At 39.5% G+C, this 70,962-nt stretch overlaps 5 protein-coding genes across 10 annotated transcripts in view; 3 read left to right on the forward strand and 2 right to left on the reverse strand.

Annotated features, from left to right (window-relative positions):
* The first annotated feature begins 2,253 nt into the window (after positions 1-2,253).
* On the forward strand, positions 2,254-33,360 carry LOC143888053 (Ubiquitin-like superfamily protein). 4 transcript variants are annotated; one of them, XM_077392340.1, is made up of 18 exons: positions 2,254-2,370; positions 6,022-6,174; positions 6,537-6,654; positions 11,827-11,934; positions 13,573-13,691; positions 13,905-13,988; positions 14,406-14,594; positions 14,874-14,943; positions 15,039-15,178; positions 17,220-17,384; positions 17,483-17,554; positions 17,644-17,770; positions 18,245-18,583; positions 18,670-18,932; positions 19,943-20,578; positions 32,537-32,692; positions 32,771-32,826; positions 33,058-33,360. In XM_077392340.1, the coding sequence occupies exons 2-18, from the start codon at positions 6,043-6,045 to the stop codon at positions 33,062-33,064; spliced, it is 2,781 nt and encodes a 926-aa protein (XP_077248455.1). In that variant the 5' UTR covers positions 2,254-2,370; positions 6,022-6,042; the 3' UTR covers positions 33,065-33,360. The 4 variants fall into 4 exon arrangements, with proteins under 4 accessions (XP_077248455.1, XP_077248456.1, XP_077248453.1 ...); XM_077392341.1 differs by having other exon boundaries at positions 33,222-33,360; XM_077392338.1 differs by lacking the exon at positions 33,058-33,360 and having other exon boundaries at positions 32,771-32,954.
* A 2,261-nt stretch (positions 33,361-35,621) lies between these two features.
* PLR1 (NAD(P)-linked oxidoreductase superfamily protein) lies at positions 35,622-47,904 on the forward strand. Of its 3 annotated transcripts, XM_077392344.1 has the most exons (10): positions 35,622-35,876; positions 36,787-37,015; positions 38,307-38,400; positions 38,714-38,837; positions 45,129-45,230; positions 45,333-45,484; positions 45,589-45,682; positions 46,732-46,929; positions 47,056-47,190; positions 47,544-47,904. In XM_077392344.1, the coding sequence occupies exons 1-8, from the start codon at positions 35,742-35,744 to the stop codon at positions 46,915-46,917; spliced, it is 1,116 nt and encodes a 371-aa protein (XP_077248459.1). In that variant the 5' UTR covers positions 35,622-35,741; the 3' UTR covers positions 46,918-46,929; positions 47,056-47,190; positions 47,544-47,904. The 3 variants fall into 3 exon arrangements, with proteins under 3 accessions (XP_077248459.1, XP_077248457.1, XP_077248458.1); XM_077392342.1 differs by having other exon boundaries at positions 35,623-35,876; positions 46,732-47,190; positions 47,544-47,859; XM_077392343.1 differs by having other exon boundaries at positions 35,623-35,876; positions 46,732-47,190; positions 47,547-47,859.
* Positions 47,905-50,089: 2,185 nt separating this feature from the next.
* LOC143888055 (putative membrane protein At1g16860) lies at positions 50,090-58,295 on the forward strand. The gene is made up of 5 exons (XM_077392345.1): positions 50,090-50,950; positions 51,141-51,296; positions 55,249-55,460; positions 55,559-55,772; positions 58,032-58,295. Exons 1-4 carry the CDS (start codon positions 50,636-50,638, stop codon positions 55,767-55,769), a joined length of 894 nt encoding a protein of 297 aa, XP_077248460.1. The 5' UTR covers positions 50,090-50,635; the 3' UTR covers positions 55,770-55,772; positions 58,032-58,295.
* A 1,942-nt stretch (positions 58,296-60,237) lies between these two features.
* Positions 60,238-66,434, reverse strand: LOC143888056 (ubiquitin-ribosomal protein eL40 fusion protein). The gene is made up of 5 exons (XM_077392346.1): positions 66,255-66,434; positions 65,967-66,053; positions 65,740-65,842; positions 60,571-60,637; positions 60,238-60,461 (listed from the first exon to the last, which is right to left on the reverse strand). The coding sequence occupies exons 1-5, from the start codon at positions 66,355-66,357 to the stop codon at positions 60,435-60,437; spliced, it is 387 nt and encodes a 128-aa protein (XP_077248461.1). The 5' UTR covers positions 66,358-66,434; the 3' UTR covers positions 60,238-60,434.
* Positions 66,435-69,352: 2,918 nt separating this feature from the next.
* The window catches only part of LOC143888770 (large ribosomal subunit protein eL42-like), a 4,053-nt gene continuing 2,443 nt past the window's right edge, over positions 69,353-70,962 (reverse strand). The window contains exon 5 of the mRNA XM_077393180.1: positions 69,353-69,412. Within this exon, the coding sequence (XP_077249295.1) occupies positions 69,353-69,412 (60 nt within the window). The remainder of the gene's footprint in view (positions 69,413-70,962) is intronic.

Below are 70,962 nucleotides of genomic sequence, written 5' to 3' on the forward strand. Positions count from 1 at the left end.
TTCTGTTAAAATTACTTGAGTCTGGTCTTTGGTAAAGATCATGCATTCTCATTATTCTTTTTGAGAAATGATTTTTCCATTAGTGAAATTGATGAGTCAATCATTTTGAGTTTTTATTAAAGGAAGAAGTTGCTAGATTTCATGATTCATGGCCTAGCCCTTTCTTCTACCCTCTGAATAAAAAAAAAGAGTTTTTTGATTGATTAGTGTACTTGTTTGATTCTTACTCTTTGAGTATTTGGTCGATGTTGCTTTGGTAAAGCTTCAATTTCTAAAAAAAAAAAACTTGTTTTCTTTAATACCCACAAACTAGGGGCATTTTTTTTTTATTTTTTATTCTTTATTTTGAACTACATCATGACCTGATCCCTTTTTAAGGGTACGTAGGCAACCTGATCACTTCAGGTTCGGTCATCATCTTTTACAACCTTTCGCTATCTTTTGCAATCTTTCACAACTTTTTAGAAAAACAAAAATCCTTGAAACCCAAATGGGCGAACTATGCGGATCTGATTCCCATTTCTTCAGGGATACGTAGGCAGTCTGGAGGGTCCAGATTCGGTCCAAATACATGCAAACATACCAAAGTTTAACCTGTTTGAACCTAAGCCTACGTGAAAGTCCTGGTGTATTTTGGGCCCTGGTTTGTAGAGAAAAAGAAAGAAAGAAAAATGATGGAGTCTTAGACCCGCTAGACTGAAAACCCGAAAGGGTGGTCTAGGCAAAAAATAGTGTCAATCACCCGCTAAGTTGAAAACCCGAAAGGGCGACTTAGGCAAAAATCAGGGTGCCGAGCCTGCTGGATGGAAAATCTGCAAAAGCAGACAGTCCAAGCAAAATATAAGGCATACGGTCCGCCGAATCGAAAACCTGAAAAGGCGATTCGGTCCTGAAAAATGGGTGAACAGTGAAAAGCACTCTTGTTTGGTCCTTTTCAACTTCCCACTGCTTTTTCAATAATAGTACAAAAAAATAGTTTTTTTTTTGTTATTTTCCCTTAAATTAAATAGCACAAATATTAATTATGTAATAATAGGTATTGCAATAATCACATGCCATAACAATAATCACATGCTTGATAATCCCAAATGAACAGGGCCTTAGCATGTTTAGAAACTTGAATTTTTATATGGTGTAAGCCCGTGTAGTTCGATATTTAAAAAAATTAATGTATGGTTTGCACCATAGGATGATCCAAACCATCCATTTGATGGGCTATAACGATAAATAGGTTGTGCTCGAAAAATCATTTCCATGGAATGATCATAGCCTTCTATTCAATATTTTCAAAATGTAATGTACAGCCCACACCATAGGAAGATCCAAAGGGTTCATTTGACGGGCCACAATGTATATAGATTGTGCCCTAAAAATCATTTTCATAGGAAGATCCTATCTTTCTACTCAATATTTTCAAAAAGTATTGTACGGTCCACACCATAGGATGGTCCAAACCGTCCAATTGATGGGCCACAACGTAATAGGTTGTGCCCAACAAATCAAAGGAAATATATACTAAAATTTCCTACTTTTTTTACATGTGAAATTTTATTTTGAATCAGCCCTATTCAATTTTTATTTAGAGTTGCCTCCAAGTATGCTGATATCCCTCTAAATTAACCATAATCATATTATTTTCCTCTAAATTGAGGAAGGAAAGCATTTTCTGTGAAAATTTTTTCACCAGAAATATTATTCTTGCAACCCAAACAGGGATTATGGATATTTTCTCCTAGAGATTCTCTCTTACCTCCTCAAGAAACTCTTTTCAAAAAAATATGAGAGAGACCTGCTAGTACATCATTCTTTTGATACTTATCTTGTTGTTGACACTTTTGTAAATCTAAACATGTAAAATATTATCTTGCATGTAGGACCCCTTATATGGGCCCACATATCTCTGAGATCCACCTTGATCAATATGATTGCCTTGCAAAGAGTACTTGGATCTTGTTAATTTTTCATTTTCATGAGAAATTGTGGGAGGTTCCACTCCTATGGTCCCACCTTGAATGGAGATTTCTCAACTCTATGAAGGACTCGTCCAAATGCTAGGATCATCCATATTGCCTCGGGACATAAAGAAGAAGCACTATAACAATGATGAATAAGATGAACGGTTCCGATCACCCCAATCAAAGGCCATGTGTACGACTTGCTTATGAAAACAAGAGTATGATACTTGCGCGAATGATTGTAGCATATTCATTAAAAAGGGGAAACAAAAGAAAAAAATGAAAAAGGTATAAAACGCGATAGGGGGACATTTTAATTCTCTACCAAGTTCTCGAAAATTTTCGCTTTCCTGGTGTCCTCCCTCTGTTTAATTCTCACGCTCTCGATTGATTTCAGAGTATTCATAACAAAAAGGCAAGATTTTGATTGTTTATTTTTATTTTTCTTCCCTTTCATCTATTACTTTCTGGTTGGCACTGAGAAACCCTAGGCCCCAATCTTTTCCTTTTTTTTTTTCTTGAAATGGAAGAATTAGGAGCTGTTTATACCGTGTTTTTTGGTTTGAAAGATTTCTACATGTGTGCTTTCTCATTTTTTTTTCTTGTTTATATGATAGTGCAAAATTCATTTTTTTTTTGTTCAGAGAATGATGCCCTAAATTTTCTTTTCTCTTTGTATGTTGTGTGCTATGAACCTAATATGAACATTTCATCTACTTGCGTCATACTCTTAGTTAATGCCTTTCAATTTTCTGACATTGAATGCTATGCTTGTGTACCCGCCTGAAAAATCTGATGAAATGCATATCAATAATATGTTTCCTATCTTGTTTCTTTGTTTTTTTTATAATAGCATTGGAATTTTATTAAAAGAACAGGGCCAAGGCCTGTTGACCGAGATGGTCACTTGCAAACCGAAAAAAAAGAAAAAAAAAAGAAGAAAGAAAAGAAAGATCTAATATCGAAGGGGGAGAAACTAAAAATCTCCAGGTCAGTTCTGGTTACCTAGAACGTGCCAACCTGCCTGCCTCACTATTGGTTGAGCACCAAGTATGCTGAAAAAAAAGAGAGAATTGCCCTCATCTCTGTCTAAGATTTCCTCTAGCTATCAATAAACCTCATGGGGAACTAGCACCTCACTTCAAACACTGAACCACAGTTAGAGAGTCTCCTTCCTCAATCAAGTGATCTAAATCTTCTTTTTCCAGTCTGACTCAGCTTTTTCCGTAAGCTACAACTAGCTACAACTGACATTGCCCCTCTTACTAGGGTTGGTTGTTGGGCCTAATTTACTTGGATAGGGGTATATCCGAGTAATATATGACATTTTAAATCTAAACCCCGCCCAAACACAAGTTGGGTTCAGCGACTTCACGCAAGCACAACCTAAGTCAAAGCTACAAACCCATCTGGTATCCAAACCAGCCCAAGGAATTCAACTTGGGTCATGTACTTGAATTCTACCTATTCAATTACACTTATTTTACTCTCGTAATCTGCTTGGCATCACCACAATCTTTCTCACGACTTTCTTTGATCCTTTCTATTGCATTAAATCATCAACACAGAATACACCACACATAGAAGAGATGAAGAGGCTTCTTTCATAGCACAACTACAACATCAATATTGATGCGATCCAGTGTTGAACACCTTAGGAGACTTTTTATTTTGATCACTTTTTATTCTAGTCTAGTTTCTATTTTTGCATCTAGGTCAGTTTCCATTTTCTTGCACACTTTTCTATTTTGATTTTTGTTTCTATTTTGGGAGCCTTGGTGCAACGATAAGGTTGCTCCATTGTGACCTAGTGGTCACGAGTTTGAGTCACTGAAACAGCCTCTCTGCAAAGTAGGGGTAAGGTTGCGTACATCTAGCCCTCCCCGTACCCCGCAATGACGGGAGCCTGGGCCGCATTTTTTTTTTCTTATTTTGGGAACCTAGACGTGGGGGTTGTCCACATTCCCACTCTTCTTCCTCTCATTTCCCTTCTCCCATCTCCCCCTTTCTCCTCTAGTTTCCCTCTATTCTCCTTTCCTCCTATTTTCTCTTGACAGCATGTGGATGACATTATTGAAGATAATGAGCAAGCTACTACTCACTACACCCCACCTCCTGACAGCTCATATTGCTCACTACATCCGTGGAAAAATGAAAAGTAAATACCTTCCAATTGACTCCAGGGCTAATTTTTATTAGAGACTATTAGGCCTTCAACAAGGTCTGAAATCTATGAGAGAATACACGCAAGAATTCTACCTCCTGACAGCGCGTAATGCATTATGAGCCACCACTAGTGATCATCGTGCCTATTTTTTTGGCACAAAGCACCACATGCAAATCGTCATGTAGCTCTTGTTTTGATGAGAAAATCACTTTTTGGATCACAAGTGACTCCACACTTTCTAGATCTAAGTTAAGATCCTCCGATCTTCATATTTTTCATGTGGCTATTCATTCTCATTTTTTTCGTTTCTATTCAATGAAATTGGCTTTTCGAGTAGGTACTCAATAGATAGATGAGCAACTGTTCCACACTCTTAGTGTTGTTCGAGCTGTCATTCTGCAAACTAGACAAGCTTTCCCCCTGTTTGTGAACGGATGAACCTCCTTATTAAGGTTTAGGTTTAGAAATCATATGGGCTGATGTAGTGGTCTGATGATCTCTTTTAGTTCTTTAAGATGCACTAAAAGTCCTTCCTTTGCTTGTAATGTTTGATCTGGTGGGCTGATTGCGAATTGCTTGGAGTAATTCTTCCACTTTATGGGCTAGTTGAGTAATTCTATTTAATGATCCAAATTCATTGGGCAATAGGCTCATCCCAAATTTGAGTGCAAAGGCTGCAAACTTATTGGGCAACAGAGTCTAATTCCGTCTCAAGTAGACCAACGTCCTTGCAAGTTCGAACTATTCATCTGTAGACTTCCATACTCTATCTATCGCTGCAAAAATTTGTGGTACCATTTGAAGAGAGCTTGTGCATAGTTTATTGATAAAAAAATTTCTATATACTTCTCTCTCATTGTCTCCCACCGACAAATTTGGGGTAGTTCTTATCGATCCCCTAAAGTGATTGCATTTGTAGGAAAGCTACTTTTAAAGATGATATGAAGTACGTATAATGCAGATATTCATTGAGTTAAAATATGGTTGGAATAATTTATGATAATTGTACTTATTTCAGGTACAAGATGAGTTTTAGAATTGGAAGAATTGCCTAGGATGGAAGATAATTGCTACTAAGTTTTAGACATCTAATGTTAGGTTCAGAATTGAAAGTAGTACCTAGTATGGGTGATTATTGCTCTTCAGTTTTAGAGATCTAATGGCTCCAAAACATTGATGTAATTCTCTCTATGGGTTCTAAGTATGAGTTGTCCCCTTTTCCATATTGCTCACGGATTGGCTATAGTGTAAAACATTTATGATGCCTGTTTGGGGATCTGTGGACTCGGGGCTTCCCTAAATGGTCAGTTATTTTTCATCCAGAAAGGTAGATGCAGAATGCAGTTCAGAGGCTTGGGTGAGCGATTTAGAAGGGTTTCATCTTGAATTTCTTTCCTCATTAGTTTGTGGATGACAAAATCCTTTTTTGAGTGCCTAATCAGGGCTGGTATAGTTATTGGTTCCTTTTTTTTTGAATGGCATGCAGTTATTGATTTCTATTATTATTTTGAACTTTTGAGGGAGAAGTAACTTCTACATTATCTAAATCTAACGATTTCATATTTTTGAATGTTTCTATTAGAAACTATCCAGTATTTAAGATTGTGGAAATCCTTGGTAATGTTGTATATTTGAGTTTGGGGCCGATTAGATCTTTTGGACCTGCATATGAAATTCCCGGGCCAGTTTTGCTAAGGGCTACTGTCGAATGAATCGAGTTTTACATAGTTTCATAAATAGTTGTATGGTCCCTGGTGGCATACATTTTCATAAAGTCTTTCATTAGCTTGCGCTAACTCTGCTTGTGATGGAGCTGCTTTTTGTGTAGTAGCATATGATACTAAGTATTTGCACATATCTGATTGGTTCTTTAATTTCTGTATTTACATTTTATCTTAGGTTTTTGTACTCTTGAGGATCATGGCAGATGAAAGTTCGGTGGAAGGTACAAGTACCTCCTCCATCATTAATGATGGAAGTTCCGAATCAATTGTTGAGGTCAATGTCAAGACTCTGGATTCTCAGATCTACACTTTTCGGGTGAACAAAAATGTAATGTTGTTTAGCTAACCTTCATACTGTTTTTGTTTTAAAATATTTTGATTTTGTTAGATTTTTTTTACTATGACATCACTCATCCATTATATGTTTTAATTTGAATGCATTGCCTTTAAACATGTCGAATGTGGAAATTGCATCGTTTTGTCAAGATATTTCATTAACTTCGGAGGACTTTTGTGAGCTATTTCCTTTGTATCAACAATTCTAGCATATTGTGTGTGACCATATATCTATATGCTTGTGACATCTGAAGAATTCTTGTTGATTTTGTGAGCTATTTTCTTTGTATTAAAAATTTCTAGCACATGGTGGTGTGACCATATGTCTGTGTTTCTGACATAAAATTTCTTCAGATGCCAGTTTCTTCGTTCAAGGAGAAAATAGCAAGTACAATTGGTCTTCCAGTTGGACAGCAACGGTTAATTTTTAGGGGAAAAGTGTTAAAAGATGATCACATCCTCTCCGAATATCGTATCCTCCAATTTCATTTTGTTATGCAACATATCTTACTTCTTTTTGTATCTTCTGGTGATTTATGAGGAATCTACGGTTTCAGTTATTTCATACTTTTTGTGTTTTTGATATTTGGAATATTTTGCTCCATAATTTTTGGTATCATTGCTGATTTTGTGCCCACAAAAGCATCCCACAACCGATTAGTTGCCGAGTTTGCATATTATATTTGTTGTTTCCAGTACCCGAAGTACTAAGTTCAACGTGTAGTGTTTAACCCTTGGTTGCTCTATGATGGGGAACTAGGGCTACTGTTTTGAAAAATAAAATATGTTGATATATTAGTTGAAATTAAATACATTTTTTGGAATTTTTTTTAACAGATAATGGGCTCATCTGTAGTATTGTGATAATTAGTTCATGTTTCGATTCTAATCTGGTAATCACAATTTCTTTGACCGGTCATAATACAGTGATAGTGTGATATCAATCTGCTAATTTTTTTTATCTTTTGATATTACACCCATGTTAGACATGTAAGCTGCTGGTAGGAATTTGTATCCATTCATGGGTGTTCCTGCTGTGATGCTTGGAAGTTGGAACCATGGTTTTAAATCTTGGACCGAAATTTCGGTGGAGAATGACACCGAAATCACTAATACCCAAAATGGTATTTTATTTCGTCCGAAATTTCGGTCAAAAGTTCGTTTTTCCCAGAAATTTCATGCAAAAAACTGTTTTTTTTAATTAATTTAATATTTACCGAAATTTCAGCCGAAATTTGGTATAAAATAAAATAGTGTTTTTATTGTTTCACCGGATTTCGGTCGAAATTTCGATTTCGGTGGGGTCCAAAACCGGTATCGAAACTGAAATTTAAAACCATGCTTGGAACCCTAGATATGAATTTTATTTCATTTTGGCCTAAATGGCTGAAGTATTCATGTCATGTGATCATGTAATTTATATCTGCTTAAAACACACACTCTCTCTCTCTCTCTCTCTCTCTACGAGTCTTGTACTTGTAGATGGATCTAATCTTTTGATTTTGGTCTGCTTAAACTTTTTTTTTTTTTTGAGTATATGTCTTGTACTTGCAGACAAATCTATCTTTTGATGCTGCACCATTGTTGTGTGTGTGTGTGTCTAGATATTGTGTGTGTGTGTCTCTCTCTCTCTCCGCATATATATATATATATATATATATATATATATATATATATATATATATATATATATATATATACATACTAGTAAAAACACCCCGTGCGATGCACGGGCCGACAAAGAATTGTACGGACCACATCATCGGTTGATCCAAACCATCCATGTGATGGAACACAACATAAATAGGTTGTGGCCGTAAAATCATTTCCATAGGCTGATCCTAGCCCTCCAATCTATAGAGGTCTCCATAATTGTTGTTCCTCTTAAGGTGCCCGGAATTCGTCAATATTTTGAAAGGCGTCCTGAATCCGTAGTATTATGTAATATGTTCACAAAAATCCGTAGTATTATGTAACATATGTACCCAATCCGTAATTTTGCAAAGAAAAAACGTCACTATGTTGACTTTGTGCACTCTTTTTATTAACAAAGCATAAAGCAGGGGCGTAGGATTGAAATTATGTGGCTTTAATGGGTGCCTTTGTTAAAAAGCATAAAGGAGGGGGTAGGATTGAAAATATGTGGGTTGAATGGGTGCCTTTGTTAAAAAAAGTCAAAAAAAGTGATGTGTAATTCTCATAGAATTTTGGTAGAAATTCAAATAATTCTCTCCTTTTCTCTTCTGCTATATATATATATATAAATTATTTGAATTTCTCCCAAAATTCTAATAGAATTACACATCCCTTTTTTTTGACTTTTTTTTAACAAAGGCACCCATTAAACCCACATATTTTCAATCCTACCCCCTCCTTTATGCTTTTTAACAAAGGCACCCATTAAAGCCACATAATTTCAATCCTACCCCCTCCTTTATGCTATTTAACAAAGGCGCCCATTAAAGCCACACAATTTCAATCCTACCACCCTCCTTTATGCTTTTGTAATAAAAAAAAGTGGACAAAGTCAACATAGTGTCGTTTTTTCTTTGTAAAATTACGGATTGGGTACATATGTTGCATAATACTACGGATTTTTGTGAATAGATTACATGATATTACAAATTCCAGACACCTGGAAAAATATTAACGAATTCCGGGCACCTTAAGAGGAATAACAATTATGGAAACCGCTATAGATTGGAGGACTAGAATCAGCCTATGGAAATGATTTTACTGGCACAACCTATTTATGTTGTGTTCCATCACATGGACGGTTTGGATCAACCTATGATGTGGTCCGTACAGTGCTTTGTCGGGTTTTTTTTAGTGCGTATATATATATATATATATATGAGGAAAAGGATTGTACGCTCGAGTGTACCTAACCTTAGGTACGCTCGAGTGCCAAATCACATGGGTCCCACATTTTTTTGGGTCATCTAAACCATTCATTTGCAAGGCCCCATCATAGATAGGGTGCATACCAAAAATCAGCTCCATAGGATCATCCTAACCCATCCATTTGTGGAGGTCAAAATGGACAGACACTGTTTGTCCACAAATCTGCCCATTTTGCCCTCCAGTTTTGGAGGGGTTAGGATGATTCAATGGTGCTGATTTTTGGTACACACCCTATCTATGATGGGGCCTTGCAAATGAATGGTTTAGATGACCAAAAAAAATGTGGGACCCATGTGATTTGGCACTCGAGCGTACCTAAGGTTAGGTACACTCGAGCATACAATCCTTTTCCTCTATATATATATATATATATATATATATATATATATATATATATATATATGAGCTAGAGTGCCCAACCACATGGGTCCCACATTTTTTGTGGTGATCCAAACCATTCATTTGCAAGGCCCCATCATAGATAGGGTGTGTACCAAAAATCAAGTCCATTATATCATCCTAACCCCTCCAAAAGTGGAGGGCAAAAATGGGCAGCTTTGTCGACAAACAATGTCTGTCCATTTTCCCCTCCACTTTTGGATGGGTTAGGATGATCCTATGGGCCTGATTTTTGGTACACACCCTTTCTATGTAAAGTCCTTCCAAATGAATGCTTTGGATCACCCCAAAAATGTGGGACCCATGTTTTTGTGGCACTCTAGCTCATATAAGCTATATGAGCTCAAGCTCACGAACAATTTTCCCATATATATATAGCCACATTTTTGGGGGCATCCAAAGCATTCATTTGGAAGGCCCTTCCATGGATAGCGTGTGTACCAAAAATCAGCCCTATAGGATCATCCTAAACCTGCCATTTGTGGAGGGGAAAAATGGGCAGAAACATGGACAGGTTTAGGATGATCCTATAGGGCTGATTTTTGGTACACACCCTATCCATGGAAGGGCCTTCCAAATGAATGCTTTGGATTCCCCAAAAAATGTGCCTCCCCCCCATATGGTTTGTGAGCATTACTCAGATAAGCTTATCTGAGCAGCTGCTCACAAACCATTTCCTCTCTCTCTCTCTCTCTCTATATATATATATATATATATATATATATATATATATATATATATATATATATATATATATATATATATATATATATACGAGTTAAGTGAAGCTACACATACGTGTAGCTAACTTAGCTACACCGATGGCTTAAAATACAGTGAGCCCACATTATTTGGGTGATCCAAATCATTCATTTGATAGGCCCTCACATTGATCGGGTGTGCCCAAAAAATCAGCTCCATAGGATCATCCCAACCCTTCAAACTGTGAAGGCAAAAATTGATAGATTTGTGAAGGTTTTTACACGTCCAATTTTGCCTCCACAAATCGTAGGGTTGGGATGATCCTATGGAGCTGATTTTTTGGGCACACCCTATCTATGTGAGGGCCCATCAAATGAATGGTTTGCATCACCCAAACAATGTGGGGCCCACTGTATTTTAAGCCGTTGGTGTAGCTAAGTTAGCTACACGTATGTGTAGCTACACTTTTGTCTCTCTCTCTCTCTCTCTCTCTCTATATATATATATATATATATATATACTACTCGGTCGAGTAGATAAGCTTATCTACTCGGTCGGGTTAAAAACAGTGTGGGCCCACATTGTTTGGGTGATCCAAACCATTCATTTGAAAGGCCCTTACCTAGATAGGGTGTCCACAAAAAATCAGATCCATATGATCATCCTAACCCATCCAAAAATGCAGGGAAAAAAATGGATAGACAACTGTTATATATATAATATGTGAGAAAAGTGTCTCTAGTTGGTCGACTAGAGAAATTTTCTAGTCCGTCGGCAAAAAATACAGTGGGGGCCCACATTGTTTGGGTGATGCAAACCATTCATTTGAGCGGCCCTGACATAGATAGGGTGTGCCCAAAAAAACAGCTCCATAGGTTCATCCCAACCCTACGATTTGTGGAGGTTAAAACGGACGGCTATAAATCTACACAAATCTGTCCATTTTTTAGCTCCACAAATCGAAGGGTTAGGATGATCCTATGGGGCTGATTTTTTGGGCACACCCTATCTATGTTAGGGCCTATCAAATGAATGCTTTGGATCATCCAAACAACGTGGGCCCAGTGTGTTTCTAGCCAGTGGACTAGAGAAGGTTCTCTAGTCGGTCGACTAGAGACACTTTCCTCATAATATGTATGTATGTATATATAATATGTATGTTTGTATGTATGTAAGCTGCTGGCAGGAATCTCTATCAATCATGGGTGTCCTGTGATCATGTAATTTAGATCTGCTTAACCATTTTTTTAATATGAGTCTTGTACCTGCAGACAGATATAATCTTTTGAAACTGTCTGTATCACTGCTTTATATATATCTGTGTGTGTGTGCGCGCGCATGTGCGTGCTGCTGGTAGGAATCTGTATCCATTAAAGGGTGTTCCTGTTATCATACTTGAAGCAAAGCCCATAATAAAGAGTCCGTCTTTGATTCTTACAAGTGACAGTGCATATTTTTTCAGTTGCAGAGTAATCTGCTAGCATTGGTTATCTCGCATGTTTTGATTCTTACAAGTGACATTGCATATTTTTTCAGTTACAGAGTGTAATCTGCCAGCATTGGTTATCTCACATGTTTCTGTGTTTTGCATGTTTTTAGTTTCTCTTTCCGTGCTTTTGTGTTCCTTTACTCTACCTAGAATTGGAAGATGGACATACACTGCATTTAGTTGCAAGACAGCCAATCCAGTCACAAACTCCGACAGGGACCAATTCTGCAGAGACTGATGGAAACAACGATAACAGAGGTTTTGATTTATAATCTACAATAAGTTCTTAAATGTGTTTTGATATCTACCTCTGATCTTCCTGCTCAATTAACTGGCTTGCATACTACACTAATTCACATTGGAATGCATTTAGGCATTATAGAGAATAGTTACTTTTCTTACAATTGTCTGTTCCTCACTTTAATTATCTCCTCTAACTTCCTCCTGGGTTTCATCTTTTATTATCCACATTTAAAATGAGTCACCCCATCCGTGATACTGTTCTTTCTTCCCAGTTGATCAATCATATGTGGTTTGGATTAACACCTCCCATGTGCACATGCGGAAAGGTTCAGAGGCTTAGTATTGGCTCCTGGGTTGCTACCACCAAACTTAATTGACTTGCTGACTCTGGCAAGATCTATTTGAATTGACATGATAATTTTCAGGAAGAGTTTAAAATAGGAAAAATAACTCCAAGTGCCCAAAAGAGTTTTCGATCAGACAATTGTAATGGCTCATCTGTGTTTTCAAAGGCATCTAAGGCTTATGCCTTGAGGCGTGCCTCAAGGCAAGGCACGACAAAAAGCTCCCCATAGGGCACAGGAAAAGACCTAATACTCATTAGCAATAGGATTACAAGATATTGATGCTCTCTTAAAGATATTTAAGTAATCTTCAACTCACCGAGGCATTGACCTCCCTTTAGGGTGTGTTTGGTTGCACAAAGGCCAAGATGACGGGGATTTTGCTTGGCATTTGGGTGCCACATCAGCAAAACCCCCTTGTTTTGTTGCCAGTACAGTATTGAAATCCATAAAGACTTCCAAGGATGTTTCCTACTTAATAATTGCATATTTCCTGATGTGTCACCCTTGTCTCCTTCCAAAGAAATCCAAGCCAAATTCCACAAAAAAGATGGAATTTTGCTTGGATTTCTTGCGTATGATGCTCTCCCCCCCTCTATATATACTGGTAATGACACTCCCTACCTCTACTCATTGATGTTGACAACCAAACACCACTCACCACTATTCTACGAGGTAAGTAATAGGTAAATCAAAGGCTTGTCTTTTCCCCGTCTAATTAAGAGTTTTAGACTTATAATATAATTCTACTTCATATCTAAAGTGGTTCCTTGGAGGTTTGCCTCCTTATTTGATGAGATTCACGACAGAACTGGTGTGGCATCTCTATATCTTTTAGTCATGTTAGGCGTTCGGCAAATGGCGAGGTGGATAGGCTAGAGAAGGGGTTTCCAGTGAGAGTATTGAACTCTTTGACCTGAACACCCCTCCCCCCCCCTCCCCCCCCTCTCTCTCTCTCCCCCCGTTCAAAAAAAAGAAAGAAAGAAGGTTTTTAGCTCTTTTATATAGTTGAAAAGGTTTTTAGCTCTTTTATATAGTTGGTCAGCTTTGTATTTCCAGGGACCTTCTCGGTCTCTGTTCTTCTTTAATGAAATCTTCTCGCCATTCGAAAAAAAATCTACTTCATTTGGGAAATGGTATCACAGCATTAATCGTAGATTTGTTCTGCATAATAAGATCCCTTCCGTTAAACATGCGGTTTGTTTTCTGTTGTGTCCTGCACTTTGTTTTGAACATTTGTGACTAGTTGTTTTCCTTTGGAGCTGATTACAGTAGTTTTATAGTCTGTAATTTCTATTGTATTTGACAGGAAGTGATTCTACTGCTGGAGTGCCACGTAACAGGATTGGACAAGTTTCACACAGTGTAGTGCTTGGAACATTCAATGTCGGGGAGCAGGGTGAAGGCATGGTACCTGACCTTAGTCGGGTACTCTCTCTCTCTCTCTCTCTCTCTCTCTCTCTCTCTCTCTCTCTCTCTCTGGTGACATAGGGTATCCCCACTCCAATTTTTAGGGCGTCCGATTGCTGCAACTGATTCAGTTGGATTTTTCTGCAGTTGTTTTCAATGATATTATTTATAGTGTCATGCCTATATCTAACTATATGATAGGATTCTTATTTCATGTTTCTGTATTTATAGATGATAGGGTCCATTCTAAATTCTGTTGGAATTGGAAACCTGGCGGCTGCTGGCGGGGCTGGCAACATGTCATCCACAACTGCTGTGAGTAATGCTCTTTCGTGTAGCAATTGTTTCAATAGAAGTTTCTTTGCATTCTTATACTATGTCACAAATACCGTTCTTGGGAATTTCTTGGTAAGGGAAAATCTCAGGATATATTAGTTTATTTTTTTATTTTTTTGGGTTTATATTGGGAAGAAACGATAAAATAAAATTATATAAAAGAATATAAAAATATATAAATTAAGAAAAAATATAAAATATCGTAATATTATTCCGGTAAATGAAAATATCGGTATATATTTTTTAAATTCCCGGAATTATTTATGGATTTAGTTGTTTTATCAAAATATTGCAATAAAATCGCTATATTTTGAAAATATCGGAGATATTTGTGACCTAGGTCTTATATTGTGATCTTTCAAAAAAAAGGTATTATATTGTGTTTGTGCTTTTCAGTCCGGTGCTACCAATCAGCCCCCTCAAGGGGTTGCAACAGAAGGTACACTGGGGAACACTGGCAGCCGTAGTCAGACTGTGAATGGAGTACAGCCTGGACAGGCATTTATTAACCAGCCATTTCAATCTGTGCATCAGTCTTTACTGTTCCCATTGACAGGATCAATAGCAGTTCCTTCACATCCTATGGTAGTTATTCTTATTTCTTCTTTGTATTATGGGAAATGTTATGAGGACAACCATATTTTGATATTTGCACAAACCCAGCTGTCATTTCTTCTTTAATTGGCTCGTGGGAGCTTTTTGGGAATTGCAATAACCTTTTGACAGGTCTTTAAATACTAAAAGACAAGATACATTAGTGAAAATATCAAAGCATGGTCGTGCTGATATCATTTTCCTTTTGTATTATTTTACATTATATATGAATTTTGCTAGTCTTACTTGACATATTATCTGTAAATACAGGTTATTCCTGATTCACTGACAACCATTGCTGAGTTTATAAACCGCATGGAGCTGGTATTATCACCCAATGGTAATAAATTTGGATGTATTGGTTTTGATTATTTGGGATTGGAAACCATCTATCTCTTGTGCTTAACTTGATCCTTCTTTTTGCAATTTATGTAGGTCATCAGTCATCTCCTTCCCCACCAAACCCAGATATTCCATCTCCTAATGTACAGAGATTGCCAACGCCGGAGGTTTTGGTCTCTGTTATACGGCGAGCACAAGAACTTCTCAATGACCATGCTGGAGCTGCACTTTCTGTATGTCCTATACATCATTTTCCTTGGTTAATATACATATCCTCCATCAGGATGATTTGTTGTTTAGGGTTTAGGGTTTACGATTTAGGGTTTATTTATATCAACTGTGACATTACACTTTGCAAGCACGTTAGGTTTGCTATTTTTCTTTGTGCCTCGGGATGCTATGGAAGGGAATAATTCATTTCGGCTTTCTTATGTTGCAATTCATCTTTGTCTTAGGTCTTTGGTTATGTTAAATATAAAAGATTGAGTAACACCATCTCCAACAGCTTAAGCTTTTGGAGTAATTGGTTGTTTCACATGGTATCAGGGAAAAGGTCTTGTGTTCAAATCTCCTTGATATTAAAAATTCACATGTAATGGCCAACCCAAAACAGGGGCCACTTGTGCCACGTATAGGTTGACCCTAAAAAGAGGTGCCACAAGTGAGGTGGAGTATTAAAGTATAAAACATTAAATAACACCATCTCCAACAGCGTAAGCTATTGGAGTAATTGGTTGTTTCACAGGTTATAAAAAAGTGGTACATTCTTATGTGCTACTCCCTTCTGCTTGCTATTTTCTGAATTTGTACCTGTCAGTTTTCTGTATGTGCCTCAGTTTGATATTATGTATGCTTATTTGGTTGATTATGGCCATTTGTTTCTCATTTTCTATGCTACCCATTTTCAATTTGTCCTTGCATTAGGCTCTGGAAGATGAGTTTCTCCCTAAAACTAAATTTTATTTTTGAGAATTGCAGTGGTTCATTTTCTTGTTATTTATTTTTCCTTTTTATCATAAAGGTTATAATAATATTCTACATGATTTCTTAAGACGATTATCTTGTTTTGAAAGAAAACGACCATTTATGGGATGGATCCACTTCCACATGTATGGTGATTGGGTCCATGTATACTGTTCACCATCAAAAGTTCAGCCTATTGAGCCTTGATCCCACCCTCATCGGATTATTCCACACCTTTGATGAAGAACGGTAAAAAAGATGTCCTAAATATGCCTTTCAGCCATTCATTTTTGCAAGCCTCAATCTTGGGACGGAGATCTCATTTCTGCATCAAACCTGGACCTACTGGGTCTCTCCGTGATGGCATTGGATCAACAGTACTGATCACCAATCACATATGCCGATGTGTTGCTAGTCAATCAAATAAGTTATTTACCTTTGATTAACCATGATGAAAAGATGTCCTAAAGTTGCCTTTTAGCCATTCATTTTTTTGCAAGCCTCAATCTTGTGGCTGAAATCTTAGTCTGGCATCAAATCTGGACCCACTGGGGCCATTGAAAAAAATGGACCCACTGGATCTCCCTGTGATTGCATTGTATGAATACCGAAACTGTTAGTTGAAAATTGGCATTAAAGAAGGAAATATAATTAAAGAATTGAGGGACCCATAAAAAAAGCAGTTTTGGTGTTCAAACCATTCTCAAGGCACAAAGATTGAACTTTCTAGAAGTTCACTTATGATTAGAATTCTAATTGCTTCTAGAGTTTGTAAGCCCACCATTCATTTGATTCATATCAGTTTATGCTTCACACAGATCTGAGTTTTCATTAAAAAAAAAATGCTTCACACAGATACACTACGTAGCTCCTCACTTAGTTTAAACCTGTGAGTTTCTGTGTTGGAAAATACACAGCCTAGAGAAGATTAGTTAATTTTCTAGGTTCTTTTTGCTGCCAAACTTTGTAATTCCACCAGATATATTATATTATTTTGTCTGTTTTTTGTTTGACACATCTGAACTTGTCTACTGTGTGGCCTTCTGTTGCTCTAGACCATCTAATCATTGTAGGAATTAACTTGGTTGAAATTTGTGCATCCTTGGGTGCATATTTTACATGGATTTTGTTTTCCGCTTAGATAATGCAGGATTTCACATTTGCTGAATCAACTCTTTAGTCTCTGTAATTTCACTTATATTTTGATGAGATTCCGTATAACATTGCTTTGCATATTGTTGCTCTTCACTTTGTGTTTAAACCTGCAAATTTTGTTCTAGGACTTGATCGTAATTTGCTGCAAGTTTGTAGAATATTGCAGATCGCTTAGAACGAGATGGGCCCACTGTTGACCCTGTGATGCGAGGCCAAATCCAGGTTGAAGCAATGCAAGTAGGAGTTGCCATGCAACACTTAGGTGCTCTTCTTTTAGAGCTTGGGCGTACAATTCTGATGCTGCGTATGGGGCAGTCTCCTGTATGCTTTTCTCTTTTCTCCACGCATTAATTCAAGTTCTGATTTTCAGAGCAAACTTTAAATTTAAAAATGCTGTGCAAATGTTGTGCAAATTGTAGGCTGAATCTCTGGTGAATGCGGGACCGGCAGTATATATATCTCCATCTGGGCCAAATCCTATAATGGTTCAGGTTATTTGTGATGTTTTATATAAAATTATGTTGCCTCCAATTCATGTTGAAGCTAAATTAACTTGATATAATATAATATTTCTTTGCAGCCCTTTCCTCTTCAAACCAGCTCCCTTTTTGGTGTTCCTTCTGCTGGCCCTCAGGCAAATGCTGGCATGTCAGGTTCAGTTGGCCTCAGAGATGTCACCCGAAACATCAACATTCATATACATGCTGGTGAGAGTCCTACATTGCATAGACTTACGGGTGCAACTCGGGTCGGGTTGGATTGGGTTGGGGCCAACCCTAGCCCAACCCGAATTAGCATTCCTTCAACCCTAACCCGACCCAACTTGAGCCTCCGGTTGAGTATGGTCAAACCCTAATCCAACCCGCCTCTAAATCTCTCAACCCTAACCCAACCCATCTTACCTGACATCGGGTCGGGTTGGGTTCGGGTTCACCTAGGGCAAAACAAAAAAGTACAAGAAAAAAGCGTCGCCCAAAAAAATCTTGATAACATTAGAGGACGGAGGTCGGGTTGCCAAGGCCTCAACCCTAACCCAACCTGAAATTAAATCGGGTTGGTTTTCCCTAACCCTAAAAATCGGGTTGATCCCGTTGGGTTCGTGTTGGGCCCGACCAAATTGCATCCCTCCTAATAGACTTTTGTCGATACAGGCTCCCATTCTTATTTTTCTTTATCATCAGGGACATCAGGTGCTCCAGGCTTAGCTTCGGTTGGCTCCAGGGCAAATACCGGGGAAGCTACTAATGCAGGCCAACCTCCTAACCAAGCAAGTGTAAATGGAACTCGTTCAGTTGATTCCGCTTCTTCGCACATACTGCCTGTGAGAAGGGTCGTCGCAGTTGCACAAGGTTCTCGTCCAGCAGTGCCCCCGGGAGTACAGCCCAGTATGGGTAGTTCTGTTTTGGAGCCTACTGGAGTTACCGCCGAAGTATATAGCCATATTACAAGTGATGATGACATTATCCCAGACGGGCATCTGTCTAGCTCTACTTTTCAAACTGCTGACCTGTTGCATAGAGGTGAATTAATATGTAACGATTAAATTCTTTTATTAACGGGATCAATGTCGATGTTGATTGACTGAATTCTTCCTAAATTTGGCCAGGCCCGTTAGAGTCAGCTTTTGAGGATTCTTCCATTAGATCTAGTTTGGGTGATGATGATGGGACCCACCAATTGGAAAGCGTGACAGCTGATGGATCTGTCAAGACCAGAGAAACATCAACCAGCTCGACAGGAGACTCCTTAAATTGTCAATATGATCCACTTACCGCAGATAAACCTCAACAATCCAGTAAAGATCAAGAGCAGTCTGGGAGTGGCAAAAGTGTTCCGTTGGGGTTAGGGCTTGGAGGCTTGCAACCTAAGGTGAATAAGTAAAATTAATGAATTTGAATTTAACAGGCAATTTCTCTTGGGACACGTTTGGAAACCCACAAGATTTAGATTTGGATTTCTCACATTTGCAGTTGAGATTTGGAACTGGATCAGATCCTTAGATTTCCAAATCAGCTACAACGGTGAATAAAAATCTGACTTTCAAATCTGTTCTTTAAGACATTATTTGGAAATCAATAATTGTGGCAATTACCTTCACCCTCACTGCTCCTTGACCTTGCTGCAGCAGCAGCCAGACCTCTCTCTCTCTCTCTCTCTCTCTCGTGCGCGCGTGCAACATGAGCGTGAGGATGATTGATGTAATTTGTATCCAAAACTCAAATCTAAATCCAAATACAAAAGCATGAGGTATCCAAACGTGGCCTTAGGGCCCGTTTGGATACACCTCGGATTTGGATTTGGAGTTGAATTTTGATTTTTAAATTTAAATTCAGAATTTGGCAAGTGTTTTTTTACGATGGAATTTGGTTTTGAGCCAAATCCACGTTAATTGCAAATTCTTGAATTCTTGCGGTTAGTATAAATCAAGAATTTGGAATTAATGTGAATTTGTTTTTGAGCCAAAGCCACGTTAATTGTAAATTCTTGCAGTTAATATAAATCCAAGATTTATACTAACTGCAAGAATTTGGAATTAACGTGGATTTGCTTCAATCCAAAAGGGCTCATTTCGATACACCTCGGATTTTTATTCGGATTTGAATTTAAAATTTTAAATTCAAATTCAGCATTTGACAAGCGCCTTTATTTTTGCCAAATGTAAAAGACGCTTGCCAAATGCTGAATTTGAATTTAAAAATCCAAATCCAAACCTGAGGTGTATCCACATGGGCCCTTATTTTATCTTGATGTTCTTTTCGATTAATCATTGTACACAGCCTATGACGCAAAGGATCACCTTTGATTTAAATAATAATCAGCATATTTTACCTTGGTTCTGAGTTGCCTCAATTACCTGTTTATTCCATTGATGTGACAAGAAGAGGAGTAAGCGTGTGAAATCACAAGGGAAAGATGTTGGTACAAGTGATACCCCTGCTATAAACCAAAATCAACCATTGATTGCCGTGGGCCAACAGCTTTTGCAATCTCTTTCGTCTCGGAGCTCTAATACAAACAGGAATGATGCCAATGGCTTGTCAATGCAATTGCCCCCTGTATTTAGTCAAATTGTGGACAGCCTTCCATTGGGAGGGCAAGGTACTAATGGACAATTCGATGCCGCAACCATGATGTCTCAGGTTCTTCAGAGCCCTGCTTTGAACAGTCTTTTGGCTGGTGTTTCAGAGCAAGCCGGAGTTGGTTCTCCTGCTGGTTTGAGAAATATACTGGAACAGGTTACTCAGAGCCCTTCCATTAGAAGTACACTCAATCAAATTGCGCAACAAGTAGAAGGTCAAGGCGGCAATCTCGGGAACATGTTTTCAGGGTTGGGAAGGGGGCAAGGTGGGACCGATTTTTCAAGTATGATTCAACAGATGATGCCCGTTGTATCACAAGCTCTCGGCAGGGTATCTCCCGCTCCTCTCGTCGATGTTTTGCAATCGGATCCGCAACCACCATGTGATGATAGTAGACCAGGCATAGATGATGAAGTGGTTGACATCAACTCTCAGGTGTGTATTCATTTTTATTACTTCTTAGTTACTAAATAGAATCTAGAGGCTGGAAGTTTGCGATTATTTTTTTGTTTCAAAGTAATTCTTTCTAGATGGTTAGGTGCAATCTATAGCTGGTTCCTCAAAATTTAATACTAAGAGATGAGCAACGCATTGTCAGTCAGATACTGCATTTGGGAAAACTATGGAATTGTGATATGTGTAGTGGTTGATGAGTGTTATTTCATACAAAGAGAAAGGAAGAAAATTGAAAGAAGATGAGAGAACTGCAAATCTGCAATGGAATTGCTCAGAGCTGCACTGTATGACATCACAGGTTGTTATCTTGAGTCTAAAATTGGGATTCGATGTCATATACTTAATTCTTTTAGGAGCTAATTTTGGACTCCCTACTTTTTACTTGGAACACACATTCCGTTTTTTTTACTGGTAAAAGATTTCATTAGAAGGACCGAATGGTCAAAAAATACAAAAAATAAGAATAACGAGAGAGAACACAATCTATATACAATCAAGAAAGGTGGATAGAAAATTCTAGGAGGAAGAAAGTCATATTGCTTAAGAGATTCCAAATGAACCCCACTCCTGGATAGCTTGTCCACCACTGCATTTGCCGATCTCCTAATGTGTCGAAAGGAGATACAAGAGAGACCCACTATGTCCATAATCTCTTTGAAAAATTCTGCAAATCGCCGAGGGAATATATGAGAACCGGATAGCCATCGAATGACATTGAGGGAATCTCCTTTCACCACCACTCTATTTAATCCCACTAAAGATTTGAATCCTTGATGAACCACCCGAACTTCCGCTTCACTAGAATTGGCAACACCAATAGGGCCCGCGAAAGCCCATTTAACTTCTCCTTCCTCATCTCTAAGTACTCACCCAATGCTGGCTGGGCCCGGGTTACCAAGACTCGACCCGTCAAAATTAAGTTTGAGAAATCCCCTCTCCGGAGGCACCCAAACTTGAACTATAGGGATTTAAACTCAGAACTGAAGCACACATCCCTCCATCCATTCCACATATCAAAGGCAGAAACGAAATTAAAACTTGGTAGTGATTTTGCCCAAAAGACTGTTAGAGCCAAAATCTTAGACGATGGATAAGTGGCACTTTTTGCAAGTCCCTTAAAGACACTTGCATTCCTTTCTTTCCATAACACCTAGATAACCAGTAGGAATGAGATATGCCATAAAATTCTGCCTTTCTTCCGTCATGGAGAAAATTGCCAACACTCCAACACTTGAAGAATACCTTTGGGAAAGACCGAAAAGATACCAAACCTTTCCAAGAGGCTTCCCCATACCTCCCAAGCCAGTTTGCAATGGAAAAAGGGATGATTTACCGATTCTCCATCCTGAATGCAAAGAGCGCAATGATTTATAATCAACATCTTCCTTTCCCTTAGAACATCCACCGTCCGAATGCGCTTTTGAATGGCGGCCCAGCCAAAAACACCAACTTTGGGAGGCACAGGGATGGACCAAATTCTAGCAATTTACCAGCCCATCCAAATATCCACCCATTCCATTTTTTATTGCAAGTGATTTTTCCTTAAATGACCAAAATGCCATGATTAGGGGAATCAAGAGATTGAAAAGATGGAGCAGCTTAGATGGAGGAAGAAAGAGGAGGAAAAATAGGAGAGGTGGAGTAGAAAGAATAATAAAAGAATATTCCATTAGAAAAAAGAATAATAAAAGAATAAGTAGCAGAAGAAAGGGAAAGAAGAGGAAAGTGGGAGTCTGCTTTTCTTCTTCTTTAGAATTACTTGAACAAAAAATAAAAAAGCATAGAATTGGATCTTGGTCTTGATAGAGTCTTCCTCCCTTCTATTTTTGTTCTCATTAAAAAACATAAAAATCATAGGTTAAGGTGATTCTTCACTTAAAAGAAAATGAATATCTTTTCCACACAGACAACCATTTTTTTCTTCACCTTCCACCTCGGCTTCGAAAGAGATTTAGATGAGAATCAAACTCCATGAGGTAAACTAAGATAAATAATTGGAAGGGAAGTGGCTAGTCATCCCAAAAGTTTGGCAAGTTAATTCATTCCACTTTCTTCAATGCCCAATCCCGTTGCCAAATTGTACTAATATTCATCTTTGATTGCAAAAGCGAAAGCCATTCGTTTTCGAACAAGAGATTGGATGGAGTTCCTACTTGCTTGGATATTATCAAATGAGACTGCTCCTTTCTATTGCAAGGATAAGACTTAATCTTTAATTCACCACTATGAATCATGAGGGCACCCATGCCTTACACCCCCTTGAACTAGTACAGTTATCCGTGTGGCTACTATTAATTACTACTGAAAAGCTTGGTGATGAAATGCATGTGTAGATCCATTTAATCCAATTATTACCAAACCCCATATTCTCATTATGTATAATAGGAGTTGCCACTCTATGTGATTATATTATCCCCTCTCTATCTCCACCTGACAAATTAAGCACTTTACCTGCACAATTTCTAGTTTTGAGGCACTCAGCTTTTGAGATGCTCAGGAGGGATGGTTAATGAGACTGAAGAGGGTAGGAAGGGATCAGACATGCCTCAGGAAGGATGCTTAATGAGATTGAAGAGGGTAGGAAAAAGGTTCCCATTTGGCAGGAAGGGACAAGTGGAGAGAAAGAGATGGCTACAGGGGAGTGTGATCAGTTATCAATAATCCAGCTGATCGAAGAAGATATAACTTCTAATACCTGACAAATGCCGAATAGTGATCTGAACGATTTGCTAGTCAACCATATTATGGAAACCTGCAGGCTTCTAGGCTCATCCTATCTGGGACCTGAAATGGAGCTGAGGTGAATGTTTAACCAAGCCGAATTAAGGGACCTACGCATTAAGAATCCATCAGATGAATCTAGAATCGAGGTAGGAAAAAGGATGATCAGGGAGATGGTTAGAGGCAGGGATAGAGGAAGGGTTGGAGGTATTGCTTCCAAGGGGGGAAACTTAGGTTAGATTGTTTTATCATGAAGATCCTTGTTTGGAATGTGAGAGGGCTGGGTACCCTCGAGAAAAAGGCCAAGGTGAAGCAATGGATTCTAAAGCATAAACAAAATGTCCTCTGTATCCGGGAAACTAAAATGGACGGCATGAATTGACAAGTAATCCAGGAGGGGATTTGTGTGTGTGTGTGAACTACGAACTAATTGGAAGATTCTCTATTTTGGTAGTACTTAAGAAAGTGGGAGAGGATCTTAACAAGGTGGTGGTGGAGGAGACTCTGGTAATGTTATACGTTGGCGATGTGGTTCTCAAATCTATCCAAGGCGCTTCGTTCATCTCTTTGAGGAAATTCAGGACATAGTTGGTCCTTTAGCTATTACTTTTCGTCATGTGAGAAGATCGGCTAACGGGTTAGTGGATGGTCTAGCTAGGGGGGGTGGGGGGGGTGGGGGTGCAATTGGAGGATTTAAAGCATTATGATTGTCTTCCTCCTTGATACATTTTGTAATTGTCAAATGATTCCTGCATTCTCTTCTTTGTATTTGACCATCTCGGTCCCCATTCTTTCATGAAATCTTTACCATTAAAAAACAAGGGTAGCCAACCACTCTCAATGGGCTTTTACGGGAGTTTATGGATCCATTTTGGAGGCAGATCGAATAACTAGATGGCATCAGATCCAGGTGGTCGAACCCGTGGTGTATTGGGGGAGACTTCAATGTGATAAGATCAGCTGAGGAAAGGATTAGATGTAGGAGAACAAGCCAGTGTATGTCGGTTTTCTCAGACTTTATTTGCAGAATTGAACTCATCGACCATCCTTTAAGTGGGGCGCAAATCACATGGTCAAGGAGTTCTAGTCAGTATAGGATTGATCGGTTCCTCATCTGCTTTTGGTGGCCTTCCCATGTTCCCAATGTTTGCCTGTTAGCCTTGTTCCAGGCTATTTCTGATGATTGCCCCTTCTCGTTACATCCCAGACTAGAGTCTCGGGGTCATATTCCTTTCCACTTTGAGCTAGCATGGCTTGAAGTTCCTAAAATGGAGGAGAGACCGGGAGGTTGGTGGAATGAGGTGTCAGCAACAGGCCCAGCTGATGTGGTGATTGTTCATAAACTTAGCTAAGTTAAGCAAAGCTAAAGGAACAGAATCAAGAAAACAAACGGCCAGGGATTCAAAGAAAGGGTCGGATGCTATCGTGAATTCAGGAGGTCTCAAGGGCGGCATAAAGTGGTTATGCCAGATCGGAACACGTGAAACAGGTGGAACCCCTAAAAGAGGATTTTTTTCCGCATTGTGCTGCAGGAGGAAAGTTTTTTGGAGACAAAGCTTAATAGAAGATGGCTTGGGGAAGGGGGGGCGGGAACGATACGGAGCAAAATGTGATAATAAAGGAGAACTTGGAGTTTTACAATGGCCTACAATCGTCTGAGGAAGTTTGTCGCTCTAGACTTGATGGAATGGTATTCAATTTGTTGGGGCGGGGGGGGGGGGGGGGGGGTGGGGGGTGAGGAACGATACGAGAGCAAAATGCGATAATAATGGAGAACTTGGAGTTTTACAATGGCCTACAATTGTCTGAGGAAGTTTGTCGCTCTAGACTTGATGGAATGGTATTCAATTTGTTGGAGGAGGGAGATCAAATCTCCTTAGAAAAACCATTCGATGAAGAGTAGATCAGGAATGGCCTGTTTGTCTTGAGTGGAGATCAGGCTTTGAGACCGGACTGGATGACTTCAGTTTGGCTTTCTTCCTAAGTTGTTGGGACTTTGCTAAAGCATAAATTTCTACTTTATGCTTTAGCTCTTATTCCTAAAACTAAAGGGGCAATAAACATAGCGGATTATCGGCCAATAAGCTTGGTAGGGTGGTTATACAAATTACTTGGCTAAAGTACTGACAGAGCGCCTGATGAAGGTTCTATCAAAATGTATCTCAGGCAACCAATCTGGCTACATCCAGGATAGGCAAATCCTAGACAATGTTTAATTGCAAATGACGTAGTGGATTAATACTTCAATTAGGGAAAAAGGCATAGTAAGCAAATTGGACATGAAAAAGGCTTATGACCTGGTGGAATGGGAATGCTTAGATTATCTATTGGGGAGAATGTGCTTTGGGGATAGGTGGCATGAATGGATTAAGAGATGTGTATCCTTTGCTTGGTTTTCTATCGTGGTTCCTGGTTCGCCGAAAGGCTTTCTCAATTCCTCTAGAGGTTTGCGACATTAAGGCCCCCTCTCCCTGGTTTTGTTCTTAAGAAAACTTTTCACGATTCAAAAAACAAAGAAAAAAGAAACAGCTATTAAGATTCCATCGAGGTTTTGTTTTCCCTCAGCAAATATACCTTGTAGAGTTGAAAGAGATATGGCTACCTTTTCTTGCTGAGCAAATCGCCCTTTTTTCAGTTACCTCACACTTCGCTGGTCTAAAGTCCTTAATTTCTATGGCTACCTTTTTCTGATGAGTGCACTAAATGTCAGAGTTTGTTTTCTTACATACGTGACCTCTCTCATGGAACTTTCTTACATATGTTACCTCGTGGCATGCTGAAAACTGATTCTCTAATTACCTCCTCTACAAACTTCATCACCTTGCCTCTTCGCTTGATATCATATTGAATTGCAACCTATCTGGGTCTGGTCACATTTCCTTCTCCTCAGTGTGTAGATTTAAAGTATTCTACAACTGTGCTCTCAATTTCTTCCTTTTTTCTCTACCATCTTTTCATCCACATTTATACTTTGAATGCAACTGTGTCGTCTTTTATTTTTTTGATGGGTAATTTGGGGTTAGGCAGACCCCCACCAGATTCATTAAAGAAAACCAAAAAAACACGATTACAATCTCAAGTAGGTAACTTCAGAGGAGTCATCATACAAAATTTTACAAAGCTCGGAAGGAATTGAATCTATAGGGATGGGGTCCCCTTTGCATGGGCAGCATGGGCAAGTAGTGTTAGATAGAAAATCTGCTGCTTTGTTGCCTTCTCTCCATATGTGAGAGATTTTCCATGAGTGGGTGAGAGTTAGCTTTTCATCAATACTTTCCAGCATTGGGATTTTCTTCCAAGGGCAAGAAGACTTCTTTTGGAGGATGTTGACTGCTAGGAGGGAATCAGATTCGATCCAAAGTCTAGTGATGTTGAGATTGCAGGCTATCCGAATCTCATTGTAGATTGCTTCCAGTTCCAGCTCTTGAATAGAGGAGGGCTGGCAATCTAAAGAGAACATAGCAATTGGTCTTCCACTAGCATCTCGAATTATGCCTCCAATGCTGGCTTTGTCATCTTGAATGGAGGCGCCAGAGTTCAGTTTCATGAATTGATCAGGCGGCGGCATCCATTGGCAGTACCTGGGTGCAATGTTGATGTTCTGTTCGTTTGGAGTGTCATCCAGATTGAGGTGGAGAGTTAGGTCCCTAGCTGCAGAGAGAATTTTTCTCAGGGTATATTGTTTACGGCATTTTTTCCCCTCATGAATTCTTGCATTCCTCTCGGACCAGATAAAGTATATTGAAGCAGTGAATATAATTCTCACCAGGGTAGCTGATTGGCCTTTGGCTTTGAAATTATTTCTTATCCAAGCTTCTTCTTGAGTAAGTGATCTTAGTCGCTTTTTTCTTTTGGAGATACGCCAGAGAATTGATCTCCAAATCCAAGCAGAGTAGCTACAAGAGAAGAATAGGTGGTTTAGATTTTCAGGTTCAGAATTGCAGAGTTTGCAGGTGACATCTCTAGGTGGACCAAGAAAGCATAGTCTATCTGTAGTGGTCAGCCTGTCTTGCAAAGCTTGCCAGGTGATGAAACTAAATTTAGGAATATGACCTGAAAACCAAACTGAGGAAGTCCATGGAGGTTTAGGGTCAGGTTTCCTGATTGAATTCCAGGCACTCTTAAAGAAAAGATCCCATTAGCTTCAGGTTTCCAAACGATTTTGGTGACAGGATTCAGAGAGCAAAGAGCTGTGTCAGTTAAGGATTTTAGTTCAGCAAGGCGAGGTTCAATCTGGATCATGTCCCACCAACCTCTTTCTTTAGGTATCGGAGATATTACCATTGGGAGGGATGGAGTTCAGAGTGGATCCCAGGGAGGTAAGAGAGTTTAAGGGGCCTATGGGGTGCCGCGGATTCGACCAGAAGAGAAGATCAGAGGAGGGACTTATGACATAGCAAATATTTGGTAAAGCTGCCTCCCTTGCTTTGGTTATACTACGAGCGGCCCAAGAGGGAGAGCTTGGCATGGGTAAGGACCACAGGCTCCGGCCTCTGACATATTTAGCTTTGAACCAGGAGGCCCAAGGAGTGGGGAATTGCTGAGGATGGACCAGAGCTGCTTTATCTGTGCCGCCCTGTTGAGATCTGAGAGTTTTCTGATTCCCAGGCCCCCTTCTTTCTTTGACTTGCAAATGGATTCCCAAGATATATTGTGATAGCTTCTTTCTAGTTTGAATCCAGACCATATAAAATCTCTGAAAATTTTCTCTATCTTTTCTAAGGTGCCAGCTGGAGTATACTTGGAATGAACTCAAGACAGATCTTACCAGCTCAGCCCTCCCAGCTTTAGGCAGGTTTCTATTGGACCAACTTGATATTCGTTTTCTGACCTTATCAATGATTTGTTGACAATCGGCTAAGGTTAGTCTCGAAGTGATTAGAGGCAGGCCCAGATACTTGATTGGAAATGTTCCTTCCCCAATTTTCAGCATGTTACAGATATGCCTTTTAGTGCTGTTTGGAACCCCTGAGAAAAAGACTTCACTTTTAGTTATAGAGGGATTGAATTCAAGACCAGAGCAGCTCTTGAATTCATTTAGACAGTTTAAGATTCCTACAGCAGTAGCTGAGTTTGGGGTGGCAAAGAACATAACGTCATCTGCAAAAAAAGTATGAGATATTGTTAGAATGTTAGATTACCCCTGGTGAATGGGGTGGTAATAAGGCCTTTGGAGATGTAGGAGTCTAGTAAACAGAAAAGCATCTCCATCACAAAACAAAATAGGAGGGGAGAGAGGGTCTCCTTGTCGTAACCCATTGGAAGATGAGAAATAACCGTGGGGATTTCCATTTATAAGACACTACTTATCTGGAAATCCCATTTTTTGTAGGAATGAGATCAGGGATGAGTGATTGACACTGTCGAAGGCCTTTTTGAGGTCCATTTTGATGCACATTGCTTTTTTGGAATTTTTTCTATGAAAATTGTGGCAAAGGTCATGAGAAAGGAGGATGTTATCTTGTATGTTTCTGCCTTTAATTAAAGCCGATTGAAATGGACTAATTAAGGTGTTCATGACGGGTTTAAGTCTATTGGCCAAAACCTTGGATATAGATTTGTAGAGGAAGTTACAAAGGGATATGGGGCGATATTTTTCAGGGGAATTGGCATCAGGGCATTTTGGAATGAAAGCAATGAAGGTGTTGTTAATCTCCGGGAGGATCTTTCCTTTTGTGAAAAAAGATTGAATGGCTTCAATAATGTCTTCCTCAATCAAATACCGGAAAGATTGGAAGAAATCACCATTGAAGCCATCTGGACCTGGCGATTTGTTCCCATCAACAGAGAAAATAGCAGTCTTGATTTCATCCGAAGTAAAGGGCTTAGATAATAAAGCTATTTGATATTCAGAGAGGGTTCTGATCAGGTTGGGAATAAGAGAGGGATCAATTGGAGTCCCAGCGGGTTGAGAATTTAAAAGGGATTGGAAGAAGGACACCATTGTGTTTGTAATGATAGTCGGATCAGTAGTGGTGATTCCATCACTAGAAGTTATTCCCTGAATGTTATTCTGATTCCTACGAGGCATCAGAGCAGAGTGAAAGAAAGGGGTATTTGAGTCTCCAAGGTTCAACCATTGAACCCTGGATTTTTGTCTGTAAAAAATTTCTTCCTTTCTAGCTGTCTTGCTGTAGGCTTCTTTGAGCATTCTTTCTGATTCTCGAAGGCTAAGGTTCATAGGAGAGTTGGCAATTTTGGTTTGGATATCTTCCAGCTGGTTCCTAATCAGGGGAGCCTGAATATCAATCCTTCCAAAAACTTCAGAGTTCCAGACCTTGAGGAGCTTCTTGATTTCTTTCAATTTCTGGCTTTCCCTTTACTTGAATTTGCCAAGCACGCTCGACAACTTCAAAGATGGAACAATCTTCGAGCCACATGGAATGGAATCTGAAAGGGTTTTTCCTTGCTGATGGGTGGTTGCTGAATTGAATGGTGATGGGGGCATGGTCTGAGAGCCCAGGGAGGAGGTAGGTTGCAAAAGAGTTAGGGAATTGAAACAGCCATTCCTCATTGATCAGAGCACGATCAAGCCTTCGAAGTTTCCAATCTCCAGTGTTAGAACTATTGTTCCAGGATAGAGATTGACCAAAAGATCTTAGGTCAGTAAGAGAATAAGAGTCTATCCATGAGTTAAATTCTTCCATGTCCTTTGCATTTGGGTTAGCTCCTCCAAGTCTTTCCTCTGAAAATCTGGTGACATTAAAGTCACCAATGATAGCCCATGGGGAAGATATAGTTTGAGCAATTGAGATTAGTTGGGACCAGAGAGGGCGCCTTTCTGTTCCTTTATTTCAGGCATATACAGAGGTGAGATTGCAGTTCAAGTGGGTTTGAAGAAAGCTAACATTACAGTGAATGGATTGATCCGATTCCCAGAGGATGTTAACTCGGACAAGCTGGGGGTTCCAGGTAAGCCATATTCTACCATTGGCTGAAGCAGGGTAATTTGCATGATAGGCCAAATTTCCACATATCTCATCCATGTATCTAGCCATTTTGTGATGAGGGGCTCTGGTTTCAAGGATTCTGAGAAAGGGAATTCTTTCTTTTTGGATCAGATTTTTAACCTCTTTTCTTTTGGTTTTTGTTCCCAATCCTCTGATATTCCAAGCTCCGAACTTAATCATGGTTAGAATTTTGAAGGTTGGGTGTAACAGACCTCAAGATGTCTGTTGGTCTTTGGAGACGAAGGGGGGCAAGATAGCCTGATTTACCTTGCATCTCTTCATCTGATTCTTTGGAATGATTAGGTTCCCCTTCTATTCCATCTGGTTCTTCAGGAGCAAGTGTGTTGGGCTTTGAATCTTCTCTTCAATCTCTTCATGGTCTCCAATATCTTCATCTTTTTCCTCCAATTCACCAAGGATATCAAAGGGGTTAGAGGTGTGGAAAGATGGGGGCTTGATAGGGTTGGTTTATGGGGATTTGAATGTTACTTTTTTTGTCTGTTCTGATTCTCTGCGAATCTGAGTTGTATCTTTAGTGGTTTCCTTTTTTTCTCCTGTCTTCTCTTCTTCTTGGGACTTCTTCTGAACTGGTTTCCACACTTTTTTGGGGTTAATTGCTTTCTCCTCTGTGGGGTTTTTCTTTGGGCAAGCAGAGGTCGAATGGCTGAAGATTTTGCAAACTTGACAAGGGGATGGCTTCCATTCATATATCACCGGTTGGTGAATAGTTCCAGTAGGTGTGTTTAGGTGAAGGACATCAGGATTCAGGAAAGGTGCTTTGGGGGTCTTCCTCCACACATATTCTGGCAAAGCTAAGTCTAGTGGTGGCTGAAGTGTGGGAGTCCATGTATAGAGGTTTACCTAGGCCATTCCCAATTTTGCTGAGTCCTTTTTTGGTCCAGAATTTTAGGTTGAGGCCTGGTAATCTAATCCAGATAGGTATGGTGGATAGGGAAAGTTTTTCAAGGCGGATGTCTTGGGTCCATCGTCTGAGGACTAGAGGTTTTCCTCCAAAACTATGTTGGGTTTGCAGGACTTGGGTACAATCTTCTTGATTAAGAAATCTGAAAAGGAAGAAGCCATTATTAAGGACATACATTGAGAAATCTCCTTTGAGCTTCCAAGATCTTGAAAGATGGGTTCTAAGAGCTGGGTAGTAGGGCTTTTTCCCAATGAAGTAACCTATAAGGCAATTCTTCCATTTTGAGGCTACCTCATCGAAATCATCTTTTGCAAAGTCTATGGAATCAGAACCATCATGTTTTGCAGCATCGGAGATAAAATTCAGAATGTCTGGTTCTTGCAGAGCTGGGTTTTCAAAGAGGGTACTCCAGGATAGAGGATTTTCTGGACTTGGGCTTGGAAGTGAAGGGATGGGGAGGGGAGAAGAAAGAGATGTTGGGATGGGGGAAGTAGGAGATGAGGTGGGAGGTGGAGCAAGAGATTGGGGGGTGGGAGTGGCCTCTTGTCCAGTCAAAGCATTTTGATTTTCGAGAAGGGAAGGAAATTCATTTTGAAATTCAAATTCCAAGTATTGATGGGAATTGTTTTTGGACTGTGTCTTCTTTTAGTGTTTGCCATGTGCCAAAAAAAAAGTCAGTGTTCTGATCAAATTTGATGTTTTGTATATTTTTACCATTTTTGCATTATATTTGTATTAATGCTCAAAGAGTATTTTTATTCAACTATAACTTTTGCTTTAATGGCTTAAGGTTAGATGTACACGAGAATCTCTCCATCCTCCCACCTTAAATCCTTTTCACCAATCTTCACCCCCACCTTAGATCCCTTTATTCCTAACCAAGCAATGTGAAATCTCAATCGCAAGGGCCTTCCATCCACTTCATTGACTCCACCATTAAATTAGGTGTGGTTAGATGTTCGCTTTGGTTGTGCCTTTAAAGCATGTCTTGGGAAGAGATCATCCCATTCTTTTGAGAATAAGAACCTGGACATGTTGGACGCATACAACAATTAATAGCTTCTACATTTCTTGTAAATGAATCTTATTATAGAGAAAATTTGTATGCATTGGTTGTAGTGCAAATTAAATGGGCTGCTGCTCCATGCTGTGGCTGTGGGGGTGGGGGCTGTCACCTCCCTTCGTTTTGTTAAGATTACTTGCTATGCATGATGGTGATCTCCATTAATCTTTTATTCTGTTAAGCTCAGCCCAAGATCTCTCTTATCATGTGCAATTCCTAGTATTGGGAAGGTGTCTGAACCACCCTTATGATGAAACCACTTTAATTTGCTTGTTTTCTAGATTGATGTTCATGAAATCGCCCAAAGCATTGAGCACCACGAGTCACCAGACACTGTTTTCCGTATGGTGGTCGAAAATGCAAGTCATCTGTATGGTGAAGGAACAACTACTGAAAATCTTGTTGAACAAATATGTAGCTCTGACAGCCTTGCCAATGTATGTGCTTTTCATTTTCTTATTTTCTGTTGATTTTCCGGGCTTGGGATTTAAGCATGAAAAATCTTCCTCTGGCAGGATTTCATGGAAATGTTAAAGCGTGACATACAACGACGACTCCAGTCAGAATCCAGGTCAGCAAGTGACAAGTCATAAATTTCCTGTTGGCTGATTACTAGTTTGTTTGTTACCACACTGAGACACATTAAATGGATTCTTGATCATAATTATGTATTTCATCGCTAGCTTTCCGGTTGGTTCTCATTATTTCTTTTTACTGATCGTATCTCTGGTTGGTGAGATTGAATGGGTCCTTTCATATGATCATTTTGATAATTAGCCCTTGGTCTTGTTTAATATAACAGAGATTAAAGGTGGGCAATCTCCAATGGCTAGTGTTTCTGTACTTTGGAGTTTGGATCATGTCAAAGATGTCAGGATACTATTGCTATGAATTCTTCCATGTATATCAGGCTGAAAATATTACTCTCTGTTGGACTGTTATTAACTTTATACCATGGACAAGCAGGATGTAAGCCAGAGTAGGGAGATGCCCCATCATTTGGATGGTCTGGATTGTTCGTCGTGTGAATGAGATGTGGAGATACTTTTGAACACAGTTTCAATACTTGACAGATAAAGTATTATTATTTAGAGTTATTGTGCCATCCTTCCATTAGAGTTGTATGTGATGATACGTTGAGAAGGTGCTTCCTGCTGTGTGAAGGTTTGTTCATGGTGGATTGATAGTATTCTGAACCCACTTTGGATGGATCAAAAACTATTTTGCACTCATCTTCATATAGGCTTGAAGTTAAATATGATTCTTTGTAAATAATGGTTCATAGTTTAACAAGGGAAATGATATCTGTGCCAAGGTGTTTCGATAAACAAGTGCTCCACTTGTTTGTCGTGTAGTATTTAAAGGATTTCAGAGGGTATTACGGTTGTCAAAAAGCTCTTTAAACCCTTTAAATACTACACGACAAACAAGTGGAGCGCATGTTTATTGAAACACTTGGCGCATATATCATTTCCCTTTAAAAATTATATAATTAATAATGGGTTCCAAAGATGGTTTATCCTCCCATTTGCAACTTAGATTAAATACTTTTGGCTATTGACTGTCGAGATTGATTGGGATGGGTAAGGATTACTTCAAGGGAGCAATCCTAATGTCCAAAGCGTTTAAGCTTTAGGCACTGTAAGAGAGATTTCAGTAACTTGAGATAACTAGCTGAAAAGGCTTGAGGCATTCATTTCTCTGTTAATGAAATATAATGAAAACATCCCCTTTCCAAGCATTGCTGTACCTTCTGTTAAGTCTTTTCTGAGAGCAGACTCTAGTTGCTGTTATGTTTGCTTGCGATTTTTACAAAAATACAGGCAGAAGGGGGTGTTAATTTCGTTTTCAAAAGCATTCTACTAAGGAAATTGCATTTCACAGGAGGCCACTATGACATAGAGTTTTAATCTGCTAGTCTCATCATGGATTTGCCATTGGCACAAACCACTCTGATCTTGTTCACACAAATTGTTGGTAAAGCTTCTAGGAAGACATGTCCCTGTGAGAGAGTTTCCTAACCACCCTCCCAATCACGCCACCTTGAATTCGTGAGTAGGGTCCAACCCATCATAACTGCCCCTACATCGTAGTGGGGGTTTGATCTTTGATTGATCTGGACCGCCCATTTGACAAGCTTGGCTCTGGATCTATTATGGATAAAAAAATCATCGAAATCGTATAGTTCCGATCAAGGTTTTCAATTTTAATTTCTGTCCCAACTTCGGCCTTGGCCGAAACCGAAATTTGTTAAACCTGAAATTTCAGATATCGTCCGAAATTTAAAACCATGGTCCCAATGTCCATAATTTTTTTATTCTCCATGTTCAATTAAAAAAATGTTCAATCAAGGGTTGTTAAGATGGCAGGTTTGCTTGATCTCTGAAATATGGGATTTGCAAGCGTCAATCGCATTTCGTGGACACCAGCCACCTCGTGAATGAAGACAAAATCTGCTGAAAATTGAGCCTGTGTGGCTGCTGTTAGATGCAACAGACCATCCGTGAAAAGCCTTTTGCGATGGACGCTAGCAAATCCCTTGAAATATAGGTGTTTTTGTCAGTTTTGTAGAACCCAAATTTTGCAGGGCGCTTGTCTTGCAAAATAAGATCATTTGTTTTTATAAATGAACAAAATATGGCCGTGTTTTTGTACAATTGTACGTTGGTTCCTTCCATTCGGATCTAATCTATGGCTATATACAAGTCACATCAAAATTCTTGGGATATTGATCCTAATCTATGGCTATATACAAGTCACATCAAAATTCTTAGGATATTGATCCAATGGACATTGTTTGGATTGTACCACCTCAGAAAAATGTTTTAGATGGACCCCACTAAGGGTGCAACTCTGTCGGATTGGGTCAAGGCCAACCCAAGCCCAACCCGAGATAGCATTCCCTCAACCCTTACCCAACCACCCTCTAAATTTCTCAACCCTAACCCAACCCATCCAACTCGAAATCGGGTTGGGATGCCGAACAGAAAAATACAATGACCCAAAGAAAATCAACCCTAACCTAACCCGAGGAAATGCCAACCCAACCCAAGTTGCACCCGTATATGGGTCCCATAGAAATAATTTTGGGTCTTAGGATATTGATCCAATGGACATCATTTGGATTGCGCCAAGTAACAATCGTACTTTTCTTAAACACTTTTATAATTACTTGCACTGACTAGAGAATACAAAGCCTTTAGTTTAAAGTCTGCCCCAATTCAGTAAGTTCGCGTTAGGGGGTGGGGGATAATCCTTCAGGTTATAAATGACAGTTGGCAGCAGTTTAAATAATAAAAGACAAGCTGCTTTAGTGCCATTATTAAAACATACATGGCATATAACTAAGCAGCAAAAATTAAAGATTAGAATGAATGATTGTGCGCCATGGAGTGAGTCGCGACGAGGGTTAGGCTCACCTCTTGTTATCTTTCCCGCTCTATACAGAGGCAGGGAGAAGAAAAAAGGGGAAGTGGGTATGCCAGAATGGCACTCTTAACGACAATTCCCGCTGCTTATTTTAGGTGCAAGGCTTCAAATGAGACTTCCCTTCCCCAACCTTCCGCTCTCAAATCCCTCAAAATTCCTCGTCTTGGACCTCTCTTTTGGCCGTGGGAAAAGGTTCTCTATCAATCAATCCATCCATCCATCTACTTCTCTACCTCTCCATTTGATTATCTTTCCATTTCATTACTATTGCAGTCTGCTGCTTTCTTCTTATTTTTTTTTTTATAATATCCAACTCTGTTCTTGATTTTAAAACACTTCTGCTTCTAGATGTAAACTCAAATTATGATTTGGGTTTTCTTCGATTAAGTTATGTAGATAACTTGCAATGAAAAAAAAATCCCAAATTGCAACTTGGGCGTACATCCAAACGCAAACCATTTCATTTGAGTTTATTCAATTGTGGATTTGGTTTGGTTGTGCAACCCAATTGCAATTTGGATGCAATTTGTGTGTAGACTGCAATCTGAAAAAGGCTTTTCTCATTGACCATATGCAGATGAAACAAGTTTTAAATTGATCTTTGATCCTTCATTTTCAAAACCGAAACACCTCACATCGCACATCCATGTCTTTATTTGTTACCATAAAATTTAATTTCATTACTAAATTGTCTGATTATGAAAATCCTGGCTACTGTTCTGTTATCGGTTAAGAAGATCATATCATGGTACTGGTATGTGAAACAGCCAGTTGATCCAAAATCTTAAGCTGTTAGAGTTGGTGTTATTTAATCATTTATACTTCAACATGGTAGCCAGTTCTGATACAAATCTTCATCCTAGTAGACTCTTCTGAGATAGCGGTGATCATCTTACTTGTTTAGATAGTGAAATGCTCTTCTCTGATCGGTTAAGAAGTTCATATCATGGGACTGGTAAGTGGTAGCCAATTATGATATAAATCTTCATCCTAGTATAATCTTCTGAGATAATGGTGATCCTCATACTTGTTTGGATAGTGAAATGAGTGTTTGCATTTTCGGGTTGTTTTTTGATGTAGAGTTCTGTTTTGCTTCTTTCAGGTTAATGTTGGCCCATTATCAGTTTCTCCAATGGGTTTCGGAACATGGGCTTGGGGCAACCAGCTACTTTGGGGATATGAAGAAGCAATGGACAGTGGCCTGCAAGAGACCTTTAATTTGGCAGTCAGCAATGGAATCAACCTTTTTGATACTGCTGATTCTTATGGAACTGGAAGATTAAATGGACAAAGTGAAAGGCTTCTTGGGAAATTCATCCGTGAGTTTCAAGGTCTGTGAAGCTACTGCTCTTTTGTAAGCATATTCTTCTATAGTCATTTGTGTGTTTTTTTTTTTTTTTTGAATGGTATCATTTGTGTGTTTCTTTTATTCCAAAATCCAAACCAGATCACTTATCTTTTCAGCTGTGATACTCCAATGCCATTATTTTTCATATGTTGTTTTATTCCCGTGGCATTTTAAATTCTGTGTATGATTTTTATTTTATTTCTCTTTTAGATTATGTGTTTCAATTGTCCTTTGCATTTCATGTTTTTTTATAATTTCATTGCTATATAAGGTATCTCATGCTTTGGTCTCTTTGCTTCTTTTTTTTCAGAACCTGTGTTGTGATCTTGGTTTCATTTTATATCTTTTTGTAGTTTTGATAGTAAATTCCGTCCAGTGCTTCCAAGATTCACCTATCACTATAATGTTGAAACAATGGCAGCAGCCTTCTCTAACGAAAGGCTTCACAATGGCATTTAATTCAAGTCCCTCTAATGGTTGGCATCTAACCTTCGCATATCCGAGGGTGATCGGGTGAGGATCACCCGTGCCCAATATTGCGTGCCCCACTATATTTTTGTAGGTACAGTCACATATCATATCTGTGAGCTCACAATATAAAAGCTCTCATATACTGTCTATATAGATACTTATATGTGTATATGTACTATCTTTCTATGCTATTGCATTGTCATTCGTTTTCTTTCTAACAAAATTACTTAATAGAAAACAATTTCTTCTAGATATTAAGTTCGGTACTGATTTTATATTTAACAGGGGCCCGCCATTTTATATACCTCATGTTGTTTATAGAATGGAGCCACCATTTTACACCTCATGTTTCTTATGGGGCCTAACATTTCACACCTCAGAAGTCGATGGATGGGGCCATCATTTACCTTTAATGTTATTGATGAGTGGGGCCCACCACCTCTACCCAAACTGAAACATTAGGTTGGGGCCCACCATTTTACACCTCATATTTTGATGGGGCGGGTTCACCATTTTACACCCATGCATAGCATGGGCCACGAATACTAGTGTATGTGTGTGTGTGTGTGTGTGTGTGTGTGTGTGTGTGTGTGTATCATGCTTGTTTTTATGTACATCAAATTGCTCTGCACGTAAGGCTTATGTATAAAATCGACCACTGTAAGATATATAATCATTGGATGTGACATAAACAATTATATATCGTACCTGCTTTTATATTCATGCTCGTATTTATGAAACACTTCTTGCTTCAGTTAACTAGCTTCATCTACTTACATGCTTAACTGGATTCTGTATTCTAGGTTCAAAGGGTGCACGGGATAACATTATTATTGCTACAAAGTTTGCTGCATATCCTTGGCGCCTGACAGCTGGACAGTTTGTGAAAGCTTGCGAGTATTTTTCCTGTTATTTCTGCTTCTGCCACACAAACGCACATGAATGTAGAGCCATACACATGCACATACTTCTTTCTGGTGTAAATAATATATGTACTTTTTCATGTCAATTTTATTTTCCTTGTTCTTGGAATGGAACTCAAATTAGCTTTTGAGCCAAAATATTCATTACAAACTATCTCATGACTGTTCTACTAATGTTCATTTTTTAAATACAATTGTTATCATGATCACAGTTGTATCTTGAATTCTTGGTACGCAGTCTTACTATTGTCATGCTTCCTTTATAATTGATAAAAAATATGTCGCAGGTCTTCATTAGATCGAATGCAAATTGACCAGATTGGAATAGGACAGTTGCACTGGTCAACTGCAAACTATGCTCCTTTGCAGGAGTTGGCTCTTTGGGATGGTCTAGTGGCAATGTATGAGAAGGTACCATATCTATTTTCATGTAGCCTCTATTGATGATTTTTTTCCTCAATCGTTTCCACTCACGTGTAATCCATTTTTAATTGGAAGATGTTTGAAAATTCGGTCTCTTAATAAAATGTGTTTCAAATCTTCTACCTTAGATACCTGGATACTTGTATAGACCCAGCATATAGTCAGCATATAGTGACCAACATGATGTCAAAATGGCACCAAATTCACAGATACTTCTATTTTTCGAATTAACTAATTAATAATTATGCTTTCTGTTAGACGAAAGTTTAGACAGAGAAAATAGAAGAGTTAGGGTTATCTCCCCCTGACTCATATCTTTATACTAAAACATAAAGGAATGTACAAAGTCCTAAATGCCCTTAGGCAAGTTACATATTCCAACACTCCCCCTCAAGCTGGAATGTAGATATCATACATTCCTAGCTTGTTACATATATCATTCAATTTTGACTTATTTAAGGACTTTGTAAACATATCAGCTAATTGGTCCCCTGACCGAGTAAACACAGTGCAAATCTCTCTTTTCTGGATTCTTTGACGGATAAAATGACAGTCCACTTCAATATGCTTGGTGCGCTCATGGAAGACTGGATTGTTGGCAATGTATATTGCAGCTTTGTTGTCGCAATAAAGCTGTGAAGGAGAAGATGAAATGAAGCCAATTTCAGAAAGAAGTGAACGTAGCCAAATAAGTTCCGTGCTTGTCTGTGCCATTGCCCTGTATTCAGCCTCTGCACTGGACTTAGCTATAACATCCTGCTTCTTACTCTTCCATGAAACAAGATTGCCACCTACAAATGTACAATACCCAGTGGTGGATCGTCTATCTGCTGGGGATCCAGCCCAATCTGAATCAGAGAAGCCTTCAACTTTCATATGGCCATGTCTTTTGAACATCAATCCCTTCCCTGGAGCCCCTTTCAAATACTTAAGAATCTGTGTCACCGCAGCCTAGTGAGAAGTACGTGGAGAGCTCATATACTGACTGACAACTCCAACAGCATATGAAATATCTGGCCGAGTAACCGTGAGATATATAAGTTTACCGACAAGCCTGCGATACCTGCCAGGATCCTCCAACAACTCTCCTTCTTCTGGAACGAGTTTCACATTAGGATCCATGGGTGCAGAAGCTGGTTTAACTCCAAGATTGCCTGTTTCTTTTAGCAAGTCCAAGACATACTTTCTCTGTGATAGGAACAAGCCTCTAGAGGAACGAGCAACCTCTATCCCCAAGAAATACCTGAGCTGACCCAAATCCTTAGTAGAGAATTCCTTTTGCAAGAAGGTTTTCAAACGTTGTATACCTTGTGAATTGCTCCCTGTGATGATTATGTCATCCACATAAACTATCAACAAAATACACCTAGCTGAAGAGTGATAACTGAAGACTGAGTGATCCACTGCGCATTGTTTCATCCAAAGCGCATGACTGCCTCACTGAATCTCCCAAACCACACACGCGGAGATTGTTTGAGGCCATATAGTGACTTGCGTAGGCGACACACGGAGGAGGAAGTCTCCCCCTGAGCAACAAACCCTGGTGGTTGCTCCATATACACCTCCTCAGTTAGGTTGCCATGGAGGAAGGCATTCTTCACATCCAGCTGATGAAGGGGCCAGTTATGATTAACAGCAAGAGACAGGAGCACACGGACAGAGGGAATTTTCGCAACGGGACTGAATGTCTCAGTGTAGTCAACACCAAAAGTCTGAGTGTATCCTTTCGCGACTAACCGTGCTTTTAAGCGCTCGACGGTACCATCAGGGAGGTATTTGATGGAGAAAACCCACCGACAACCAACAGGACGGGCACCAGCGGGTAGGGAAACCAGATCCCATGTATCATTACTATGAAGAGCGCCCATTTCTAGGTTCATAGCATCACGCCAGCCAGGATGGTCAAGAGCCTCAGCCACTGACTGTGGTAAAGAGATAGTAGACAAGGAGGAAACAAAGCTCTGGAAGGTACTGGTGAGCTTATCATAAGAAACAAAATTCGAAATAGGATGTGCAGTGGAACGGGATCTCGTACGAGATGCAATAGGAGAAGCAGAAACAACAGAGGAAGGCGGAAGAGAAGATACCTGAGAGCGAGAGAGAGGGATCATCGGCTCAGAAGATGATTGTGCGAGAGGAGGTAGAAGAGACCTATCTGTAACTTGGCGCCGCTGATACTGCTGTGTAATTTTAGGTGGAGCTGGCTTCTCCAACGTGGCAGAAGAAGTAGAAGCTGCAGAAGCTGGCCGCACTGAAATAGGAGATGACGGAAGAGAAGCAGGTAGATCTGGTAAGGGAAGCGAGACCTCGGACTCGAGAGAAGGGGTGAAAGATGCCGCGCCATGTTGGAAGAATGCCTCAGACTCAAAGAACGTAACATCGGCTGAGACAAACCAGCGACGCAGACGAGGGCTATAGCAACGATAGCCTTTCTGCGTACGGGAATACCCCAGAAAGACACAACGCTCAGACCGGGGATCGAGTTTGTCACGGCCAGGTCCAAGGTGATGAACAAAACAAACGCATCCAAATACACGAGGTGTCAGAGGAAATTGTTCCTTACTAGGAGATAAAATCTCGAAAGAAGAGGCACCCTCTAAGACAGAGGAAGGAAGGCGATTTGCTAAGAAACACGCCGTGAGAAGGGCATCACTCCAGTATGCCTTAGGAACACTCATCTGAAAAAGAAGAGTGCGACCTACTTCAAGCAAATAACGAAGTTTCCTCTCAGCAACACCATTCTGTTGAGAGGTGTACGCACATGACGACTGATGTAAAATCCCATGTTGGGAGAGATAGGATTGAAAGCCATTAGTATCAGAAAAATATTCTCTAGCATTGTCAGTACGAAGACATTTAATATTGCAATTATATTGATTCTTAATTTCAGAATGAAATGTGCGAAAAGCAAAGAACACGTCGGATCGACTCTTAAGTAAATATAACCAGGTCATGCGTGAGAAGTCATCAATAAACACAATAAAATACCGAAAGCCAGTACTAGACGCGACCCTAGAGGGTCCCCATACATCAGAATGGACTAATTCAAATGGACTAGACACTCGACTAATGATCCGGGACGGAAACGACACACGACGGTGCTTCCCGAGTTCACAGGACTCGCACTGAAAACTAGAAAAAGGTCCGGGAACCAGAGAAGTCTGCTGCAGCCGTTGAAGTGAAGGATGCCCCAGGCGACAATGCCACTGAAATGTATCCAAAGAGCTATGTAAGACAGTAGGCGGCCGGCAGTCAAGACGATAGAGTCCATCTACCTCACGACCCGTTCCAATCGTCTTCCCAGTCGAGAGATCCTGAAACAAACAGTAAGATGGGAAAAATGAGACAGAACAATGAAGAGTTAGTAATTTGGCTAACTGAAAGTAAACTAAATGGTGATTTTGGGACACATAAAACAGAAGATAAGGTAAGAGCAGGATGAGGGGAGATATGACCAACACCAGTGATAGGTGTAGTGGACCCATCAGCAAGGGTGATAGACTGAGAAGGAGATGAGAAAGATCGAAAAGAATGAAGCTGAGAAGAGTTACCAGTCAGGTGATTGGATCCCCCAGAGTCAATGATCCATGACCCTGAGCTAGATAGAAGGGTAGTGGGTGAACTACCTGGCTGGGCGAAACCTGCAGAGGGAGGACGAGAACTAAGCCGCAGACGCTGGAACTCCTCATAATCGGCACGGGATAATGTATAGGTGGAATCAGCTGGTGCAGGAACAGAAGCAGAGGGAGCGCAATATGAAATCGAAGCAGTAGTAGCACCCATGTGAGCCGAGCGTGCCTGACGAAGCTCGGGATGCAGGGTATAGCAATGGTCAATATAATGTCCCTCGCGCTGACAGTGAGTGCAAAAAGAACGGCCACGGCCACCACCAGAACGACCACCACCATGGCCGGTACGACCACGGCCACGACCAGAGGAGGCTCCACCACGAGGCGGGCGAGTAATGCCATTATAGGTCGCGAGAGCAGAACCATCAATAGGAACAGATATCACTGGATCACCAGGAGAGCACTGCTGGACCCTGGAGTAAACCTCAGTAAGGGAAGGAATAGCGTCAGAACCGATAATTTGCTGACGAAGATGCATGTACTCTGGACCCAAACTCTCAAGGTACTGCACAACACGGATCTGATCCCTCTGACGAGCAGCCTCTGTGAGATCCGTGGTAAGCGGCATGTAAACATCAAGCTGCTGACAGAGGCCAACGAATTGGCTGTAATGGGTGGCAAGAGGAAGATCACCACGGCGGAAACGCATCCACTCAGAATAGGTAGAGCAGATCCGACTAATGTTTGCCACGCCAGAGTAAAGAAGAGTAACCTGATTCCATATCCGTTTCGCAGTAGGCAAAAGCATCAAGGGCCCAGAGACGTGAGGGGCCATACTCTACCACAGAAGGGTGCAAACAAGAGCATCCTCCTGTTCCCATCGATCAAAGGTGGGATCCGTCGTAGGAGGAGGATCACGACGAATGACGTGGGCTTTCCCACGGGCAATAAGATACTTCTCGACGGCTGCTTTCTAAGTAACATAGTTTGTCCCATCCAACTTAACAGTAGTGATATGTGGGAATGATCCATCCACAGAGAGAGATGATGACGAAGAAGACACCAAAGAGGGTGTCGGACGAACACCAGGAGCCACTCCTGTGGAAGGATTGTCAAGCACCTCCTCCATAACAACAAGCAAGAAAGAAACAGACAATCCAAACCAAGACGAATAACAGGAGATAACAGAATAGGTGGGCAAACTAGGATAGGCCAAGAAAGCTAGACGCAGCTCCAAGAATGACGGGCATAGACGAAGCTTGACAAGAGGGAAGCCATGAGACACAGAGGGGAGCCGCAAAGACAAACAAGAATCAAAGTAGGGTAAGACATGAAGATCTAACACATAATAACAGGGAGAAAATAGTGGTAGGGTTTACCAAGGGAGGAAAGGAAGAGACAAAAACAAATAAAATGTTGTGGGTTGAAAAAGTTGGGGTTTGAGGCTTACCAGCAAACCTGCGAATTGGGTGCTGGAAAAAAAAAAAAACTGATGCAAGGCGAAACACAGCCGTGGAAACTTGTTTCCAGGAAAGTGATTTTGGGGGGGGGGGGGGGGGGGGTCAGAAAATTTTGAGGGGGTGCAAATCCTCGGTCCTGGATAAAGTTTTCCGGTTTGGAGGGAAAATATTTTCCTGGAAAATTTTGGGGGAAAATAATTTCCGCCGTAGGTAGAAAATCGGGGGGGGGGGGGGGGGGGTTGCTGCGCGGGGGTACAGAACCAGGACCTTTGCGCAGGGGAGGGCTGGGTTGGGGGGAGAGAAACGGGGCGGGAGGGCTGTGCTGGGGGCGGGGCCTTTGCGCATGGGAGGGAGGGCTGCCTTCGACTCGGAGAGAACGGCTCCTCCTCAGGAGTAAAAAAATGTTGTGCCGGTCTGCCTCCGATTAAACTTGGCCCGGAGTTGGGTTTCGCGGCGGGGAGGGTGGCGGAGAAGATGGAGGCTACTAGAGAACCCTAGGGATCAGAAAACCCTAAGGCTCTGATACCACGTTAGACGAAAGTTTAGACAGAGAAAATAGAAGAGTTAGGGTTATCTCCCCCTGACTCATATCTTTATACTAAAACATAAAGGAATGTAACTTTCATTGCTGCCAAATAATTCACAGATACTTCTGTTTTTCAGATTAACTAATTATGCTTTCAAGTTGAGTTGACTTTCATCCTTCTTGTTTTGTCTTTGTTACAATATAATATGTTATGTAGGGATACTTGAATCAAATTAGCATGTATATGAGGAATGCTAGATTCACAGGTGCCCTTGCAAAAAAGAGGGAAAAGGGAGCCTCCATTGGTCAAATTCCATTAAAGAAAGTTATGATCGTAATTTTCTGTGCCACCTTAAATGGAATTTGACCAATGGGGGCACCCTTTGCCCTTTTTTTTGCAAGGGCACCTGTGAGTCTAGCATCCCTCTCTCTCTCTCTAGTGGTTATAGTAAGCATTTTGTCATTGAATTAGTACAAATCTCTAATTTTTTGATAGGTAGTATGAATCTCTATTGTCCATGTGATAGAGCTATTTTGTCTGCTCAGTTAATAGTTTTTTAGCATACATCATCGTGGTGGTTATAGTACGTATTAACATTTGAGGTTGGCTTACTCTGAAACTTGCTTTGATATTGAAGCCATTTATTCAGCTGTCACAATGTATTGTAAGTCTTCTAGGATTTACAAAATGTAAAGAACATTAAAATCTAGTCTAATGTTATAGGGTTTAGTTCGTGCTGTTGGAGTGAGCAATTATGGGCCAAAGCAGCTTCTTAAGATTCACGATTATCTCGAAACCCGAGGTGTTCCTCTATGCTCGGCTCAGGTAATTCACGGACCTCAATCTCTTCAAGCTACAAAGTCTCTGCTTATGTCAAACTAGATTAGATTCTGGGTTGATCTAATATTTCACATTTGCTAACTGCAGGTGCAGTTTTCTTTGCTGAGTATGGGTGATGATCAGATGGAACTAAAGGCCATATGTGATTCCCTTGGTATCTGTTTAATTTCGTACAGTCCTCTTGGATTGGGAATGCTTACGGGGAAATATACAGCTTCCAGGCTACCACGTGGGCCACGGTAGTGAAATTTTCTAGCTTCTCTCCTTCCACGAGGAAGCGTGCATAACTGCAGTATGTTGTTTACTATTCAGCTTAAGGGATGCCCTTTTCACCTTTCTACAGGGCTTTATTATTCAGCCAAATTCTGCCTGGTCTGGAACCTTTACTGAGTTCACTACAAGAAATTGCAGAAAAGAGGGGTAGAACCATTCCACAAGTAATGTTTTCTTTTAACTTTCCTGGTGGTTGTTTCTGTTTGTAATTATTGCGTATCTAAGGTAGAACATATAATAATCTATTTTGAAATAGTCACACTTCCTGTAGATTGCTACTTCCTGTGATATAACCATGAAATGTTTTGTGGTTTGTGGCTTCTAGAAATGAAAAGTCATAATATAGCTTTAGAAGTCAAGTTTGGCCGTATTGCTAATCTCATCTTCTAATAACCGAGTGTCTTTGCCACAATGATGTTGTTGAGATCCCTCCTATAGGCTCAAAGTAGACATAGTCTAACATTGTGAGGGCACTAGCAATTTGATCACTTGATCTTGGTTTTACTAATCTCCTACACACAGACAAAGGTGCTCGTAGAGAGGTAAACTAGGTGGAACTTCTGAAAGAGGCTATTATTTGGAAATGGGTTCACGATTTCAATTGAGAACTATTCCCTGCTATTGTGCACAAGAACCTCCGGAGTAACAAACAAATTTCACTTCATATAATTGTGGAGCTGCTAGGATTATTCCCTTCCAAAATATTCTTATCCTGAATGAACCAATTTATAAGAAATACCCAATATTTTTTAAAAGTAAGAAACACTCGGTATTCAACTATCTTCTCTTATTTATATCATGTTTTCATCTATACTATTAACAATTGCCTGCCGCTTCGAACCTCGTTATTTTCGTCAGTGTTACTGTTGTGTGTCATCATCATCACGATAACCATTTGTTTATTGCAGGTTCATGCAACGAAATTTTTTTATATATTTTCATTGACACAGAAAAACCAACAGTTACATTTTTTGCATTCTCTACCGGCAACAGCTGACAATGACTGATTGGAATTAGCATGCGATAATGTTACAGCATCATATTAATATGTATTGAATCTATTGATGCACAATTGCAAGTCATACCTAATTACTTAGAAGAAGGCCAAATGGCTGATTAACTTAATCACGGTAGAATAGGTAAGGGTCAAATATGTACTGATTCTATCTTTGTGGCCTATAGGTGATTTTATTTACAGAGCCCATTTTTGCAGGTCGCGATAAACTGGTGTATCTGCAAAGGCACTGTGCCGATACCTGGAGTGAAGACGGTAAGACAAGCAGAGGAGAATCTGGGTGCTCTTGGTTGGCGCCTAAGTTCAGATGAGATACTCCAGTTAGAATATGCGGCGCGGGATTCTCCCCGGAAGATGATCCAGAACATCTTTCAGACCAGATAAAAATCTTCTATAGAAAGTTCTAATATCCCTCCCCTGACATTTTTTCCTGTAGTTGAGCATATTTGTATTTATATATAAATCATAAAGTTGTCATTCTTCCTGAAAGGAATCACAAGCAATTAACGGTTAATGGTGCAGGGTACTGAAAGGAAATGCAGGCAATTAACTGCTAAATCTGCAGGCAGCCCATATTTCACCATGGATTGTGTCTGGAGTTTCTCCAAACTAGCTATGACCGTAGGTCAAAACTTTGTCTGAGGACACACTGGACAGGTACCCTTCTATGTCTGACTAGTCTGGCTCAGTGAGTTAACTAGGACGAGTTTTGATACTGTATCCTTACAATTCTGCTGTTCTTGTCGTGAATGCGTAACATGTTGAGGAGTTTTGCATGGTTATACAATACATGCATAATTCTGGTAATTCATGAAATTCTCTTTCAGCAGAATATCTTTATTTTCATTCTAATTCCTAATGAGAAATTACCACCCCTCCCCTGTCTGCCCATTTAAAATGAATTGCTTGCAGGCTTCATGGTACTCGTGGTTAACTCAATACTTTAATTACTTAATTTCAGTTTCCTGATTAAGGTAAAGAAAAAACTGATTGCGTTCTTGATCATGCAGCAGATCTAGCTTCTCTGTTTGGTTCCTTTTGGCCCGGTTGCAGAAGCTAGGTCTCAAATTCATGAAAGGAGAGTTTCTATGGTTTCATAAAAGGCACAGAATATCATCTGTTCCTGGACAGTTCATTGATCTTATGAACTGCAAAAGCTTTGAATTTCAATGACAAAGAGTTTCAAATGCCCCATCCTACAAAATGCATCATTAAATTATTTATGAATTGCTTGTCGTTAAGTAAAATCTAGAGGTTATTCTATGGATAAATGATGAACTGTTCTATAAAATACATTAAAATAGCTAGCTTTATATTTTCCTCTCTTATACTGCTGCAATATCTTAATTCTTTAATCTAGTTGGTTTTCAACTTCTTTAGCATGTGATATAATTGTTTCTAGTGCTTCTCATATATGCTTTATGAATCAAACAATGTCTAGTAGAGATATGTGACTCTCAAAATCTCGCTAACTGACATAAAATTATCCACATACATCATAACGTGACATCTCAAATGACTAGGGGTGCAACTTGGGTCAATTCTTGGGAATCCGGGTTGAGTTTTTACCATAATATCGGGTTTGGTTCAGATTGATTCCAATTCATTTTTTTAACAAAAGCTCAACCAGACCCAACCCGACCTGAGTTATCCCCCACAGATGACCCAATAGTTCTTATTGGAAAAATGGTATTTCTGTAACTTCCTTTGATGAAAATAAACAATCAGTTTTACTTCTAATTCGTACTTTATGACCAACATGCTAATTCATAGAATCTACTATTATATTCTCAGAAATTTGTCCTGGTTCTCTATGCAGTAAATCAAAACATCCAGAATTTAATGACAAACAATACGATATGAATTCACTATTGTATTCATTAAATGAAGATGGTGCAGATTTTCATGCAAAAATGGCCTTCATTTCTTCTTTTTTCTGAGGAACACATGCTCCTTTGTTGTTGGAATGAAGTTAATATCTTTTCTTTTTGTAGTTCATTTTCCCTCTATGCACGTACACCATAGCTTATGCTTAGTCTGAACTCAGGAAACTTCAGCTTATTATGTGGTCTTAAGTGTACCTTTAACTTCAGATATAGTTGTTGGATTTGGACTCAAAGCGTCAAGAAAACACAGAATGACTGTTATCGATGGGAATATCCAGCTGGGGTTTATTTTATCCTTGTATAGGGTTGCCATCATCTGTTCACATTGAGAACAGCCCCAATGGGTTGGGCATATCATACAAACAGGGTAGCCAATCCCATAGACTTATTCAAGATAAAACTATCCTAGTAGGATAGCCAATCCTAAGAACAGCTTGTCTCATGGTTTCTATCTCTGTCCGGATGCACCTTCTCCAAGCCAGTCAGATGCATTCATTAGGCCCTATTTGTTTCGGATTTTGATAACCAATTTGGTTTTTGTTTTCTTGTTTTGCAGGGGCTTTTCATCCTCTGCTCACTCTCACCCGCCCTAAGGAACCTTTTGGAAAATATGTTTCAAGGAAGTTAATTTTTTTTAGCGGTTAGCGTCTTCCAATAAGGAGAAATGATAGATGCAAGGGCGCCTTGCATAAAGAGCCGGAAAGGGGCCCTTGATTGGATCTACATCATTAAGTGCAACTGAATTTACCTTTTCAACGGATCTTAAACTGTTACGTAAAATGAGAATCCAATTAATGGCCCTTTTCAGGCTCTTTATGCAATGGTGCCCTTGCATCTATCATACCTCTTCAAAGAGTGTTTGGAATATATACTCTGCAAACTAGGGATCTATCGGCTAACACTCCTTTATATTAACTCCATATTTTCTCAGTTTCACTTCATTTTCTACAAATCACCATCCTCTTTTAGGCCGTGTCTGGCAGCCATGAATTTTTTTCATGATAAATTATTGTTTCCGAGTGGTGACAGAGGCGTAGGGTGGGCGGGAGAAGGAGAGATTTGAGAGGGCACGAATGAATTGAGGGTGAGAAGTGGCTTAAAAAATCAGGAAAATGTCGATCATATTTTGAGTAGAGTTTTTTGTTTCCTGATTTTTCTTGCTGTCTCCTCACTCAGCCCCTCTATTATCTACCCTCTTACCATTAGGGGTGTAAACGAGCCGAGCCGAGCTTGGCCAGGCTCGGCTCGGCTCGTTAAGCTCAAAAGCTCGGCTTGGGCTCGAGCCAGGCTCGGTCAGGCTTGCGAGTGGCTCGCGAGCCTTACCGAGCTCGGGTTATATTAAGTTCACACCCCTAATCTTCCCTGAACAGCCCTATCTAGTGTAATTTGACTCCTTTTTTTACACTATGGGGGGTGGTCCAAGTAACAAATGGGGTTCCAAAAATAAAGTGACGTATTTTGCCTCTCCCTTTCACTCCCTGGACAACTCTTTTAGTGTGTGTGTGTATATATATATATATTTAAATATATTAAATTCTTAACGAGCTTTAACGAGCCGAGCCGAGCCTAAATCGGGCTCGGCTCGTTAAGGATTCGAGCCGAGCTCGAGCGAGCTTCCGAGGCCGAGCTAAAATTGACACCCTTACAGACCATCCGTCTCCATTGGAAAAAAAAAGCCTCAAAATCTACCAATCACTATCAACGTGCACTACAGAATCATTCCACCATTTTCCTATAAAAATGTATGATACAAAGTAACCATCATACCTCGGTACTGTTTAACCACGAGAGATCACCACCAATGCTATTTATTTCCTAGGGATGTAAGTGGGGGTCGATGACAATGGGGCCTACTTATCATCTCTCTATAAAAGACATCCATTGGGTTCCACTTTGGCCTTTTTTACACGATCAGATCCGTTGATCCAAACAAGAACCACAACTGGACTAATCAAATCTTGAACACCACGTTGATTGGATGATCCTAAGCCCTTCATCCATAAAAAATGTCAGGTGCCACAACTTACCTCTACCACGCATTTCACGTCATGATAAGGGGAGCGCATGCGTAATTCAGGGGGAGTGAAAATACCATCTCCCTATAAACCCTGTTTTGAAAGATGCGGGAAACGCTCTCTCTCTCTCTCTCTCTCTCTCTCTCTCTCGTCCTTTTCTCGTCAAATGTGGGAAAAAGCGTATTCTGAGTGGAGGAGGGAATGAACGACCTCTCTAATGATGCCCTAATAAAGAGCCACTGGTCTTGTACCTGCAATCCCATTCCAACTCCAGTCCTATGCATTCTCCCCCTCCTCTTCTTTATAGGCCTTACCGTTTCCATCTTCATCTTCGTCGCCGTTCACAATGCCATTTTCCTCATTTCTCTCCTCATTTTCTTCGCTCTCCTTCTCTCTTTTCTCCTATGGAATTCATGGAATTGGACCAAGCAAGGTCCGATTCTTCTTTTCCTCGCCGATTTTCCCGATTCGGATCTAAACACTGCTGATAATGGACAGCTCGTCAAGATCACCGGGGTAATTAATTTCTCCTTTTCCCCCCCTCCTTTGAAGTCTGATTTCTAGGGTTTTTTTTTTTTTTTTTTCATTTTGCATGTTCGGAGATTTCGTATGTGTTTTTGTATACTTAAAGACGTTTAATTAGTACAGGACATTTACCTTTTGCTGATACTGAGTTCTGTTCCTTTTGTTGTTCTGATAATTTCAGTTAGCTTCATGTGGGAGTCTGTCTCTGGAATCTTCTTACGAAAAGGTTCCCAGATGTGTTTATACATCTACGCTATTATACGAATACAGAGGATTTGGCTCAAACTCTACAATTGTTAATGGTCAATGCTTCCAGTGGAGTTTAGCTCATTCAGAGGTGAGGAACAAAATTTTTAATATATCTCTCTAGACTGTCATTTGTGTATTGCTGAAATGTTATTCGTTGTCTCTCTTGTATATCTCTGCAGACTGTCATTTTTTTGTATTTTGGGAGACTGTGTATGCTGTTGGTTATGAATGAAGAAATTTTTTTTGGTTCCAAAGGAAGTGTCACTCTTGGGGTTGAACCTCTTGCTCAATTGGTTAAGGCTTTGTTCTTCAAACTTGAAGTCGGAGATTCAATCCCAGTTTACCTACCAAAAAAATAAAATAAAAAGGAAGTCTCACTTTTGTTTGATTCTCAAGTGCTTACTTGCTTAGTTAATTATATTGACATGGGTATGGTTCATGTGGTGTCTTATGCTTGGATAATTTTTCCTTCTTCATTTTCTCTTTGGTTACCTTTTAACCATCTCAATCATTTCATGTTTTCCTTCTACTTTTATTAAAGCTTTGATTCCATTTGGAAAAACTTAAATAATACTGTTTACAAACAAGATGAGGGATTTTTATATGATTGCACATTTAAGAGGGACTGTTGTGTTGATTATTTTCGTGAGAATAATGTGAGCACTATTATCTCTCCTTTCTCCAATTATTGTTCATTAGTTTTATCAGAAAAGCAACTGCAGGCCCATATTGCATATCCAGTAATGCTTTTACACCAACATCAAGCATTCTTTGCTAAAGATATGAAGCTTTCATGCAATACAATGCAAATCAACCATGATAAATCCTCCAACTCCACCTGGATGTAAGAAAACAAGAAAGAGAAAGAAGCAATTGCGTCAAAGAGAAGCACAAAAGAGAGCTAGAAGGACAAATCAACATAATAATGACTACCCATGGGAATCCACTCCAAAAAGAAGGGAAGCGCACTCCTCAAATTCAATCATTCTTGAGCATCAAGACAAACTCCCAAAAAATTATTTGAGAAATTTTATATAGAATAGAACTTTAAACAAAACTTTGGCATTTATCATCTATTAATCTCAACCATTTAATAAGTCCTTTCTGAAACCTAAATGCTACTGCGTAAAATTAGAAAAGAAAATCAACTCTAGATAAGATGTAGATACACCTTAAAACTATTCACAACTTTTTGGTGAAAGACTCTACTTAAAAGTTAAAAACTTCTGAGAGATTTCCTTTGGAAAGGAAAATACGGAGGGAAAAGAATTAAGCACTTGGTCAAGTGGAAGCAAATTTGTTTCGAGTGGTTTGGGGAAGAGAAGGAAGCTCTATGGGGAAAAATCATCAAAAGCAAATGTGGGGATAATTGGGATGGGCGGGAGGCGGGTGGACAAAGTAGATGCTGAGGCCTGGGGGTGTGGATGTCTACTTTTCGTTTGCTTAAACGTTTTAAGTTTCAACCAAGTTATTAGGTTTGGGGTGGGGCTATGAAGAGATATTTGGGTTGGTCTGGTTCCCTTATCCCATGCTTTTCTGAGCCTCTATAGGATTGCTAAAAACAAAAATGCATATGTTTTTTAATGTTACCAAAGTGTGAGAGGTAGACTGGTATGGGATGTAGGGTTTTATAGGAATCTCCGTGTCTAAAATAAGTTGTTTTATTAATCTTGGCATCTTGGAAGAAGGTTTTATTTCTTAGGTCCAGACTGATCATTGGGTTTGTGTCCCTGATTCTGGGGCCTCCTTTACCTTTAGATCTTTTTTAAATTTCTTAGTCATTTGTCAACTGCTTCCTTCCTTGGCACATCATGTGCAGATGCTTGGTTCCTTCTAGAATTTAGGCCTTATGCTGGACAATTACTTTAAACGAGATCAACACACACTGGACAAGTTCAAGAAGCACAATTTTCATGTAGCAAACAGATGTACCCTTTGCTCTGCTGAAGAAGAATCCATCGGTCATCTCTTCCTTCACAGTAGGTTTTCATCCATCATTTGGCTTCAAGTGTTTGAATGGTTTAGATTTTGGAATTAAATGGGTGGATTCGAAGTCTATTAGGGAAATGTTGATGAGTTGGCACATTAGTGTTCTTGGATCAATGGGAATGACTTGTGAAATGACCAGTTACTCCAAAAGCTTAAGCTGTTGGAGAAGGCTCTATTTAATCTTTTATACTTTAACAACTCTTTGGTCCTTGACCCCCTTTTTAGTATTATGGGATATATTCTTTTTGGTAGGTAAGGTGGGATTGAACTGCCGACCTCAAGGTAGTCTTGTGGGAACATTCCTTTTGTTCTTAGTGCCTTATCCCAAGGAACGTCAATGATTTGGTTGACCACTTGGCCAAATCAAGCTCTAACGAAAACTCTTTGTATTTGGGCGGCCTTTGCCCTCATATTTGCACCTATAATCCTTGTTTTTCAATATACTTCGTTAATCTTTCTACAAAAAAGGTTAGTATCTAGTAGATCCAAGTAAAATTTCTCTAAAAATCATCTAAAAAGGGCTGATTATAAAATAATGCACTCTATGTTCTAACCATGCCCCCCCTCCCTCTTCTCATGTGTGGGACGATGTTGGGAAGATAAGGGAATGCATCAAGGCGGCGACCAACAATAACACAGCTGCATTTTTGCTTTTCCTTTGTTTTTTGCAACTATTGTCCATAGTTATAAACTGCTAAAATGTCAGCTTGGTAGGGATGGATTTATCATTTCCTCTAAAATGGTGACAACCATGAGTACGAAATTTCAGCCCAAATTGACATGGACAGTGTTTATTTCTTATACCATCATACAGATGATCCGCTTGGGCCCCCTTTTTTTTTTTATCCTGGCTCCTTTCCTGTTTGTGAGATTGTGTATGATGGGGGATACGATCTTCCTCATCATAGATTCATAGCTAAGAGAATCACTTTTTTTTCTATTATAATATAACCTTCTATACAGTAGTAATGAGGAGAAACTTCATTATAAACTTTCTCTATTGAGCCATTGGAAACTGGGGCATGATGTCTCCTGGATGAGATACTAGGCAGAGTATCAAGAAATTATTAAATTGAGAAATTTTATGGATTGACACTACAGCCATTTTTTGGTTTTTTGGGTTGTTAGTATCATGGTTTTAAATTTCGGTTTCGGCTAAAATTTCGGACTTATCCGAAACCGAAATTTCAGCTGAAATCCCGAAATTTCGGGCGAAATTTGGTACACGCGCACAAAATTCCAGATTTTTAGGAGGAAATTTCGATCGAAATTTCGCCCGGTAAGTTCGTTCGAAATACTTTAACGCAATAAAATATTGTTATTTTAATATCAATTTTGATGAAATTTCCGAAATTTCGAACGAAATTTTCCGGTTTCGGTACGTTTCTGTTTTGGTACTCACCGAAATCCGAAATTGAAGAATTGAAGAAATTTATGTCGAAATTTAAAACCATGGTTAGTATTGCTGCAGAATTGAAGAAAACCTATTTTGGCCTTCATGGAAGTAATATGATGATTGTTTACAGATTTATTTGAAGCAACAATTTCGTGTGCTGCTGTGTAATTTCTGACTGATAATACTTAAAGATGGGTTAAACAATTGCTTTGATGGGTCAGATTGGTCAAACATGATTGCAGAAAGTGATGCAATGGGAAGGGTGTCACTGTAAGCCAAAAGTAAAGCAGTTGAATTAATGAACGACTTAATTTCTTCTGACACAGAAATCTACAAGTTCTTCTGATGGATTTAATTGGTTACTTACTTACTTATTTCTAATGAATTTATGCTTTTTTTAATGGCTATGAATCTAATGCAGATTTAACTCTGATAAATGTAATTAGTGCCTGGAATCATGTTTAAGATGTGTAGCTCAACACCATTCAAAAAATAATAAAAAAAGATGTGTAGCTCAACATGTTTTTGGCGAGACAACTATGTAAAATATAGAGAGAATGCATGTAATAGAACTTGCAAATTAAACCTGCAGTTCATGGTTTGGATCTTTTGTGCAAACTATTTTATGAAGCTCATTGCTTTTCATCTTTAGCAGAGGTTCATAACAGACTTCTACATAACAGATACCAAGTCTGGTATAAGAGCTATGGTGAAAGCTGGTTATAATTCTAAAGTAACCCCTTTGATTGGTGAGACCACAATTGTTAATACTAGAAGCCGAAACAGAGTATTATCTTCTTACCTGAGGACATGGCTAGGAGAAAGGAACCTCTCAGCTGAAAGTCGTATATTACGTTTGGAGGAAGGGTAATGTAGACTATTTATGGGAACACATTATATTATTGCTTGCTTTTAAAAGGTATATCAAAGAATATAAACCTGCAACTTTGAATGAGATTTGGCAGGTACATTAAGGAGGGAAGCTCTGTGACAGTCATGGGGGTGTTGAATAGAAATAATGGTGTTGCTGTGATAGGTCAGCCACCTGAGCCTATCTCTACGGGTTGTTTATGGAGAAGACTTCTCCTTCCTGCTGATATTGATGGGCTGGTCCTTGGGTTCTCTGGTAGTATTGATTCTGCCACCCCATGTTCTTCCCATGATCCTGGGCATTAATTGGTGAGCAAATTGGCTCTGTGAGAAAATGGAATACGTTTTTGCTTCAAATTTGGGCTTGAACTCATGTCTCAGTTGGAAGCTTCTTTGTGTGGTAACCACGAGATTATGGGTTCAAGACAGCTTACCTACTAGAAATAAGTTATTGCTTCAAAGGTTGAGAGTCATCGAATTTAATAATGGGTTTCTTGCTTTTTATGCCGTTCCTTTTATTTCCTTTTCTTGAAGGCTGCATACTCTTTTGCTCTCATTATTATAAGTTCTTCTGATGGATTTTTTTTTTTTTTGATAAAAAGGCTTTATCATGACTTCTCCTCTACCTGCCTTTTTTTTTTTAACATAACTTTTACTTGCTTTTGTTAGCCAAGGTTTTAAATTTTGGTTTTGGTTCAGTTTCAGTCACCATGAAAACGGAAACGTTTTGTTTTCGGTTGGATATTTTGGTGGAAATCCTGTAAAATCAAGATAACATATGCAAATGATAGGTTTTAAGGATGAATCTTAAGAAAATGCTAGAATAAGGACAAATACACACTTAGAAACCATCACATAAGCAAGACAACTATCCATAATGGTTTAAAAACATCGAACAGTTAGTGACATGCAATGTCGTGCATGTCTTGTAATTTAGTACACACCAAATTTCACATGCAATTCATATAAATATTTATGCATAATACAAGCACCACATTGTGTACGCAATTTATATAATTATAATTATGTAATATCTAGCCCTCCCCAGACCCCGCAATGGTGGGAGCCTCGTGCTCTGGACCGCCCTTTTTTTATAATTATGTAATACATAGTAATATATTGTACCCACCATTACACTTGCGATGTTAGTTTGGGCATCTCGGCTGTTTCGGTTCTGGTTTCGGTGTGGATGGAAATGGAAACATTTCGGTCGTTTCGTGTCGGTTTTGGTAGAAATTAAAAACCATGTTGTTACTTTTTAGCTACTAATCATGTCTCTTTGTACGTTTGTAAAGTCAATTCAATAGTGTATATATTCAGAATGTTATCCACAGTTCTTTCCAGATGATGTTTCTTTCAAGAATAGTATTATTGATAGCACTTAGATTATCATAATTCAAACAACAATCTCACATAAGGCCTGCACATCTAAGGCTTTCCCATAAAAAACTTAGTGTCTTTGGATTTTGCACATTGATCATGAAATGTTAAAACTTTGTCACTATCTCCTTACAGAGTTCTTCCTTACTCTATTTAAAAAAAAAAGAGTTCTTCCTTACTGAAGTGAGAGTCAATCTCTAATTCTTAGGGAATGTGTGGAACTGGAGTTGAAACCAGTGTTTAAAAACTTGTTGACACGACAAGGAACTTGCCCGAGTCGACAAGGATTTTTCTTGGCCGCGTTCCGCATCACTTCCCCGTCTTTAAACACTGGTTGAAACAAAACACAAGGCATTAAGATTATCACAATTGAAAGAAATTTACTAGCGGAAAAGGAAGTCCGTCGCCGATAAATACAAAAGCCATGGGATAAAATGTCGATCATTTGGGCACCTGGCTCAATTTCCATCTTACATAGGCTTTGAGTTCCACTGTTCCAATGAGAATGGAATAAATAACACATCATTGATGTTACTCTCAGGTAAGAATAGGTCGTTTTTAGTACGACCTTTAACATAATGAAGGGGCTCTCTTTGTCTCCCTGTTTGGAAGTATACAAAGAAGCATAAACTAGCAGTTATTTCGTCAGCAAAAGTAAGACACTATAACCCTTTAAGTCATAACATGATTTTCATCTTGTCCTGTGATAATATATTGATCGATCAAATCACGGGTGGCTTTCTTCAGGCAATAAACGGCCTTCCTCACACTATTATGAACCCACAAAATGTGTCTTAGATCATTGAATTCTTAATGTTTGTTGCTCATACTCTCTGAAAGAAAGCATTCTCCACATCAGACCTTTTCTTTTCTGTTCTTTAATTGATTTTGTATCTTTTCCCTATTATCCTCTGACTACTCCAATTTGTTTTCGTTTTAATTTTCTTTCGTTGCATCATGTTACACTTCATTGTATCCGATTGGAGGAATCCAAATATGGTGTATAGACAAACAGAAGTTCTTTTGATTATTCTGATGCAACGATTAGTACAAAATAACATTGATAGCCTCGACTCATGTTCTAGCTCTTCTGTGGGCTAGATTTGCCTCAATTTCTTGTTAATGTAACACACTTATGCTTAGTTAATATGGTTAATATGAATCTAATTATAATATTCTTTATTGCAGGAGTAAGCATCTGTGTATTCAAAAAGCCCATATAACTTCAACATCAGCTCTTGTGAATCATTGGAGAGGTTAAACGCACCCGTAAACATAAAAGAGTGAGTTGGACCCCACCAAAACCATGAGATTGTTGTAACTGTGTTTCTTTGTTTAAAGTTCTTAAAAGATAGTGTTTTGACATCAAGTTAATCAAACCCTGAGTCAGCGAATATAGCTAATTTGCTTCTCATGATACTAAGCTTTACTACAGGATTATATTTCTCGTTATAGTAAAGCTCCATGTTTTTACCGTAGAAATAATCTACAAGGTTTAGTTTAGTCTGTATAAATGTTAAATCCTATACACGTATATGGCATGTTTAGCTTACCCAATGGCGAGGTGAGGTAAGGTGGGAGAGGGATAGACACTAGAGGGACTGACTGACTGACGAGAGGGTAAGAAAAGCTGGAAAAACAAGGAAACAAAAAAGTCTACCCAAAATATAATTGATTTTTTTCCTTTTTTTTTTAGCCATTTCTCACCCTCTAACTCATTCATGCCCTCTCAAGTATCTACTCCCACGGTCCCACCCTCCCTACCCTTCTCTCACCACTTAGAAAATAATTTATCATGAAAAAAAAAAAAAATCATTGCCACACATGGCCATAGAGAAACACTTTTGCATGGAAAAGTTAAACTAGATTCTCCATGCTACGACACCAACACCAACACCATTGTTGTTGTCATCTCATAATGGGTTCCTTTACACTCTTTGAATGGCTTTTGGAAAGCACTTCTAGTCCACATGGCAATTATCATAATCATAAAACCTTTCAAAGGTGTACTTTTCTTGACAACAGCTGTGGCCGGAAGCACCATTCGTATGTAGTGTAGAGGCATGAATCATCTAGATGTGCAGGAGGAGAATGAGAGAGTGACGAACCTGGATGGAGTTGAGCATCTTGCAATGAACTGCAAAATCTGGGTATGATGCAAAGAATATAATTTCCTCTCCCTTGAACCATTACGTGACTTAGGAGATGACTGGATGGTAGCCAAAATGAGACGAGATTACAAGAACATGAGTAGGGACTCAGCTGAACAGAGGAAACGAAAGGTGTGATACATATCGATTTAGGCCTTGATTTTGGAGCATAAGCAGATGCTGGAGTGCGAAGCAACAAATAAAAAGCACAATCCTGAACAAAATGAGAGCGGTTACTCTAATCTGGAAAATGCCAGTAGCCAAAATGTAAGCGTGGGCTGGGGCTTTCAGCGAACCAAGTCATTCTTCTGCAGGAAAATGCCACAAAAATCTTTGTTAATGGACGATCCTAACTCTGATTTACGGGATTCTTTATATGGCAGCCTTATCGGTTACCAGTTTGAGCCATCTTTTAGGACTAGAATTTGGCATACTAGGAATTCGGATTGTTTCAACGTAGGTGGACTTTCTGGATATAGCTAGCCCAACATAAAAATTAGTTTAGATCATCCAACGGCTTTGTCCTACGCACCTCCCTAAATTTATTTTTCCAATAACAGACGTGTAGGTTTTTAGATAATCCCGCCTACACTCCTTAACTGAAATACGTAGAAACTTTTTAATAGAATCTACTGAAAAATCAATCCCTGTTTTGCCGCAAAAAGATCACAAGTGTTCTTATTAATCACTCCAATTTTTTATGTTGCTGTGCCCGTGTATGTTGGGTTTTCTTGCTCTTGACCAGCAGGTTTTACATCTCTAAGAAACCATGGCGAATCCAGAGTGAGCTCACACTAATAATTGATCGAAAGAAGAATGGGGGTTGAGCCAAAATGCAGGAAGATCCTGCTACCAACCTGCATTCTTGCCATCATAAGCTTGAGAAGCTTATCACATGCTTAAGGAGTTTCTAAGCCAACATACCACACTTACCTTTATAATGGGAACAAAAGAACCCTTTGACCTGTTTGGATTGCATGAAAAAAAATTTGACAGAAAATGAGGTAAATGTTTCCTCAGAAATTTTTTTCTCTTTCCACGATTTAGAGGATAATGATATAATTTATCATAGACTGGAGGTCCCTCCAAGTAAAAAATTGAATTGGTTTGGTTCAAGTTATCTTTTTTAAGTGCTAAAAACTTGTATGAAAATTTAGAAATATTTTTACTTTCCAAACATTTCCCAAAAAATCTTGCAATCCAAACAGGGTCTTAGTCCCATCATGCATACCATACACAGCATACATGGAAGAAGGCTTTAGATAAAACAAAACAGCAAACTAAGGTCTTAACTCAAAGTCTAGAAGATAAAGAAAAAAGTAAGCAACCAATGATGTTCAAAGTTTTGTTTCCAATTTCAATTCCTCCTGCAGTACGTTAAGAATGGCAGCAAACAAGGCCTCCTAGGACCTAACCACCACCTACAAACCTCCGGAGAGACTTACTTGATCTTCTTCTTAGGCCTCAACTGAAATTCAAAATCCAAACAGAAAAATAAGTAACTGGAGTAATAAGGCAACATTTTGAGTCATTGAAATAGTTTATGATATATGAGTGAGAGAATAGTGGGTCCACACCTGATTGCTGTGGCCACACTTCTTTTTCCTGCAATTCACAGCCCGAGGATGTAGGCGCGCATAACATCTGACAAGCGGAACACACCATAGGATATTTGAAAATTATATATACACCTTAAATGGAAGTAGAACTTGTTCCAGAAAATACAGACAATGAAATGAAGAAACATTAAGCTGCAACATTAAAAAAATTTAAACGGGAGTCATCACTCATTAATTTCTTAAACATTAATGAAACTATAGTGAAGCCAACAAACGGATGCTGGGAAGAGGAAGATGTAGCTACTCTTCAGACATGCACAGATCAGCTAATGAAGAGGCCAGTAAACTAGCAAATGGAGCGGTTAGAGGAAGATATAGCTATTCTTCCCGTGGACCATGAAAATGCATTGGGCGGAAGAGAGCAGTTTGCCATAACCACCACTGGCTCAATTCTTTAGCAGTGGAGACTGCAGCATAAAGATGCCAAGCAAGCCAGGTGTGGACGAAGGGGATTTAAGGATATGCCTAGACGAAGGGGTGTGTGTGTGTGTGTTTGATGTGTGTGGGTATAGTTGTCGACTCGTGACTCGTTTTGTTAATTTTCTGACTCGTGACTCGTAAGAGTTTTTAACAAGATGAGAAATTTAGTTGAAAAAATTATAATTTTATCAAATATGAAAAGATGAAGGCATAAATAAAGCACATAAAAGTAACACCTCATGAATAAAGACAAGATCTATTAAAAACTGAGTAAGTGTGGATGCTCTCTCATGCAACAGCAGCCCTGCTAGGGCCCACCATGAATAATACAATACCTGTACATGAGAGCAGACACCTCATAAATAAAAAAACATCTGTTGAAAAGTGAGTACGTGGAGATGTTCTCTCATGCAACAGCAGCCCTGCTAGGACTACCATGAATAAGACAAAATCAGTACACGAGAGCAGACACCTCATGCATAAGAAAACATATGTTGAAAAGTGTAAGTTAAGGGTGTCAATTATGGCTCGGGCTCGGAAGCTCGCTCGAGCTCGGCTCGAATCCTTAACGAGCCGAGCCGAGCCGGCTCGTTAAGCTTAACGAGCCGAGCCCGATTTAGGCCAGGCTCGGCTCATTAAGAATTTAATATATTTAAATATATATATTATATATTAATATATACACTAAAAGGGTTATCCAGGGAGTGAAAGGGGGAGGCAAAATATGTCACTTCATTTTTGGAACCCCATTTGTTACTCCCCATAGTGTAAAAAAAATAGTCAAATTACACTAGATAGGGCTGTCCAGGGAAGATGAGGGGTGTGAACTTAATATAACCCGAGCTCGGTAAGGCTCGCGAGCCTAACCGAGCCGAGCCTGGTTCGAGCCCGAGCCGAGCTTTTGAGCTTAACGAGCCGAGCCGAGCCTGGCCAAGCTCGGCTCGGCTCGTTTACACCCCTAGTGTAAGTACATGTGGATGCTCTCTCATGCAACAGCAGCCCTGCTGGGGACCACCATGAATAAGACAAAATCTGTACATGAGAGAGCAGACACCTCATGAATAAGACAAAATCTATTGAAAAGTGAGTTTGTGTAGATGCTCTCTCATGCAACTACAGCCCACGAAATGCCTTCTGTGAATTGTCCCTAGCAAATCCCTTTTATAAAAATATAAACTAAAACCTAGATTTTATCTAAAACCTTGAAATCTATGTTTTATCTGATAGAGAGAGAGTCTGGAAGAGGGATATACGGGAGAAGGGAAAGGAGATCGAGAGAAAGAGAGTACCAAAAGTCAGCCTCGATTTGGGTTTTGCTGGGTAGAGTCTAGTTTTTCTTCTAATCTTCTTCTTCCAATCTTCTTGTTCTTCTCACAGTCACACAGACGCACAGGGAGATCGAGAAACTCATGCCGTCCATATTCTTCCCGTAATAAAAAAGCCCTAATTTTTTAGGCTTTTGATTACGGTATATATATATTGATATATTCACCCCATTTAGTTAACTGGTACAGCCCCCTCTATTTTATAATTCGAAACAGAACAAAAAACACGTCTTAAATAAAACTCGTACGAGTGCTTTGTTTTCGAGTCGAGTCAGTGTGACTCGTACAAGTCAAAACACGATGCGTACGAGTCTTGGGCTCTGGCGAGCCAACTACACGAGTCGACTCGAAAACCTTGTGACTCAACTCGACTCGTACGACTCAACTCGCAACTCATGACTCGTATGAGTTTGATAACTATGTGTGTGGGTGGGTGTGGTGGTGGTGGTCGCGGGGGGTTAACCATATGCCTAGAGAAAGGGGATTTACAGGTTTTTTTTTTCTTTTGAAAGCTAATTGAAACATCCATCAAGAACAAAAAAAAGTTCAAAACACATAATTACTGCAGTATTTTTTTCAATTATCTTTGATTTCACAAGAAACCCATATCTCTATTTCTTTTCACTTGAGAGAGAGAGAGAGAGAGAGAGAGAGAGAGAGAGAGAGAGGAGTGGAATGTAGGGCAATCTCGTCACTCTGACTGCAACTTCTGAAAGCAGTAGAGCCGCGAGAGGAAGCCAAGATGCTAATGTGCGCCTATCGCACAATCGTGCGCCACGATTTAAACCTCTCCCGTGGAATACCACGTCACCCCATTGCTCAAGGAGGAAGCGCTCGGCCTAAGGCGCTTATTTATAGGTTGTTCAGCTTGGAACCTAACACGCGGGGGGAATATGCCTGTAAGAAGTCTCCATTGAACAAGGGAAGGAACTATTGGGGATCAACTTGTCATAGGGATGCAGGGATGATCTTGCGGCTGAAAGAAAGTTTCTGCTGTAAATGCAACTATATCTGCCTACTATGTTTCAAAGCTTATGGTTGCTAGAGTTATGATCTGTTGCAGCTGGGGAGCATTAACGGAACCTTCATGGAGTCTCATAGAGTTTCTGTAGGGCTATTTTAATGGGGGATGCCTCGCCCCCGCGGTCGTATATTGTTTACAGTTATCAATAAATTCATTATCTTTCAAAAAAAAAAAAAAAACTTAAGGATACAGATGCACTACACTTCACTGAAACAGGGCACTATATGGTAGCTGCTGGTCGCCAAGAGACATGGGGCCTCTTTGGATACCACTAAACATTACCCACACAGTCTTATATGCAAATAATAGTTATAGTAGTTTTATCCAACATAGCTAACGGCTTCCAAAGTGGCCTTAGTGTCCCATTAGCAAATATGGACTGGTTTTGGTGGTATCTAAAGAGCGCTTTAGAAAGCCAAATGAGAGGACCCAAGTATCTTTTTCCCTTTTGGAACATACAGGAGTGAAATAATCAACCTATTTATATAGGAAGACCAAAAATATTCTTCCAATGTATCATTTCTAAGTTTAATATAGGAAAGTTTGGCACCTCAATGTCGGCTCTTCGCCACTTGGGGCTGCAGTATGTTCCTGAGTTGGGTTGTTAGCCCATTAAAGCGATAAGTGAGCTGGGTTCAGAATGTCAAGAGACAGTTCAGTCCATCTCAACTCAACTCAACTAAGCCTTTGTCCCAAACTAGTTCGGGTCGGCTAATGAATCATTTAGAAAATTTCATGAAGAAGGTGAAAGAGTCCACCCGGCTCAAATTGATTAAGTCTAATCTTGACACTAGTTTGGTTCGTCTACATGCATAATTTTCTTCCAGTCTTTCCTATCCAAGGGCATGTTCTCTGTTATGTTCCTAGTTATCAAGTCTTTCCTCACTGTTTCTACCCAAGCTGTTTTCGGTCTGCCCCTTCCTCCTTTTACTCCATCAACTTGGCACGAGTCACTTCATCTCACTAGGTCATCCAAAGGCCTAAGTTGGGTTAGCCCAAACCATCTTAAGCGGTGCTCTCTCATCTTTTCCTCAATTGATGCCACCCCCACCTTTTTACAGATGTCTTCATTTTTAATTCTATCTAACCTTGTGTGGTTGCACATCCATCTAAGCATTCGCATCTCCGCTACACTCATCTTCTTGGTGGCCCAACATTCTGAGCCATACAGCATGGCGGGCCTCACATCTGTCTTATAAAACTTTCCCTTCAACTTGGTAGGTATTTTACGGTCGCACAGAACTCCTGAAGCATGTTTCCACTTCAACCAACCTGCTCTTATTCTGTGGTTAACATCCTCTTCAATCTTTCCTTCCTTGTGCAGGATTGAACCAAGATAGAGAAAGATATGCCTCTTAGGTACCTCCTGTCCAGTCATATTTACTACATCCTCACCCCGCCTCCTTACATTACTAAAGTTGCACTCCATATACTCTATCTTAGTCCTACTCAGTCTAAAACCTTTGGATTCCAAAGTAGTTCTCCATAACTCTAACTTATCATTAAATTCTGCTTTGGTTTCATCAATTAATACTATGTCATCTGCAAATAACATACACCACAACACCTCATCCTGGATACGCTCCGTAAGTTAATCCATAACTAGCGTAAAAAGATAAGGGCTTAGAACTGATCCTTGGTGCAGTCCTATTGAACTGTCGAGAGACAGTTCAGTCCATATCTGCCGTAAAACTGATTTTCGACGGAATTAGAAAGGCATATATGGTAGAATTCTAACCGTATAATACAACCCTAATTGAAATGCATACTAAGGTGTTTGACAACAATACCACCTGACGTCCTCCCGTGTCAAGAAACTAGGAGCGGAGAAAATTCTTCAAAGAATCTGGTGGGTGGGAATAATGGGTTAGCTAATCCTGTCATCACAGAGGCAATGCAACCTAAAAATCTAGATGGTATTTTAGAATTGTTCAAGTCTCAAAAAAAAGTTTGCTCCAATCAGTATAGCTAAACTCAATGCAAAAGCAAATTTTGCAGCAACGAAGATATGTTTCACAGGCACAATAATCCTGAAGTGTAGATAAAACAGCTTATTGTATGCATAAAAAAGAAAAAAAACCCACTCCGACATAAAATAGGTTCAAAGACAATGGACACCAACACATCCAACCTTTGCTTCTCAGGAACTATAAAATATCAAAGCAATTTCCCAAAAAAGATTTCTTTCAATTTTCGAATCCGTTCAGAAAATCATGACACCATGCTTAAACTCTATTATAAACAGTCGAGAGACCACACAAATGCAATAATTTCTAATGGAGAATCCTCCGCTATAAGTTTAAAATTTTGCATAAAAAGCTACAATTACACACAAAATCATGCAAAACTGATACTTACTTTCGGCAGATCATCTTGTCCTGGTTATACTTTCTGGCCAACGCCATCAGAGAGGGTTCAATAATCCCACCGCGAAGCCTCAGAACAAGATGCAGAGTCGATTCTGCAATTGAATGTCATCAAACCAATCAATAAAATTCTCAAAAAAAGAAAAAAAGAAAAAAAGAAAAAAAACATATTTTACAGGATGTGACAAGAAATATGAAAACAAGGGAGAATCCACGAACCCTTCTGGATATTATAATCCGCGAGAGTACGGCCGTCTTCAAGCTGTTTGCCGGCGAAGATCAGGCGCTGTTGATCCGGCGGAATTCCTGAAACAAATCCGTTAGTCATTTTCAGATCTATTTCTAGAAGAAGAAAATAAATGAAACGTAACTAGGGTTAGGGTTTTATGTAGGAGGAGATGGAATCACTCCAGATCTTGAATAATCTGGTCTAAAGAAAGGAAAATCGAGGCGAGAAAACGAAAATTAAGAGTTAGAATTTTTCGAAGATAGATAGAATCTGAATACCTTCCTTGTCCTGAATCTTTGCTTTGACATTATCGATGGTGTCGCTCGATTCGACCTCGAGGGTGATGGTCTTTCCCGTTAGGGTTTTCACGAAGATCTGCATCTTCTTCTACCTCTCTCTTTCCTCCTTCTCGTTCTTTGGCTGAGTTTCTTCTTATATAGGAGGGTTGGATTTAGGGTTTACAATTCAGCTTCCCTCTAGGGTTAGGATTTTGGCTTGGTGACCACTTACAGGTGTTATGATTTGGTCCGTTGATTTAGTGGGACACCATCATGACCTTAGAATTAGAGTGATTTCGCCCGTTGAATACTAATCGGGCCATCGATCATGAGGCTATTTGGTTTTGATAGTCCACACACACCTCTAGTCCATCCAAATGATCGGGTGACCAGATCAACGGTCCTAATCACTGCCCTGGTTCCCCATCGATGTTCGAGATGGTTCAGATCTCACGAGCCATGTGAAATTTTTACCCTATGATTGTTACCCTATGATTATAATCCCATGAAATTTTAAATTTTATTTAAAATTATGACAGCAGCTATTTCCTTTTTTTGCATCAAGCGTGCCTCTTTTGCACTATTAAATTTAGGGCAGTGATAAATTGAACAACTAGTATCTTAAATCGACCCCCATCTATCTCTCTCTCTCTCTCTCTCTCTGCACTGCCGAATATGGGCGTCGATTTAAGATTTATCGGAGTCGATTTATCACTCCCCTAAATTTACATGCAAATGGTTTTTAAGTTAAATATAATTACTCACGAATAATAGTTACAATAGTTTTAAAACTAATAACAAATGACTCCCAAAGCAGCCTTAATATTTCATAATATCTATTGGACATGAGTGAGTGCGAGCCTTGGCGCAACGGTAACATTGCTCCACTGTGCCCTGGTGGTCACGTGTTTGATTCACTGCGTAAAGCTGCGTACATCTAGCCCTCCTCAGACCCCGCAACGGCGGAAGCCTCGTGCACTGGGCCGCAATCTATCGGACATGAGACACCCACATGCCTACCATAGTACCATGTGGGCTGCCTTAGTGCCTTGTAATGTGCTATGCCACCCTATTGAGATCAATTGTAAAAAGAAAGAGGGAGAATTTTACACGAGGTCCAGTATTTTTAAAAAGTACAGTGGGGCTCACTTCATACTTTCATAGGATGAACCAAATCGCTATGGAAATAGGCTATACCCCATACTTCTAAATCATTTCCATAGAATGATCCTAATCCTAACTAAACCAATCCAAGGTTGGGCCCTGCTGTAGATAGGTCATGCCGCCCCATAGGATGATGCTGCGGAGGCTTAAAATCGAACACACGGTCAAGAAACCTCAACAGATTGGAGGGTTAGGATCATCCAATCGAGGACCAACAATTGAGTGATTTATAACACGTGAAGTGATATATTCAGGGAAATGATATATCCGCCCCTTTTATCACTAGGAACACCCCCTGTCAGTGTATCAATAACAAAAGGGGGGCTGCTGTACTCATGTCAGAAGAATTCAATGCCCTTGATTGTCAGTGTTGCCCTTGATTGCCAGAAACACTGACAGGGGGTGTTCCTAGTGATCAAAAGGGGCGGATATATCACTTCCCTATATTCACCCCTTTTCTTTACTGGGGAAAGACATTGGGGCAGCCCCCACCTACTGTATTTTTATTTTTTAATTTTTTGATAGGTAAGCTGGGATCAAACCCCCGAACTCGGGGTAAAAGAACATACTCTATTGCCAACTGGACCCACCCATCTTTAGGACCCGTTTGAATGCCGAGAAAATTTTGATTTGGAATTCTCACATTTTAAGCCCTTTTTGCGTTATTTGGATCTAGATCAAATCCTTGAATTTCCAATTCAACAACTCACAGTGAAAAAGATCAGATTTCCAAATAAGCTGTGAAAATAAGTAATTCGAAATCCACAAATCTGGCAGTTTCCTTTGCTCCTCAACCTCTCCCCTCCAGTAGGAAGTACCCCTTTACCTCTTTGGCACCCTCAACATGAGCTGGCAGATCTATTCATTTTGTACTCAAAACTCAATTCCAAATCCAAATACAAAATATGAGGTATCCAGGGCCCGTTTGGATGCAGAGAAGATTTTGATTTGGATTTCTCACATTTGCAGCCCTTTTTGCATTGTAATTTGGATCTGATGAAATTCTTAGATTTCCAATTCAGCAACTGACAGCGAAATAACTAGATTTCGAAATAAGCTGTGAAAATACAAAATTGTAAATCTACAGATCTGGCAGTTTCCTTCACCCTCTTTGCTCCTCAACCTCTCCCCTCCAATAAGAAGTACCACCTTCCCTCCCTCTCTCCCTCAACATGAGCTGCCTGATCTATTCATTTTGTATTCAAAACTCAATTCCAAATCCAAATACAATATATAAGATATCCTGTTGGGCCCGTTTGGATGCCGAGAAGATTTTGATTTGGATTTCTCACATTTGCAGCCCTTTTTGCATTGTAATTTGGATCGGATCAAATTCTTTGATTTCTAATTCAGCAGCCAACAATGAAAAGAATCAGATTTCTAAATTTATTGTGAAAATAAGAAATTGGAAATCCACAGATCTAGCAGTTTCCTTCACCCTCTTTGCTCCTCAACCTCTCCCTCCACTAGGAAGTACCCCCTTCCCTCTCTATCTCCCTCTACATGGGCTGCTGGATCTATTCAATATGTATTCAAAACTCAATTCCAAATCCAAATACAAAATGGGAGGTATCCAAACGGGCATATGCTTTTAGGTTAGGAGGGGGCTTACCTAAGCAAAAAAAAAAAAAAAGGGCCAGGGGGAGGGGAATATCATTTCCCTGATAGCACCCGAGAAACCACTAACCTCTTTTTCCTAAATGAGTTTAGAGAAGTTGGATTGCATTACAAATCATGTGTATCGTCAGTTCAAAAAGTATCACCTACCAAAGGGTTTCCCAAACACATCCCAACAAGGGAACCAAAGTAACAAAGTCGGAGCTATTGGCACTACCAATACAGCTCGATAATCAAGCTGAAATTAAGTGAAATGTATTTATCCCTAAAGTTTATCAGAAACTATAGTGTGTGCCCAAAATCAGATGGCATGCCGCCTAGAAAAGAGAGGCTCCCTTTCCTTTCTTGTCCCCTCCAATTTCGAAGTGTTTGCATCTCTGAAAGTTAAATAACACAAGCACAGTTACATATTGCAGAACCAATACAAAATTCCAAAAAAAAAAAAAAAAAAAAAAATTCAAATGTCAACCCAATATTTCTTCCATTACTCTGAAGTTTGAACAAGTAGACAAACCCAAATTTTCAAATATCGTTTTTTCAGAAATATGTGCAATAGAAAACGATGAGAAATTAATGCCCTTGAACTTTTTTTAGGAGAATGCCAAAGTCAAGCAGATATACACGATATCTCAAGATAAGATACACTACATCTCAAGGAAAAAAATATATATTCATTTCCAAAACTGGAAACGCTGGGAGATTAATATAATCCACATTTTTAAAACCCAAATTTTCATATAATCCTCATTTTTAAAACTATGAAAAGATAAGGTGAATTTTGGAGATGTAGTTATCAAAACAAATGAATTGTCTCATCACTGTTTAGAAGGCCTACATTTTAATCAGTTTTTTTCAAGAAGAGGATCTCTATATGAGTATAGATTTGAAACCACACGCACTCTCACAGAGGCAGCAAAGTAGATGTTTAACCATAGTTACCAGAAGCTTCCTAGTTTGACAGAAAGCTCGGAAGCTAAGGTCTTCTGCTTTCCAAATCTAGAGAAGCCTGCTTCCCATACGCAACGTGTGTACTCTTAATTAATTGGAAGCTTACTATTTATGTAATTATTATTTTTTCTGAAAGATAATTGCCTCCTTTTCTATAATGACGAAGCAACAAATTTTTTTTTTTTTTTTTAAAGTATATTATGAAAGGTTAAAGACAAGCCTTGCAGAGAAAAAGAGAGCACGAGAAGGTTAAAAAACATAACTTCTTTTATTACACCTATTATTGGGTGCTTAGGGTAGCAGGTTTCCAAATTTTCAAATGTGGTAAAAAAAAACATGGGGCATTTTTCAAAACTCTTGTTCTCTTTAATACAGTCCTCATTAATAGACACACGCACACACATGCATATATATATATATATATATATATATATATATATATGAGAAAACATTTCCTACACACTTGTGTAGGTAAGTTACCTACACACTAGCTTAAAATACAGTGGGGGCCCACATTGTTTGGATGATCCAAACCATTCATTTGAATGGTCCTCACATAGATAGGGTGTCCACAAAAAATCAGATCCATAGGATCATCCCAACCATTCAAACTATGGAGGCAAAAAATGGACTAATTTGTGAAGGTTTATACACGTCCATTTTACCTCCACAAATCGTAGGGTTGGGATGATCCTATGGATCTGATTTTTTGTGGACACCCTATCTCTGTGAAGACCATTCAAATGAATGGTTTGGATCACCCAAACAATGTGGGCCCCCACTGTATTTTAAGCTAGTGTGTAGGCAACTTACCTACACAAGTGTGTAGGAAATGTTTTCTCTCTCTCTCTCTCTCTCTATATATATATATATATATATATATATATATATATATATATGAGGAAACTGTCCAAACTTATGGTGAGCTAGCTTGCCCAATCAAATGGGTCCCACATTTTGGGGAGTGATCCAAACCATT

The sequence above is a fragment of the Tasmannia lanceolata genome, unplaced genomic scaffold, assembly GCF_043159265.1.
Source record: "Tasmannia lanceolata isolate RefF3 unplaced genomic scaffold, GAP_Taslan_0.1 ptg000012l, whole genome shotgun sequence".
In the NCBI taxonomy this organism is placed as follows: Eukaryota; Viridiplantae; Streptophyta; class Magnoliopsida; order Canellales; family Winteraceae; genus Tasmannia; species Tasmannia lanceolata.

Excerpts from the sequence above, each read along its gene's own strand:
- LOC143888053 (XM_077392338.1), top strand. The coding sequence starts at position 6,043 with ATGGCAGATGAAAGTTCGGTGGAAGGTACAAGTACCTCCTCCATCATT. Across the intron at positions 17,385-17,482 it reads TGCGTATGGGGCAGTCTCCT|GCTGAATCTCTGGTGAATGC; the intron begins GTATGCTTTTCT and ends TGCAAATTGTAG. Across the intron at positions 17,771-18,244 it reads CAACATTCATATACATGCTG|GGACATCAGGTGCTCCAGGC; the intron begins GTGAGAGTCCTA and ends CTTTATCATCAG.
- PLR1 (XM_077392344.1), top strand. The coding sequence starts at position 35,742 with ATGGCACTCTTAACGACAATTCCCGCTGCTTATTTTAGGTGCAAGGCT. Across the intron at positions 38,401-38,713 it reads CAGTTTGTGAAAGCTTGCGA|GTCTTCATTAGATCGAATGC; the intron begins GTATTTTTCCTG and ends AATATGTCGCAG. Across the intron at positions 45,485-45,588 it reads AGGCTACCACGTGGGCCACG|GGCTTTATTATTCAGCCAAA; the intron begins GTAGTGAAATTT and ends ACCTTTCTACAG.
- LOC143888055 (XM_077392345.1), top strand. The coding sequence starts at position 50,636 with ATGAACGACCTCTCTAATGATGCCCTAATAAAGAGCCACTGGTCTTGT. Across the intron at positions 50,951-51,140 it reads AGCTCGTCAAGATCACCGGG|TTAGCTTCATGTGGGAGTCT; the intron begins GTAATTAATTTC and ends TGATAATTTCAG. Across the intron at positions 55,461-55,558 it reads ATATTACGTTTGGAGGAAGG|GTACATTAAGGAGGGAAGCT; the intron begins GTAATGTAGACT and ends GAGATTTGGCAG.
- LOC143888056 (XM_077392346.1), bottom strand. The coding sequence starts at position 66,357 with ATGCAGATCTTCGTGAAAACCCTAACGGGAAAGACCATCACCCTCGAG. Across the intron at positions 65,843-65,966 it reads GGATTATAATATCCAGAAGG|AATCGACTCTGCATCTTGTT; the intron begins GTTCGTGGATTC and ends ATTCAATTGCAG. Across the intron at positions 60,462-60,570 it reads AGTGTGGCCACAGCAATCAG|TTGAGGCCTAAGAAGAAGAT; the intron begins GTGTGGACCCAC and ends TTTGAATTTCAG.